We start from the raw sequence: 72,089 nt of genomic DNA on the forward strand, positions 1-72,089 counted from the left end.
TTCTAATTCCAAATCCTAACATAATATTGTACAAATGGCAATCAAGACATTAAAGGTTTAAACCTCTCAAACTTTATGAATTAGAAGTATACAACACCATGAAGTTCAAAATCTAAAAAAACCCTGTAACCAGTTTCATCAGTTCCTTCAGAAACTACAAATAGAATTTCTATATGAATTTGTTGTGTAAAGATGGTCAGTAAAATTATTTAAAAAAATTAAAACACAGTAATCACTTAGCTAAAATTGGATATTAACACTGGCAGTGTTTTTTCAAGAAAATACAGACTTTTGGTAAAATAAGGTTAGAGAGATGTGTTTTTACTTTTTATTTTTAAAATTTTTTTGTCTGCACCATGTAGCATGTGGCATCTTAGTTCCCCGACCCAGGGACTGAACACACGCACCCTGCATTGGAAGCCTGGAGTTTAACTACTGGACCACCAGGGAAGTCCTAGATATGTTTTCAAATGCCTTAAACTCCTATTCCCAGGGTTGGATACTTCTAAGAAATACATTAACCTTATTTCTATGATTTGCTGCTGTCAGCAGGAAGTCTAAGCCATTCGTGAAAGGCAGTCAAGCACACTGAAGAGACATGATCCTCATCAATCCAATTTTATTCCTATGCAAAGTAAAAGTTTCTTTTGAATAAGATTTTTAACTCTGAGGAGAATAAAACAAAAGGGTTTTCAAGTGACTAAGGAACTGCAAATAAGCTCTTCGGGCAGACCCACCTTGTTCAGGAAAATATCTGGCAGAGAGCAGGTGGGCAGTAGCTATTTCCTGGATGAGTGATCCAGTTATGACATTAACATACATTAGATTATAAATTCTATTCAAATGTAAACTCCTTTAGAGGAAGGACCTATTCATTTCTTGATAGTTCCAAGGTGCTTATCCTAGAAGAGCATGTTGCAATTAACACTTAATTTTGTACAAAAGGCGAGTGGATGGATGATCACTGAAAGTACTGCTATAATTCACATTATTTGAATTACATAGTTGATTTGTTCTTTAACCCAAATTTCTTAATTTTTATGAAGTTAGTAAAAAAAAAAATTAAGTGTTTGAGCAGTACACTATTTGCACAGAACTCGAATAACAAATTAATGCATCATAATTAAAAATGAGTTTGAAACAGTTCTAAAGCTGAGTAATAAAAATACCACTTAGATTTTTAAAATTAATGCTAATATTGAGAACTGCTTCTGTTATCTGTAAAAGTATACTCCCTAAGAAAATGGAAATTAAGAGAGCCTACCTTGCTAAAATATAGCAAGAGATCAGTGAAATTATTAATGTTAGGGTAGCAAGAATCTGCTATACAAAATGAATGTCCTATTAAAAGCAGCAAAGTTAAAACATTTAAATGAAAGTACATTTGAATAGTATGTTATCATCACACAAAAACTTTTTCCCTCCAAAGAAAATATCAAACATATCAAAAAATAGAGACATTGCCCTGAGTTGCTAATTAGCACACAAAAGGGGATAGGAGGTCAAAAATTTAAGTGGTACAAAAGTGAAATGCACAACAGAGGTGCAAAAGTGCCTTTAAAAAGTGTGCTGGTTCCCCACACACCATGAGCCCTAGGAATCAAGAACACACACACTCTGCCGTTATAATGCATACTTCCTTCCTGTACTTTGATAATGAAAAATTCTATCTAGTATGGCAATGTTGACTCACGTGGAAAAGATTTAGTCTTCTTAGATCATACTTAATACAGTTTTCTCTCACTTCCAGGCCTAACTTCAGTACTAATAATTCTAACAGAGGAATTTTTAACCTCCTCTTTTTAAAAGACTCTCAAATTAAGAAGTCACTAAATATACTACAATGGTTTGAAATATAGCTTTCCATCACATATTTCAGTTATGATTTAAGATTTTGCATCTCAAAATGCTGTTCAAGTTTTTGAAATTTCCATAACTAAAAACTTCAGTCTACTTAAAAAATTAAGGAATTATAATAGGAATTTAGTTTTCAGTACTTGTAATCTATACTAGAAGCACTGGTGTTCATTAAATGTACATTAAGATGCTTACAAAATTGTAACTTAGAACATTATCTTACTTTGTACCTTACCACAGATTTAGACATTAAGCATTTATGTGTAAGTAAAGTACAGAATTGTTTCTGTAATTTCAACTGTTACGGATTTCTAAATATAAATAATACTTGTTTTTCTTCATGCTGGCTTAAGACATAAATTAAATACAATTAAGTTACATTTAATCACCTCACAAATAAGATGGATAATGGAAAGATTTTGCTGGTATGTAACTACTTAAGTCTGAGACATTTCACATTATTGTTTCCAACACTTCTCTAACCTTACATTAGTTTTAAGGTTATATATACAAATATGTATATTTCCAAGTTAGGAAAAAAAAACAAATATAACAAAATTATACTACTTTTTATATACAGTTTTGATTTTATATTTGGTGTTGTATTTAAATCTTATATTTTAAGAGGTTTGTAGTGGGGAATCTGGGAAAGATTGAGGGCAGGAGGAGAAGGGGACGGCAGAGGATGAAATGGTTGGATGGCATCACCGACTCAATGGACATGGGTTTGGGTAGACTCCGGCAGTTGGTGATGGATAGGGAGGCCTGGCGTGCTGCGGTTCATGGGGTCGCAAAGAGTCAGACACGACTGAGCGACTGAACTGAACTGAGTGGGCAATCTGCTTACTGAATGATTAAATTAAATGATGAGTAAATACAATATTCAACCCAAAGAGACAAAAATACAGAAGGGCACAGAACAGTAGTAGTCTTTTCAATGTGACAGATTTTAAAACTTACTTTCACATGCTTAATCAGAGGAATTGAAACCTAAATGAGGTTATTGTTATATCTACAACTCTTTGAGCTGTTGGAACTTATTTTTAAAGGCCAACTGCTAAATATTATCAACATGCTGTATTTCAAATCACTAAATACATCTTAACTACCTGGATTCTAAAGACATGGGCCACTTAAAGTCACAGGCGCGCGTGCATGCATATACACACACATAAACGCACACGCCCCCACCACTGTTAAGATTGTCCGGCTTTGACAATTACTTTAACTATACAGTAGGCAAATTCAAGCTGATACACATCTTAATGAAAAAATAAGTAGCCAGAAAGAAACCCACTTAAAAATAGATCAAGGAACAACATAGACTTAAATCTTTTATAGTCTTTCTAATAGAACCAGTTCCATCTATGCCTTGAGTAACAGTATTTTCCAGTTAAGAGACTAACATCTTTCCCCATGAGAAACTTCTCATTTACAATGGTATGGTGTTTTAAAATAAGGGCGGAGTAAAGGAGGAATTACACATACATGATTAAATTTCTTGTTTGTTAAATCAAGCTTTATTGATAAAATGGAATTCAGAATATCTTACTAGGAACAGCAGCAGGCCCAGCCAATCATGATAGCAAAAATGTGGCAGTCTCCTACTATTTGTAGGAAGCTGCTGCTTATCAATTAGTAATTAAATGTAAGGACTTGTAAAAGAGGTGCAAAGAATCAAGGCATTTTAGCCCCAAGATTGATATTCTTATGAATATATTCTATTACCTGCAATACTCATGGCAACAAGGAGAGAACCTAAAAGACAGTTAAATGAAGGGATCAACTTTATCAACAATTCCAATCCCACTGCCAAGAACATTAAAAGAGTTTTCAATTAACTCCCTGGATATTCAGCTTTGTAGTAATATTTTGGAATAATTCTCCATAATCAGGTGCACATGTGAGTGTCTAGCTGACACGGCTGCTGCTCTTCCTGTCCCAACCCCAAGTCTAAACACAACATGACTTGAAAGGGCTATATATCTGTTGCATCACACAATAAGCCAAATATTTCTTATAACTTCAATAGTGATTTAAAGCAGTTCATAATTAAATATGAGCATTTTGTACAAGGACAATTACACTTTACAAAAAACAAAATCATACAACAAAAATTGCTGGAGTCTGATTTACAACATATGAATTATGGTTTGAAATCACGTTTACATAAGTCTCAAATTTACAACAACAACAAAAAATCAGTTCTGGGCTAGCTGTTGTACTGCTGAAGTTCTCTGGTGTCATCACTCTCACCCATGTCATATATGCCCTTCTTTAAAGTTGAGGATGTATGTTTAAAAGGTTCAATGAAGTCGAGCTGCACTCTCCTTTGGAGGTGAAGGTAAACTCCGTGGCTAGATGAGCAGTTCTACCACATATCATCAGTTGATGTAGAGTCCTTTATAGAAGGAAACAAATCAAAACAATGAACTAAATTAAAACTTAGAGATGCATTATTTTCTGGGTAATGCAGAAAGACACGGTTTTGTAAGGTTGATCTTTAGGATATAAATGTTTTCTATAGTATATATGTATATGTGTTTATGAAATATCAATATATAATCTGTTCCAAGAATTGTTACAAGGCGAAAGAATCAGACACAACTTAGAGACTAAACAACAAGAACCTTTTGGTTTGGTTTTGGAGTAAAATACTTAATAGAAGATTTTACGATGAGGTTGACCAAATGTATTTCTAAACCAATGAATTACCAGAATGAATTTTATTTTTCTCTTCAATAAACCCAATTTATTTTTAGAATATTATCTTTATAAATTTTTATTGCATAAAAACCTCAAGAGATTTGAGGATGCTTCATAATGCAGTATATAAAATATTTCAGAGCCAGGCCGAAATGAATTTAAGTTACCAGTTTTTTGTAATCAAAACAGTACAATCGAATTGTAATAGAAAACTTAACTGAAGAATGTTGCTGTTGTTTAGTCACTCAGTCGTGTCTGGCTCTTTTGCAACCCCATGGACTACAGCCCATCAGGCTCCTCTGTCCATGGGATTTCCCAGGCAAGAATGCTGGAGTGGGTTGCCATTTCCTTCTCCAATAGATCTTCCCAACCTAGGGATCAAACCTGCATCTCCTGCATTGGCAGGTGGATTCTTTACTGCTGAGCCACCAGGGAAGCCCTAATTGGAGAATACAACATTCTATACATCTTGATATACACAGAATTCTCTACTTTAGTATTTAAATAATATGTGTAGGGTTCCTGGCAAAGAATGGGTATTAATGGAGATGGGCATTCTGAGGTCTGTTGCAGCTGCTTACAAAACTCAGAATTAATTCAAGAAACTGAGCAGAGATACTCCCAACTTCAAAAAAATATTTAGTGGGAAAAAACTTCTTAATTGATTGCTTGAAGAGACTTTAAAAAATAATTAAAAGGGACTTTCCTCCTGTTTGAGTTAAATGGCCACTCATCATGATTAATGTCCTCAAGCACTAGAACTGTGATGCAGGCAGAGTTCAGAGCAATCCATCAAGGGTGTGTGTAAGAGAATGGGTGCAATAAGCAGCTCTGCAAAAACAGGTAGGAAGGATCTGCATTCAGAGTGGAAGGGAAGGGAAAGCAGAGGAGCTAAAATGGTACTTACGGTGTCATCATTTTTATATGGATTCAGTCTATTGTAAACGGCTTCAATTACATTCCGCCTAAATTTAGAAAAAAAAGAAAAACCAGAAAGTTAATTCTTCAGAGCACAAGACTGCTTAGTAACTCACAGCCAGGTGTTCATTAAAATGTCAAGGATAATCATTCACAAATTATTTTACTTATATTTCTTACTGTCAATAACTGAGCTTTATCTTAAGATATTTGGGCCCCATTGTTAAAGTAGAGGTGAATTTATTCTAAAATGTACCATTCTACTAATACAATTAATAGAAGAAAAAAGTCATGGCTTGGGGGGGGGATTCGGTCTATATGGTCTATGTCTATTTGAACTGGCATTTAGTTTTTATAAGTCAAAAATGATGATACATTTCTTAAGAAATATTATTAATATATTCTGGTTAAGACTTGAATGTTTTGAAGTAGATATAACTTCAACATCTGTTATGGTAAAATAATTTAGATATTTTACATATAGGTTTCTGCTTTTCATAATGCCCCTTTAAAAAAGCTCTATTAAAACTGAAATGTCAAATATGACATTTCCCTGGCAAGTCTAGTAATTACTTTTTGAATAATATTTTATTAAAAATAAGAATCTGAGTTACAGCCTCCCTACTTACAAAACTGACTTGAAGCAATTTTATATTCAATCATTTCACAGAATATCTTATCGGAAGAAACAATTTCCAAGACATAAATGCTTCAAACAGGAAGTTTTGAACAATTACATGAAAATTTTTAAAAACATGGCTACACTCACAGAACAAGTAGAGAAACAAGGAAATTTGTCAATATATTTTTGTAGATCAATTACATGGACATCTGAGGTAAAAATGTCTTAAGCCTTGAACTGTAAAACTGCGTAAAGTCTCCACTGCAGTTTACAAAGATGTAAGGTTAATATTTAACACAGATTAAGTCCAATTCTATGAACTAAAGTGCAAAGAGAAAAAAACAAGAAATGCCATCTACCTATCTTCCTTCACATCAAAACCCGAGCAACCAGCATCAACAACCAAAAACAGGAAAACCAGAGATACAGACAAATGGTCCAGGTGGAGGAAGAGTCAGATGCTCATCCATGGGGTATTCAGTTATCCAGAGATTAACAAAATCAAATTGTAGTAGGAATAATACTGATACCTGGAAATTTATAGTACTATGTAATTTAGTTTAAAATTTTCTTTTACTGTATTATCTCATTTACACTATATGAGATAATCAGTGTAATCTAAGCCTCCACTGAAGACAGCCTTCAGTATAATTAGTTACAATGATATTCTGATACCTACTCCAGATAAGCACCATATATCATTAACACTGAAAAGCAATGAACCACAAGTTAAACATTCTGAAGTCACTTTAGAAATTATGTAAGTACGCATCTGACCTACTGACGCCAAACATTTTCATGTACTGAGACAAATGCTAAGAGTGTTCAAAATGTAACTTACTTGCTTGCCAGTTCACCCCCTGGTGGGAGGCTGGGTATGTTCTCACTCGCTAATGTGCGCATCACATGGACTAAGTCAGGGACGCCTTCCCCCTGCTTCTTTATGATTTCTGGGAATCAGAAGTACTTTTTTTGTAAGTGTTATTCAAACTTAATAATAATAATAATAATAATAATAATAAAATGAAACAAAGATAACTTAGGTTTTTAAAGACGGCATATACCACATCTGAGATTTTCTGAACTAGTACAAGGAAAAAAAAAATCAAATTGAACTTTGAAAATTGATGACAAAAGGATGTACAAAATGATACAAGAGATACAATACTTTCCAGATTAACTTCAAAGACCAAATATAAACAAGATAAAAATGTGAAAAAATTTCGTCTTAAAATCAATATATTACATAATCAGGGATACATGTGTACACATGAAGATATTCCTCTTAAGATGCCAGCTAGTTACTTCTGAGGAGATTAACTCCTCTAATTAGACTGGAAACATGTTTCCTGAATTTTGCCCTGAAAATACAATACACAGATTTAAAGAAAAATAAACAACTGCAAGATCTTAAAAAAGAAAAAAGAAACCCTATAAGTATGTGGGATTTACTGATGATACACTAACACAAATCATATTTACATGTTTATATTTACAAAATGATACTTAAGTAGCATGGGCAGAATAGGTCATACACTTGACACTACTCCCAGCTTAACTTCTGTCTAAAGTATCTTTAAGCAATAAACAGATAAATACCATTTCCTGTTGATTATCTGAACAAAGCCTACAGAACAGAAAAAAGTCTAAATTTCATAAGTTTTTTTAGAAAGAAAAAATTTGATAAACCATACAACTGCGTTTAAAATTGTTAATTTTAAAACTGTTATTAAATAGGAGAGTGATATGATCTACAGTATTGCCACGCAGATGCATATTGTCATTCATACCACAGAATACCAACCCATTATGCACAAACAACTTAAAAGAGTGCTCAAATTATTCACTTTAAGTCCAATAAGTCTTTACCTGGAGTTTTAGCATATTTATTCTAAACATAAGATCATGCCCAGAGTATTTGTGGTTATATGCTCAATTTTTTGTTTTCCATTATTTACACTAAGAAATTTTCTTTGTTATCACTGGATATCATCCTAGTTCTCAATCTGTAAATACCATTGAAAACAACAATGCATGTAAAGATCTTTCATCCTTTGATCAAGTTTCAAAATATTAATTCATCATTAACGGCACATATTAAAAGACAGACGCTGCTACCCATACTTCTTTAAATGGCTCAACTTGTCCTTTTTAGGATTAAGGCCAAATTTTACCATCTCTTTTTTAAACCAGTCTTAAATCTGAACAAAAAGCAAGGATCTCAGATTTGGTTTGCCAAGTTCCTTTATTGTATAATCTTTAACATCTAGTATATTTATTCTACATGATTCTAATGCTGGAAATTAGCTGTACAAAAATAAAGGAATTTGATGTTTACCTAAACTGCACAATTTCACAATCTAAAGCTGTAATACACTTAACATACAGTCTCTGCTAAGCCAGTACAATTATTGGACAGATAACTAGATACAATATAAATGAACACTGATGATAAATTCAATTGATGCTTTCAGGTCTAAAAACATTACCTTGAATCATCTATATTTGATGTATTATATACCTTCTTTGTTAAAATATAAAAATTAGGATATTTTAATTGTGAAGAAAATTACAGGAAGACAAATTCTTAAAAAAATAAGACTTTAAAAACAGTCATATCTCCTATTCCACATGGGACAATACATTTAAACTATCTGAGCATTTAACACTACACTAGCCTTGCTTCTTTCTGCTTTAAAAAATAAAGAAAAAGAAATTTTAAGAAATATTCCTTTAACTGTTCTTGGACCATACATTTCAATTAGAATTGTAAAAAGACTGAATGCTTTTATTAAAGAATACATGTGTATAGAAGACCTACATTTCACATGCTCACATATGCTGCTCCTCCCCACTTCCCTCTGCCAAGTCTGGGAAATTCTAATAGTTATCTCCAAACTAGCAACTTTAAAGCTTGTGCAGTCAGTAGCAAATAAAAATATATAAACGACACAGATATCATCTTAAATTGGCTTAGAAGGACCACAGCCTTAAGTGGTATGGTTTAAATTATGAGCTCCATCTTTTCACAACCCTAGAGAGTCAAGTATTTCATAGATCATAGGAGGAGAGGTAAAAAGCCTTTGTCCTTTTCTGTGGTGTGGACAGAGAAGCCAAAAGTATTCAGTGCAAATAAAATGAGGTTTAGTAGGTCACAGCAATTTAGTGAAGGCATGTATTTAAAGAAAGAAAAATAGAAAAAGGTATTCAGTGCCTGTTTTAAAAGCTGACTGCAGTATTTATTACTTTTTAAGACACATAATTTTTACAATGCAAATAGCTACATTCTTTCTATGTTTTTAAATATAGTAGTGATTTTAATTAATATAATATTTAGATGCAGTCTCATCAAATCTACCTTGGTAAAGAATATTGTATTTCTGACATAATAATCTCCAATTGAATAGCACAAGTATAACAAAACTTCAGCATACCCAAAATATTGAGTATTAATGTAAAGTTTGTTCAGATGGCAATTCTTGCTTGGTAATAGGCAATACAAAACTTAACATTATAACATAAAATTACCTATCTAAAGCAATTATTTATAATTGCCTCAAAAACTTAAGAGTGCACACTAAAGAGAAAAAGCAGCAATTCATTTCTAAAATTTGACTTCATTTCTTAGTAAATAAAACTAAACTCGGTATTTCTTTAAATCAATAAGAAAACATGTACACTCAAGTTAAAGTGCCAATAAATTAAATATCAACATATTTCAATATATATTCCTCTTCAGATTTTGTATTTTTCCAAGAACAAGCAGTGTGAACCAATGTCCTGTAACTTGGTAGCATTCTAAATATTTTCTTACTGTATTATGTATAAATAACTCATACTGAAATGAATTGTTTAAAACAAAGAATTTCCAAGACCCTCGGTAATGAGGAAACAAACTCATTGAATAGTATGCTCAGTAAGTGAAATACTAAGTACTACTACGTATATACTTTTAATAGATATATCACTATCAAGTAGGGGAGAGAAGTAAAAAACAAAATAGCAACTCTAAGACAGTACTGGAAATCAAAACCAATCACCATTCTAACACCAGACTAATTATAACTGGTATCAAACAGTAAAAAGAGAGAAAACAAAATTAAAGTGCATATTAATTTTAATAATGCAGGCACAACAGGATTTAAGTATATAGTATATCAATGTTTACATGGTATTAAAGGTCTTTAATAGTGTATCAATGTTTACATGCTATTAAAGGTCTTTAACGTGCAAAGTAATAACATTAGGAGCCCCCCCAAAAATGCGCTTTAACACTATCATAGGCATGTCAAGTTTTTCCTGCTTAAAGAAACTATATAATCTACATGCTTATTGCATATATGCAATAAACTGTAATATTCTGGGGATACTTAATATTTATACCAAATAGCAGCTGCATCAATAATTATTTTAACATTTTTCAAATATCTGAAGGCATCACACTTGAGAGTTACAAATGCCTTTCTAATTGTCTCAAAGCAATCTGCAGAATTACGATAAATACACTTCTGTAATTTCCATCTTAATTTCTTGAATTTATTCAGCGTTTACATTTCTGCCAGGTAGAGACCTAGTATGTCTTCTATTCAGGTTTATGTTGTCTAGGTGAGGCAGTTTATGGCTTAGGCAAGAAGCTTTGAAATAGTTTAAAATAAATTTTTAAAAGCTGTGGCACATGAAAGGTATTAATAGCCAGGCTATAATCTTCAAGTTCTTATTTTAAAATTCCCAAAGATGTTAAATTCATAAACACAGCTTTACACAAAAGATGGCATTCAAATTATCACCATCATAAATAATCTATTTTTAATAAACCATAAATCAGACTTTCCTGGCATAAAATTATTCATGCCAGTGAATTAATCAAGAATTTGAAAGCATACAAACACTTTACCAAGTATCCTGAACAGAATGTACTGGGCCATAGTTGTTATTTCTAATATAACTGTAATAGGACAGTAACAAATACCTCAACAGCTACTACAGAAATGCCCTTTCCCATTTGTGTACACTAAACACCAAATGTTGAAGTCATGTACGTAAAGATCTAAAAGTTAACATATTATAAAAGTTTGATTATGCTGAGGTTTTTCTTTAATAAAGCTACTTATTTTTTGTTAAGTGATCCACCTTCTACTCTGCTTTCCAGGTATTTGTCCAACTCTTCCTCCTTCTTCACTGCTTCTGGTGATACTTTGGGTGCATTTGGAAAACAGATCAATATCACACTCATGTTGTCTCGACTTCCCTGGGAAGAAAAAAGTTTGAGAAAACATTTTGTTTCCTTTTTGCTCTCCAAAGCCTTGAGAACCTTTACAGCCATGTCAATTATACTTGTTCTAGTGAAAATATATATTGTTTATAAGGAGAGAAAACTATATATGCCTATGTGGAAGGGCACCCCCCAAATACATATAGAGTACCTATGGTATACAGAATAATCAACACTCCAAAAGACAGGAAAGAAACACTACAGGTTAAACTCTACTGCAACAATAATTTTTTAAAGTTCTATAAATAAATATTTCTGAACATTTACTGGTGGCCTACTTAACATGAAGTGATACCTAACAAATACACATACACACATACACTGAATTCAACAAGGTAGAAAATTCTAGTGATATTCTTTACAACATGATTTCATCTGTAGTTACACATGTCCCTGACAAATTTACATTTAAAATAAATTGTGGGACAAATTGATTTGCTTCATAATAAGTAGAAATATAGAATTAGAAATAAAACTATATATATAAAGTTTAAATAAAACTATATATATAAAGTTTATATAAACTTTTAACTTTCATAATTTAAGAAAAAAGGTTTAACTTTTAGGAAGTACATTCATTTAAAGACACCTACATATTCAAAATACTATAATTACAATACTTGAATCAATTTTGGCCTCCCCACAAATCAGACTTTTCCTATTATTAATAATAACTGGGAGTTACCTTCTATAGAGCATAATGCAGAACTGATAAAGTGGAATCTGAGTCATAATTTACTAATATCTGAATCTGGTAAGTCTCTTAAGAAAATAGCTTTTAATTTAGTTAACAAAGTATTTAATTCTCAAGTGCTAATGGATAAACCTAACAAATGAATGCTACTTTGTCCCTTTTTTATACTAAAAGGGACAAAGAACATAAGCATCATTGTACTGTTCCTCCTAAATTCAGAAATTAACAGTGTGCACTATCAAGTTGTTATTCTATTGATTTTTTTAAACATATTTGTTAGATGTTACATAAACTTGATTTGTGTTGGATGTTACATAAACCTGAATTTTAGTTAAGATTTTAAGTATAGCTGGCAGTTGTGCATATAAAGCTACACACAGTATTCTGTTGACTTACTGTTTCTGAGCTTTAAAAGAAAATCAAATACACAGCCTTCAAAGTTTTATAAAATCAGCATTTTTAAAACAAGCAAAAGAAAACCCACAAGAATTAGTAAGCATTATTGACAAAATACAAAAGTGTGGTAGAAAGAACCAAGGGCTTGGATTCTAGTGTCATTGCTGCAACTAAAGGAGTAAGTTGTGTAACATTTTAAACTTCTTCAAAAGGGAGCAGCATATTTATATGTATACACTAGCTCATTAATTTCATTCCCCAGTCTTATGAGTTAGATACTATTTTCTCCATTCAAATAGCTGAGAGAGGCTGAACAATTTGTTCAAGACTGTACAGTACAAAAGTAACAGAGGTAAGATTTGATTCCACGTCTGACTCTTAAGGGGCTTCCCTGATGGCTCAGAGGGTAAAGCATCTGCCTGCAATGCAGCAGACCCAGGTTCGATCCCTGGGTCGAGAAGATCCCCTGGAGAAGGAAATGGCAACCCACTCCAGTATTCTTGCCTGGAGAATCCCATGGACAGAGAAGCCTGATGGGCTACAGTGCACTAGGTCGCGAAGAGTTGGACACGACTGAGCAACTTCACTTTCTGACTCTTAAGTCTGCAGAACCTTCTGTTGCTCATCTACACAATCCCATTTGATTATCCAGACAACCCCATAAGACAGGGTAATAGTATCTCTCTCGAACAATTAAAGAAACTGATTTTCCAGATAGTTTAAAGAGCTTACCTGAAGTCATACACAGTCTCATACCAAGTTCTTCTGACTCCATGTCCAAGGCTATTTCTATTACATAACACCAGATCATCACTAAATCCCCTCTGTTGGTGCTATGGATTCATTAGACCAGTCTCAAAGTACTTCCATAAACATACTGAGATATCACATGGTAAAATATTAAAATTCTAAAATGCCTTTCATTTATAGACAATGTGGCTTAAACTCTCCCCATTCCCCTTTTGAAAACATTCACTTTGATACAGTCTTTTTACCTTTGATAATATTCCATAATATCAAAAAACTCAAGTAATTATGGTTACTAAAACAGACTAAACATCCAGATTATAACTCTTGCATTTATGGTAACTGGATAATTTATTTCTAAGAAGTATTCCTACATTATTTTTGTAATTGATGAAAAGTATCCTGCAACTGTACCAAAAACTTATTTCTGAGCTATAGGCTCTAAGATGATTTTATACTAGAGTAGTAATTAAGATGCCATAAAATCATTTTGTCTTAAAAAGAAAAAGTCTAGCTACCTTATACAAACAGGTGTCGACTACTTCATTGCAAACTTTCTCAAGGTCATCAGTGACTTCAAGTCTGGATCTTACAAAATCACAGAGCTCTTCATTTCCCATGACATCCCAAATACCATCACATGCAAGAATAATGAACTGATCATCTTCTTCAGATCTTTCAATATCATGGACTTCAGGCTCTGGTGAAACAAGCTGCTCTGTAGGACCTTTTCCATGGACACATTTGTAATCAAAGTCCCCAAGGGCCCTCGACACAGCCAGAGAGCCATTCACACGCTGAATCATTACAGAACCACCTGCATTCTGAATTCGTTCTTTTTCCAGCGGATTACTTGGTTTGTGATCTTGTGTGAAGAAGTAAACTTTCCTGTTCCTACACAGTAACCCTCTTGAGTCTCCACAGTTAATGAAGTAGGTGTGTTGAGGAGAAATGAGGACACCCACAGCTGTTGACCCACTTCTGTCAGCACCGTGCTTCTTCTCCGACATAACTCTCATATGTTCATCAATCTCCAGGAAACCTGTTCTGATTCCATTCTTCACATTTTCCACAGAAGGTGCTCCCGCAGACCCTTTAAAGTCCTGGTTATTGGTGATGTGATCTAACAAATGCTCACAGCAGTATTTGGCAACCTGAGAACCAGCATGCCCATCATACACAGCAAAGAACGACCATGTTTCAAGTCCACTTGGCAAACCGATCACAGCAGTATGTGCATCCTCCATTTCAACTCGCCAGCCTTGCATGCTGCTTAGCCCATATCGCAACCCATTACCCTGCCCCTGGGCATTATGTTTTTCCATCTTTGGTTTGTCTAAAAATGCTCCCATTATGTCTTGATTCTCTAGGTCTGCAAAGGAAGAGAAACAAAAAAGTTAATAACTATCTTATAAACAAACTATCAATATGTATCCAACAACCTTTTTTTTAAGAGTGAAGGAAATACAAAGAAAGCTTAAATATTTTAGTTGAGTATTCAGGATTTTCCAAAGTTTGGTTCCAAATATCTAGTTTTATTCTTATTACACAAACCCTCTGAAAACAAATAAAAAAAACAGATCTACTTACAATGATCCAAATTTGCATGCTCCTTCCCTTAAGCCTTTCCTCATGTCAGTGCTCTTAACTGGGATTTCCCACCTTTCCTCCTTCCTTATATAAGTACGTATACCAGTCCTTTATATTCTAGCTCAAATTCTATGTTTCCCATAGGTTTTTCCATCTTTGATAAGCCAATAAGTTATTAAATTACTGTAAGTCATTCAGCCTCAATTTTCAAGCTGCAAAGCCATTATACACATATAACAAAATTTATCTACTATAACCTAACCTAGTGGTAATAACACGTATCATTATTATAGCACTTTACAATCACTCGGTATAAACAAAAGGTCCAGGACAGCATTGTGGGCAAGTCTGAAAGTTTGGCTAACCTTTCCCAACAATCAAAAGCAAAAACCCCTGACTTAGAATGGGCTTACAAGGCAGGAAGACAGTGTTCAGGATTTAGGTTGGCCTTTACTTGAGTAATAGCCTAGGAATGTAGAGACTTGGGGTCCAAGTCATCAAATGAGTCACAACTGAATGCAATCTGAAAGAAGGATAGAATGAGATTTAATGAAGGTGAAGAGATGGGTAGGAGTGGGGAAAGTACCTAGGTAAATTAGGATGAACTTAGGAAATTGGGAATTTGTGATACTAGGATGCTAAGCTCTGAAAAGAAGATGGGAAGAGAAACAGGAAGAAGAAAAACAACTCAGGAACATTTCCCGGCAACCTCTCCCTCCTCCTTTATCCTACTAAAGCCAAACTAATACACAGCAGAGAAGTCTGGCTGATTGGTATGATAAAATGATCTCCTGCCTACTTGTCCACTTCCATTACAGTTCCACTAATGGAAGTTAAATAATGAAAACTAGCCATTATTCCTTTCTTAAGGTGGTATCCATCAAATGGATACACAATATGGCAAGGGTGAGTGTTTTGATGGGACAAAAGATAAAATAGTAATGACATCTTAATAGCAGACATTGTACAAGATGAACTCTAAATCATTCCAAGTTTTGCAAGCGTTACTTCAAATTATTCTCAACAAAACTCTGAGGTAGGTTATAATATAATGTTCAGTTTATATTAGGTTGATGAAAAAGTAATTGTGGTTTCAAACCTTGAATTTTAAATCACTGTAACCAGGCTCAAACACATCTTTATTAATCAAAATAGGAACCATTACAATCGAACATTTTTACCAACAAGAAATGTTTGTGTATTCTTGTAGTGCAAAAATCCATGCTTGGGGGCTTCCCTGGTGGCTCAGTGGTAAAGAATCTGCCTGCCAATGCAAGAGACATGAGTTCAATCCCTGCTCCGGTAAGATCCCACACGCCTCAGAGCAACTAAGCCACAATTACTGAGCTTGTGCTCTAGAGCCCAGGAACTGCAACTACTTAGCCCATGTGACCCAACTACTGAAGCCTGTGCATCCTAGAGCCTGTGCTCCACAACAAGAGAAGCCCCCACATGGCAACTAGAAAGTAGCCCTTGCTCTCGGCAACTAGAGAAAAGCCCACACATCAATGAAAACCCAGCATGGTCAAAAATAAATTAATAAATAATAACGAAAAATCCATGCTTGGGGATTCAATCAACTCTCGGAAAGCATTTTCTGCCTCCTGCTGATTGTGGAAGCTATTTTCCCTGCAAAAAGTTGTCAAGATGCTTGAAGAAGTGGTGGTTGGTGAGAGGTCAACTGAATGTGGCGGATGAGGCCCAATTTATTCAACTTCTGAAGTACTGGTTGTGCAACGTGCAGTCAGGCATTGTGGAGAAGACTGGGCCCTTTCTGTTGACCAGTGCCAGCCAGCTGCAGGCACTGCAGTTTTCGGTGCATCTCATAAATCTGCTGAGCATACTTCTCAGATGTACTGGTTTTACTGCACTCAGAAAGCTGTAGTGGATCAGATGGGCAGCAGACCACCAAACAGTGACTATGACTGTTTTTGGGTGCAAGTTTGGCTTTGGGAAGTGCTTTGGAGCTGCTTCTCGGTCCAACCACTGAGCTGGTCATCACTGGTTGCATATAAAATCCTTTTCGTTGTGTGTCACAATCCAGTGGAGAAATGGTTCACTGTTGTTGCACAGAGTAAGAGAAGACAACACTTGAAAATGATGATTGTTTTTTGGTTTTCAGTCAGTTCATGAGGTACCCACTTATTGAGCTTTTTCACTGTTCCAATTTCAAATGCTGAATGACTACAGAATGGTCACTGTCGGGTTCTTGAGCAACTTATCGTGTGTTTTAAGAGGATCAGCTTTGACAATGTCTCTCAATTGGTCACTGTCAACTTCCAGTGGCTGGCCAATACCATCCTCGTCTTTAAGGTTCTTGTCTCCTTTGCAAAGCTTCTTGAACAACCATTGTACTTTTTGTCAGCAGCTCCTGAACCAAATGAGTTGTTGTGAGCGGTCTCCCCTGGTTTATGACCCATTTGAACTCAAATAAAAAAATTGCTTGAATTTGCTTTTTGTCTAACATCATTTCTATAGTCAAAAATAAACAGCAAGTAATGTCATTAGCAAAAAAACAAAGTGAGAAATGTGCATTAAAACAATGTGTAACACAACTACATTTATTTAAGAATGTATTCCAATATCCAATGGCAAAGTTCAACAATGCAAAATTGCACTTACTTTTGCACCAACCTAATAGATGAACTTTATTGAGACTAAAAAACTTGGCCAACATCACTTATCAGAAAAATTTAGGCGAATTAGGACTCAAATTCAAGTATGCCTCACTCTAAGGCACCATTTACTAAGGCAATGGTCTCAGTCATGGTTGTACAAAAGAACTTATCTGTAGACCTTTAGAAAAAAATCAAAATTAAAAAAAAATAGAATTTCCACAGTAGGATTGCAACCTAGGCATCTGTGTACCGCTGGTAAAAATTAGAGAGATGGAAAGTCTAGATAGGAAGATAGAAGATGATAGAGCTGTGGTGAGGTTAAGTCATCTGCTGAAGGTCAACAGCAAGTTGCCTCATCTCTGTACCTCAATTCTTTTAGCAAGGCTAAAGAGGAGGTAGGAGGGGTTACAGCCAGCCCTCAGTATCTTTGGGTTTCACATCCGTGAATATGGAGGGCTCACCATATTCACTGCACTACCCTTACAGAAAGGACTTGAGCATCCACACATTTGGTATCCACGAGGGCTCCTGGAATCACTCCCTGTGGATAATGTTGGACAACTGGATACTTAAGACACTTGTATCACTAACCTAGCATTCTTTCTTCATCTGTAAAGTGGGCATATTAACACTTACCTCTGAATGTTGCTGCAAAAGTTTAAACGAGGTAATGGGTGCAAAGTAGTTACACTGAGTACAGCAAAAATGAGGAACTCTGCAAATGGAAACTATTTAATTATTGCTACATTCTCACATGCACAGCCAATCTAGATTCTGTTATTACCTAATAGGGACTTTACACTTTTATAGAAAAGTCCAGTAGTTATTTTCTAAATATACACATGAAGCTACCAAACAAATAATTCTTTGAAACTTTTGAAAAAATATATATTAGGAATGTAAAAATGTAACAAACCAAGTCAATCATATGATAAAATTTTAGGTCCAGCTCTACTGTAAATGCAAAAAATGCAAATTAATAATTGTTATTATTAAACATTAATAATAATTATTAACAAATTAATAATTTTGTGTTTGGAGTTTCACAGACTGAAAAAAAGCCATTTAGAAATCTTACCTCCTTGAATTCTGAATAATTTGCAGAAGCCTGGTGAAGCAGTTATATAAAAATAATACTTATCAGAAATTATATATAAGTAAGTAACTTCATAACTGTCATAGTACTTTGTATTGAAATGTTCAGACTGGCTAATAATGCTAGTGTTGTGACGCAACCTAGCATGTGCTCAGAGTTGACTAAATAAAATTAGTAGGCTAAAATGTAGGCTTTAAAAAACAACATAAAAGGCAGATAGGCATGGAAGATAGTCACCAAAGAAAGCAGAAACTTCTTTCAGTGTCATTTTTTCCTGTGCCTACTCTATATAATTTGTTTTCTAAATTTCTAAACTACCAAGGGTAAATGACCAAAAAAAAAGAGGAGAGAAGAGGTAAAGAAAAAGAGAAAATAAAGGGAGAAAAGCAAGAAATCTCAACTTTTAACTTTTATTTTTGGGACTAACAGCAAACAACAGTGCACTAATTGCAGTTTCTGGCAATGCCAATCTCAAATACTCAAGCTAAATAAAATATATTAATAAGCGAAGAACAATAAGAAGATGTATTTTTAAAGATTCAGAAGTTAAAGGTGGGAATGGGCAGGAGGGGAGGGTGGTGAACTCAGTATCCATTAGCTCCAAACTAGAAAACACCCATCAATTTATGAGATGACACTGAATGAGTAAAACAATTGCAGGCTGTCAACCAAAGCAAAAAGAAACAAACCACTCTGAAAGTAGGTCCATGGAAACGAAAAACAATTAGTGAACTAAAATTTTCAATAGAGACAATGAATAGCTAGATACCACAGTTAAACAATAAACAGAAAACCAATAAATGAGATCACTTCAAGGAATTCTTTTAGAACTCAGAAGTTCTTTCCTCATCTTGATTCCAAACATACAAACCCACCCACGTATGTACCCATCCTCCCTCAGACCTTTCTCTTATATTAGAGTACTCCATCCTCTCACTTAAGTTAAATCCTTCTATTATAGTGTTAGAGGCTAGGCTTCAAAAGAATCTTATACAACTTATATGTCTTCCCAGGAACCCAACACTATTATTCTCTTTGACTCCTTTTATTCCTTTATGTTCAACCTCTCCCTTCCTACTGCAGTACAACTTTTAAAGACATTCAAATGTTACCCATTAAAAGTTAAGTATTTAGGTGACTCACTCCCTTTAGCTACCTCCTGCTTCTTTCTCTACAGTTGAGACTCTTTTTAAGTGCTGAAGCTCCAAACTGTTGTCTGGCCATTCCATCAAAACAAGTTCCTCCAAACTTAATCCAATGGACATCTGGCTGGCTGATCACAGCAGTGATCAACACAATACTCCCTCTTCAAACACTGTTCCCACTGGCTTTTCAAGATGCTCCCCACTCTGAGCTTTCCTCCTACTCCTAGCTCTTCCATCCATGTCTCCTTTGCAGGACCATCTTCATCTCTCAAGCCGTTAAACATGAGCATTCAAGGCTTAGATCTAGGTTCTCTTCTCACTCTATGCTGGCTCCCGAGGTGCCTTTATGCATCCTTTCACAGCTTTTGCCAGTGAATGTCACCATCATTCATCAAAATGAATAGAAACCAAGGACATATGTTTGATATCTCTTTCTACTTCATCTCCCATCAGTCCATCATCAAGTTCCATGGATTGTACTACTTATATTATTTTAAATATGTTAGATATTTTACATAGACTTTCAAATCTGCCCAGTGTTTTCTCTAACACTGTAGTCTTCAAGCTATCATTACCTCTCAATGCGTTATTCTTCGAGGTAGTGTGTGCTCAGTTGTGTCTGACTCTTTGTGATCCCATGGATTGTAGCCTGCCAGGCTCCACTGTCCATGGAATTTTCCAGGCAAGAATACTGTAGTGGCTTGCCATTTCCTTCTCCAAGGGATCTTCCCAATCCAGGGATTGAACCTGGGTCTCCTGCCCTGCAGGCAGATTCTTTACTATCTTCAGTTCAGTTGCTCAGTCGTGTCTGACTCCAGGCCTCCCTGTCCATCACCAACTCCAGGAGTTCACTCAGACTCTCGTCCATCGAGTCAGTGATGCCATCCAGCCATCTCATCCTCTGTGTCCCCTTCTCCTCCTGCCTCCAATCCCTCCCAGCATCAGAGTCTTTTCCAATGAGTCAACTCTTCGCAAGAAGTGGCCAAAGTACTGGAGTTTCAGCTGTAGCATCATTCCTTCCAAGGAAATCCCAGGGCTGATCTTCTTCAGGATGGACTGATTGGATCTCCTTGCAGTCCAAGGGACTCTCAAGAATCTTCTCCAGCACCACAGTTCAAAAGCATCAGTTCTTTGGTGCTCAACCTTCTTTATAGTTCTACTCTCACATCCATACATGACTACTGGAAAAACCATAGCTTTGACTAGATGGACCTTTGTTGGCAAAGTAATATCTCTGGTTTTTAATGTTCTGTCTAGGTTGGTCATAGCTTTTTTTCCAAGGAGCAAGAGTCTTTTAATTTCATGGCTGCAGTCACCATCTGCAATGATTTTGAAGCCCCCCAAAATAAAGTCTCTTGCCATTTCCATTGTTTCCCCATATATTTTCCATGAGGTGATGGGACCAGATGCCATGATCTTAGTTTTCTGAATGTTGAGCTTTAAGCCAACTTTTTCACTCTCCTCTTTCACTTTCATCAAGAGGCTTTTTAGTTCCTCTTCACTTTCTTTACCATCTGAGCCACCACAAAAGTCCAACATAGTGTCATAAGTCAACTGTATTTTAAACAAAACAATAGAAAATAAGACAAAATACTCCAAAAATAAAAAAAAAAACAAGCTCATAAAAAAATATCATATTTGTGGTCACTAGGAGTGGTAAGAAAGGGAATTGGATGAAGGCAGTTGAACGATACAATCTTAACAGTTACAAGATAAATAAGTACTAGGGATGTAAGGTACAACATGATTAATATAATGAATGCTGCTGTGTGTTTTATGCATATATATATATATGTTGTTAAGATAGTAAATCCTAAAAGTTCTTATCACAAAAAATTTTTTTTGTTTTTTTGAATGTAGCAAGGAGATCCAGCCAGTCCATCCTAAGGGAATCAGTCCTGAATCTTCATTGGAAGGACTGATGCTGAAGCTGCAACTCCAGTCAATACTTTGGCCACCTGATGCAAAGAACTGAGTCATCTGAAAAGTCCCTGATGCTTGGAAAGATTGAAGGCGGGAGGAGAAGGGGGACGACGGAGGGTGAGATGGTTGGATGGTATCATTGACTCAATGGACGTGAGTTTGAGTAAACTCCGGGAGTTGGTGATGGACAGGGAGGCCTCGTGTGCTGCAGTTCATGGGGTTGCAGAGTCAGCTATGACTGAGCAACTGAGCTGAACTGAGATGACAGATGTTCAGCTAAACATGATGACTGTGGTAATCATTTCATGATGTATGTAGGTCAAATCATTATGGTGTACACCTTAAACTTACATGGTACTGTATGTCAATTATATGTGAATAAGAGTGGAAGAAAAAGATAATACACGTTTCACCATATCATTCTGTATTAAAAGTTATTCAATGACTATCCTCTCTTTACGGGGGGATAATGAACTGCTTACTATGGCTCACATGAAATCCCTGAGTTGTCAGGAGCTCATCAACCTTTTCCAGACTTACCTTGCTTCATAACCCTCCCCACTCCATAACCACTCCACCCCAACAACATTCTCTACTCCAACCAGATGGCTTTCTTCAAGTACCTGGCACTTCTCACCGGTTCCTTCCTCCAAAATAACAAATAAATGCCACTCCCTCTACTAAAAAGCCAATCCTTCCCTCTTACTCATTCTTAGATCTTAACTCAAGTATTAGGGAAAGACTCCTTCAAATACCCTGGATCAGCTCCTTCAGCATGGAACACACAGCAGACCTTCAACAAACACAATAAAAGAACTCCAAAGAAAAAGCAGATGCAAATAATAAAAGTCTGCTAATAGAAACAGTACACCCACGGAATAAATATAAACATAAAAAGTAAGGCTTTCTGATGGAAAAAAGAGAGAGGCTACCTACTGTTTTGTTGTATTAAAGTCAAATAATATGGTATCAATTGTTTCTTTTTCTTTTTAGTCCCCAGGGTGAGGTGTGTAGGAGGATGTTAGTAAAGCTATATAGCTTTTGTTTTTCAATATATAACCCAATAAAAATGCTTGAGTTTAATGTTTCAAATGCGGTTGAATATAAAATATAGTTTTGGTTTAAGCATATAGGATTTTTGATAAGTTTTCTGTCATTATCTGGCATAACAATAATTATAGCACATAAATAGGTGTAAATTATCATTTTAGATAACACCTTCACAAATTAAAAAAGATGCTCATTTTATTTTATTCCTTATGCTTGCCTTTGTCTGATATTAAAATTTCAACCTTTGACTTCTTTTTTGTTTTATTTACTTAGTATATTTTGCTTACTACAAAGTTCTACATACTGGGACATATCCAATGAGTTTCTTGTTTTGATTAATCTCCTGATAGCACTAACCTACCTTTAAACAGATTTTATAGGAATGGTACATGTATAATACCCCTTTTCAGTGCTGGTATATTTGATAATATCTTTCAATTATCTTGGATTACTGTGATATTGAATGGTTTCCCTTTGAAACGAACAAAGATCATTCTGTCATTTTTGAGACTGCATCCAAGTACTGCATTTTGGACTCTTTTGTTGACCATGATGGTTACTCCACTTCTTCTGAGGGATTTCTGCCTGCAGTAGTAGATATAATGGTCATCTTTGAGTTAAATTCACCCATTCCAGTCCACTGTAGTTCGCTGATTCCTAGAATGTCGATGTTCACTCTTGCCATCTCCTGTTTGACCACTTCCAATTTGCCTTGATTCATGGACCTGACATTCCAGGTTCCTATGCAGTATTGCTCTTTACAGCATCAGACCTTGCTTCTATCACCAGTCACATCCACAACTGGGTATTGTTTTTGCTTTGGCTCCATCCCTTCATTCTTTCTGGAGCTATTTCTCCACTGATCTCCAGTAGCATATTGGGCACCTACTGGCCTGGGGAGTTCCTCTTTTGGTATCCTATCATTTTGCCTTTTCATACTGTTCATGGGGTTCACAAGGCAAGAATACTGAAGTGGTTTGCCATTCCCTTCTCCAGTGGACCACATTCTGTCAGACCTCTCCACCATGACCTGCCCGTCTTGGGTTGCCCCATGGGCATGGCTTAGTTTCATTGAGTAAGACAAGGCTGTGGTCCTAGTGTGATTAGACTGACTAGCTTTCTGTGAGTATGGTTTCAGTGTGTCTGCCTTCTGATGCCCTCTTGCAACACCTACCATCTTACATTCAATATCACAGTAATCCAAGTCTATGCCCCAACCAGTAATGCTGAAGAAGCTGAATATGAATGGTTCTATGAAGACCTACAAGACCTTTTAGAACTAACACCCAAAAAAGATGTCCTTTTCATTATAGGAGCTGCTGCTGCTGCTGCTAAGTCGCTTCAGTCGTGTCTGACTCTGTGCGACGCCATAGACGGCAGCCTGCCAGGCTCCCTCGTCCCTGGGATTCTCCGGGCAAGAATACTGGAGTGGGTTGCCATTTCCTTCTCCAACGCATGAAAGTGAAAAGTGAAAGTGAAGTAGCTCAGTCGTGTCCGACTTTTAGCGACCCCATGGACTGCAGCCCACCAGGCTCCTCCATCCATGGAATTTCCCAGGCAAGAGTACTGGAGTGGGTGCCACTGCCCTCTCCTCATTCTAGAGGACTGGAATGCAAAAGTAGGAAGTCAAGAAACACCTGGAGTAACAGGCAAATTTGGCCTTGGAATGCGGAATGAAGCAGGGAAAAGACTAATAGAGTTTGCCAAGGAAATGCACTGGTCATAGCAAACACCCTCTTCCAACAACACAAGAGAAGACTCTACACATGGACATCACCAGATGGTCAACACCGAAATCAGATTGATTATATTCTTTGCAGCCAAAGATGGAGAAGCTCTATACAGTCAACAAAAACAAGACCAGGAGCGGACTGTGGCTCAGATCATGAACTCCTTATTAACAAATTCAGACTTAAATTGAAGAAAGTAGGGAAAACCACTAGACCATTCAGGTATGACCTAAATCAAATCCCTTATGATTATACAGTGGAAGTGAGAAATAGATTTAAGGGCCTAGATCTGATAGAGGGCCTGATGAACTATGGAATGAGGTTCGTAACATTGTACAGGAGACAGGGATCAAGACCATCCCTATAAAAAAGAAATGCTAAAAAGTAAAATGACTGTCTGGGGAGGCCTTACAAATAGCTGTGAAAAGAAGAGAAGTGAAAGGCAAGGGAGAAAAGGAAAGATATAAGCATCCGAATGCAGAGTTCCAAAGAATAGCAAGAAGAGATAAGAAAGCCTTCTTCAGCGATCAATACAAAGAAATAGAGGAAAACAACAGAATGGGAAAGACTAGAGATCTCTTCAAGAAAATTAGAGATACCAAGGGAACATTTCATGCAAAGATGGGCTCAATAAAGGACAGAAATGGTATGGACCTAACAGAAGCAGAAGATATTAAGAAGAGGTGGCAAGAATACACAGAAGAACTGTACAAAAAAGATCTTCACGACCCAGATAATCATGATGGTGTGATCACTCATCTAGAACCAAACATCCTGGAATGTGAAGTCAAGAGGGCCTTAGGAAGCATCACTACGAACAAAGCTAGTGGAGGTGATGGAATTCTAGTTGAGCTATCTCAAATCCTGAAAGATGATGCTGTGAAAGTGCTGCACTCACTATGCCAGCAAATTTGGAAAAATCAGCAGTGGCCACAGGACTGGAAAAGGTCAGTGTTCATTCCAATCCCAAAGAAAGGCAATGCCAAAGAATGTTCAAACTACTGCACAATTGCACTCATCTCACAGGCTAGTAAAGTAATGCTCAAAATTCTCCAAGCCAGGCTTCAGCAATATGTGAACCGTGAACTTCCTGATGTTCAAGCTGGTTTTAGAAAAGGCAGAGGAACCAGAGATCAAATTGCCAACATCTGCTGGATCATGGAAAAAGCAAGAGAGTTCCAGAAAAACATCTATTTCTGCTTTATTGACTATGTCAAAGCCTTTGACTGTGTGGATCACAATAAGCTGTGGAAAATTCTGAAAGAGATGGGAATACCAGACCACCTGACCTGCCTCTTGAGAAACCGATATGCAGGTCAGGAGGCAAGAGTTAGAACTTGACATGGAACAACAGACAGGTTCCAAATAGGAAAAGGAGTACGTCAAGGCTGTATATTGTCACCCTGCTTATTTAACTTTTATACAGAGTACATCATGAGAAACGCTGGGCTGGATGAAGCACAGGCTGGAATCAAGATTGCTGGGAAAAATATCAATAACCTCAGATATGCAGATGACACCACCCTTATGGCAGAAAGTGAAGACAAACTAAAAAGCCTCTTGATGAAAGTGAAAGAGGAAAGCAAAAAAGTTGGCTTAAAGCTCAACATTCAGAAAACTAAGATCATGGCATCTGGTCCCATCACTCCATGGGAAATAGATGGGGAAACAGTGGAAACAGTGTCAGACTTTATTTTTTGGGGCTCCAAAATCACTGTAGATGTTGACTGCAGCCATGAAATTAAAAGACACTTACTCCTTGGAAGAAAAGTTATGACCAACCTAGACAGCATATTCAAAAGCAGAGACATTACTTTGCTGACTAAGGTCCATCTAGTCAAGGCTATGGTTTTTCCTGTGGTCATGTATGGATGTGAGAGTTGGACTGTGAGGATGGCTGAGCGCTGAAGAATTGATGCGTTTGAACTGTGGTGTTGGAGAAGACTCTTGAGAGTCCCTTGGACTGCAAGGAGATCCAACCAGTCCATTCTGAAGGAGATCAACCCTGGGATTTCTTTGGAAGGAATGATGCTAAACCTGAAACTCCAGTACTTTGGCCACCTCATGCGAAGAGTTGACTCATTGGAAAAGACTCTGATGCTGGGAGGGATTGGGTGCAGGAGAAGGGGACAACAGAAGATGTGATGGCTGGATGGCATCACTGACTCGATGGATGTGAGTCTGAGTGAACTCCGGGAGTTGGTGATGGACAGGGAGGCCTGGCGTGCTGTGATTCATGGGGTCGCAAAGAGTCGGACATGGCTGAGCGACTGAGCTGAACTGAACTTCAATTATCTTCATAATAAATGCCAACTTTTCAGGGTCTAGATTTCTTTATCCTCAGCATTTACAGGTATTACTTCATTATTGCCTATCATCTGACATTGAAAAGAAGTTTGAGGCCAGCCGCATTTATTTTTGTTTTTATTTTTGGCATGTTTTGTCTAAATTTTCATTTTCCTTTTTAAAAAATATTTTAACTTTATTGGAGTATAGTTGATTTACGGCTTCCCAGGTGGCTCAGACAGTAAAGAATCCGCCTGCAATGTGAAAGGCCTGCATTTGATCCCTGGGTCAGGAAGATCACTGGAGAAGGGAATGGCCACCCACTCCAATATTCTTGCCTGGAGAATTCCATGGACAGAGTAGCCTGCTGGGCTATAGTCCACAAGGTCACAAAGAGTCAGTCATGACTGAGGTACTAAGACAAGCAGACACACACAGAATTGATTTACAATGTTGTGGTAGCTTCAGGTGTACAGCAAGGTGAATCAGTTAAACATAATACATACATACATTCATTCTTTTTCAGATTCTTGTCTCATACGGGTTATCACAGAATATCGAGTAGAGTTTACAATAGGTCCTTGTTGGTTATCTCTCTTACATATAGCAGTGTGAGTGCCCTGAATCTACTGAAGCGCCTAGAGCCTATGCTGTGCAATGAAAAGCCACTGCAACGCCAAGTCCACACCCTGCAACTAGAGAGCAGCCTCTGCTCTGCAACTAGAGAAAAGGCTGCACGCAGCAATGAAAGACCTAGTACAACCAAATACCAGTAATTAAATAAAAATAGATGCAAATATTTTAAAAAGGAAAAAGAACAAATTACATGGACAATGAAATTCATGAAATAATGCAAGTGGCCAATAAATATATGGAGCAATGATAAATCTAACTAGCCATTAAAAATAAATTTGCTTTTCACACATTGCTTTAATAAAGATCAAAAATTCATAACTATTGGCAAAGGAGAAAAATATATACTTCTCATAGGTAGGAGAGCAAACTGGTACTTTTTTGAAAGACATGCACCATATACATTAATTTTAAATGATGACTTCTATTAAAATCATTTTGTATATTCATCCTTTGAAGTGCTCCTGTGTTCCAGTTGTGTTTTTAAATACATTACTATAAAACAGAAAATTAAGAAGACCAAGCCACCTGCTAAAGATAAATTCTTATAATACAAAGCACCTGAGGAAGCTGAAACTGTGAGTCTCCCAGGCTCAAGTAATAGAGATGCACAGAAGGCTACATCCCATAAGGACAGTAACAGAAACTACAAATGGCCCTGTGCAAGGCTGGGGCAGAAACCAGGCTCACTGAAACAAATGCCTGCTGTGGAGGGGCTCCTTGCCTATAAAAGGAGCAGGGGAAAGCTACTTACTAACCATTGCATGGAAATTTAGTTTAAATGTAGTTACATGCTCGTTCAACAGAAGAGCAGACCTTCTTTTGGTTTGTATTTCTTGGAGAGATAAGCCTGATCCTGATGTTATCAAGAATCAGGGGAACCAACCCTCTAATGTAAGACAGGGTTTCAGGCTGGAACATGCAAAACACACTAGATAAGGATGAAAAGAAAGAAAACAAACAAACAAACAAACAAACAAATCCCACTTAATATGAAACCAAAACACACCAGGACAACTAAACTAAGATGGACAGCCAACAAACACCAACAATCGTAGGAATTCAACCTAGAAGAAAAAGTAGCAATCAGAAAATAACTTAAAATGTGCATGTTTAGTATCCTTCCAAAGCTAAAATACAAACAAAAACAATAGACATGAAGAGGGAAAAAAGCTAAAAAAACAGCCAGAAACCAAACCAGAATAGGTGGCAGTGAGTGCAAGCAAGCGAGAACCTGAACATGATAAAGTATTCACTGAGAAATAAAAACAACCAAGGTCACATAAATTGGCTGAGCAAAGTCAAAGCGTAATTAGTAAATTGGAAAATGTACCTAGGAATTGCCTAGAAAATAACACAGAAATTAAGAAGAATTAGGAAAAAGCAGTATGTGAAGATATAAAGGCTAATAAATTTTCTAGAACTGAAGAAAGATGAGTCATCAGATCAATAATTTATTTAAAAGAATGCCTACAGATAACACAACATACACACACCTAGGCATATCATGGGAATGTGTTCAGAATATCAAGTATGGTAAAACAGCAAATACTAACATCTACACCATACTTGAAATATGAAGGGCTCTAAATGCTTTCTATTAACGTAATCATGACAGTCTCTATGATAGATACTACTTCATTACCTCTGTTGAGAACTTGCCCAAGGTCACTGAGTAAACAGTGGTGACAGGATATGGAAAAGGAATATTTTTTAAAATTACCAGAGGAAAACATTACATACAAAGGCATAACAATTAGGTAGAGACCAGACTTACAGAGTTCCAAGTCTGCCAAGTTTCATAATACAATGAAATAATATCTTGAGGGTGCTGATAGGAAGGGGGGAAAAACTATTAATCAAGAATTTTTATTTGAAAAAAAAAATACCATGTAAAATATACTTTCATACAAAAACTAAGGACATTTACAAGCCATACTCTGTTGCTAAAAAAATTACTAAAGGATACACTTCAGCAAGAAGAAAGGCAAATCCTTTAAATATAAGGAACAGTAAGTACAAAATCTGGTAAAATACACCCCATAGATTGTAGTTTGCCAGGCTTCTCTGTCCCTGGAATTCTCCAGGCCAGAATTCTGGAGTGGGTAGCTGTTCCCTTCTCCAGGGGATCTTCCGAACTCAGGGATCAAACCCAGGTCTCCCGCATTGCAGGTGAATTATTTTACAGTCCGAGCCACCAAGGAAGCCCTATAAATAAGGAAATGAAATTTATGCTACAAAAGGGGAAATAAAATTGTAGGCAATTATATACACGATGGAGTGAATGTTTGGTGTTTTATCAAATATAAGCTCATAAAAAAGTCAAACATACAAGGAAACAAATTGTCATGAATAGGAATTAACATAACATATATAACTCCCTTAGTGTTGTAGGAAAATGGGGTGTGAAAGGATAGTCATATTCTAGGTCTCGAGTGAGTCCATGGGACAGGCCGCCAAGTGAAGGGTCCTTGCCTTCTCACTGTAAAGAATTCAAGAATGAGCCTGAAGTTAGGTTTATTTAGAAAGATATACACTCCACACACAGAGTACGGGCTGTCCCTGAGGGTGAGACAGGCAGCCCCAAGGCATGGGGTCCTCTAAGAAAGTGAGAGTTGCTCTGGGAGATACACATTCCACAGACAGAATGTGGTCAGTCTGAAAAGGTGAGAACTGCCTGCCTCGAGGTGTGGGGATGGCCACTTTTTACCGGCTCGGTAATTTCATCGGCTAAGAAGTGGAAGGAATATTCTAACTATCTTTGAGAAGCGGCAGATATTTCTAGGAACTGGGGTACTATCCACTGTTTGGCTTTTAAGGTCACCCTCAGAACTACCACTGTGCCTGGGGTGTGTCATTTAGCACATGCTAATGTATTACAACGAGTGTATAATGAGGCTCGAGGTCTCTCAAAGTTGAATCTTCTACCTACCCTCTTGGGCCTACCAGGTTCCAACCAATGTTTGTGGTGTCCGGTTCTTCAGGGTTCCGTCATTCTTTTAATGGTTGTGCCCTACCCTGTCTCGTAAGGACTTCACATATTAATAATAGAATTAGTGAATTTAAGATACAAAATAACTATATATGAAATGTTTAATAAGATTTTTAAAAAAACAGAAAGTGAAAGATAAGAAATTTAAAAATTACCAAACAAATTGGTAAAGAATTAAATGCCACTGTTAGAAGTTATGAAGATTGTTTTTTAATCTGTTGGGTATGTAAATTTGGTGCAGCCACTATGGAAAACAGTATGAAGGTTCCTCAAAAAACTCAAAATAAGAGCTGCCATATGATCTAGCAATCTCAGTCTTGGGCATATGCTCAGACAAAACTATAATCTGAAAAGATACATGCACCCCTATGTTCACGAAAGTGAAAGTGTTAGTCACTCAGTCGTGTCCAACTCTTTGCAACCCCATGGACTATAGCCTGCCAGGCTTCTCTGTCCATGGAACTCCCCAGGCAAGAATATTGGAGTGGGTTGCCATTTCCTTCTCCAGGGGGGTCTTCCAGATCCAGACAACAAACCTGGGTCTCCTGCATTGCAGGCTGACTCTTTACCATCTGAGCCACCAGGGAGCACTATTTACAACAGCAAAGTCAGGGAAACAACCTAAGAGTCCATCAACAGATGAATGGATAAAGAAGATGTGGAACATACATATATGACTATATGAAATGGTATATTACTCAGCCATTAAAAAGAATGAAATAATGCCTTTTGCAGCAACATGGATTGACCCAGAGATTATCACACTAAGTGAAATGACTCAGAAAGACAAATACCATATGATATCACTTACACATGGAATCTAAAATACGACACAAACCTATCTACAAAACAGAAACTGACTCACAGACACAGAGAACAGATTTGTGGTTGCCAAGGGGGAGATGGAATAGGGGAGGGAAGGATTGGGAGATTATAAATCAACTTCAATAAAATTTTAAAAAGAAATAAAATTTAAAAATTTCAAAAATAAAAAAAATTGTTGATATTAAAAACTCAAAGGATGATTTAAAAAACAGATTATAAAGAAATACAGTAAATTAGCTCATTGAGTTGAGGAAATGTGAAAAATTACATTCACTTCAAGAAACCTACAACCAATGGATGAGAGAAAAGAAGACGGTGAAAAAGAAAACCAAATTCTCCAACAACAATAAGTAGTATAAATATAAATAGTCCTTTAAGAACTGGAGCACTGGATATTGCAGTGCTCCTGGAAACTCAGGAACTATTAACTAATCTCTCTGTTCATATCAACTGCCTGTAACATAGGAGTTGTAGAGTTCCCTAGACCCTATTATCAACATTTATTCCACTGAGAGGATCAGAAGACATCAGCAAAATAATGGTACCTTATACTATACAGTGGGCTTCCCTTGCAGCTAAGTCGGTAAAGAATCTGCTTGCAGCGCAGGAGACCCGGGTGGATCCCTGGGTTGGGAAGATCCCCTGGAGAAGGAAATGGCAACCCACTCCAGTATCCTTGCCTGGAAAATCCCATGGACAGAGGAGCCTGGTGGGCTGCTGTCCATGGGGTCGCAAAGAGTCGGGCACGACTGAGCGACTAACACACACATACTACACAGTAAGGCTTAATGAGTAAGGCTCATTCAACAAATGCTCTTCTGGTATCCCATATTTTCTAAATATACTTAAATCATAGCAATCTAAATTTTCACATCTTTCTTTAAAGACTGAAGTTTCATACATGGTACATCAGTTTGCAGTGCCCAGGTCAAGGTCTTCAGAAGATTACTCCAATCTTGCTCAAGACTAAAAGTATTTTCACAGGTTTCTCTGGTTAAATATTCTTGTAATGAAGCTCAATTTATAGACTAGTAGTTAAATCAACAAGCACTCTTAAGTTTCTCCTTCTACAGTATAAATAATCTATAAAACAGTCATATATTATATATACAGTAATTCTTTGTAAATAAAAGAGTACTTGCTATTAAAGCAAATTATACACATAGTCATTTTGTAAACGTGGTTTCCAATATTAAAATTATTCACGTAAATCAGATAACACATTTTATCTGTTAAATAAGAAATCTCAACTGTTATAAAGAAAACGTATTTAACTTATATGCAGAGTACATCATGAGAAATGCTGGGCTGGAAGAAGCACAAGCTGAAATCAAGATTGCTGGGAGAAATATCAATCACCTCAGATATGCAGATGACACCACCCTTATGGCAGAAAGTGAAGACAAACTAAAAAGCCTCTTGATGAAAATGAAAGAGGAGAGTGAAAAAGTTGGCTTAAAGCTCAACATTCAGAAAACGAAGATCATGGCATCTGGTCTCATCACTTCATGGGAAATAGATGGAGAAACAGTGGAAACAGTGTCACATTTTATTTTTGGGGGCTCCAAAATCACTGCAGATGGTGATTGCAGCCATGAAATTAAAAGACGCTTACTCCTTGGAAGGAAAGTTATGACCAACCTAGACAGCATATTCAAATGCAGAGACATTACTTTGCCAACAAAAGTCCATCTAGTCAAGGCTATGGCTTTTCCAGTGGTCATGTATGGATGTGAGAGTTGGACTGTGAAGAAAGCTGAGCGCTGAAGATGATGCTTTTGAACTGTGGTGTTGGAGAAGACTCTTGAGAGTCCCTTGGACTGCAAGGAGATCCAACCAGTCCATCCTAAAGGAGATCAGTCCTGGGTGTTCTTTGGAAGGACTGATGCTGAGGCTGAAACTCCAATACTTTGGCCACCTGATGTGAAGAGCTGACTCACTGGAAAAGACCCTGATGCTGGGAGGGATTGAGGGCAGGAGGAGAAGGGGACGACAGAGGATGAGACGGCTGGATGGCATCACCGACTTGATGGACATGAGTCTGAGTGAACTCCGGGAGTTGGTGATGGACAGGGAGGCCTGGCGTGCTGTGGTTCATGGGGTCGCAAAGAGTCGGACACAACCGAGCAACTGAACTGAACTGACTGAACCTATCTTCATCAGCTGTTTCTTAAAAAAGGTATATATAAAACAATATAAGCATATTTCTGATAAGGATTTATATGCTTTATTGTAAGCATGTTTCTGATATAGGATTTTAAATATATCAGCCAAGTGGTCAAATACAGGTACTAACAGTTCCTATTAGTGCTCCCTTCCCCCCAAAATCTCCTGCTTCATTACAGGATTTTACTGACTTTAAAGCTATATGTGGGAGTCCAGATCTTTGGGGGGGACTGAGTACCCCTAAAATCTTATTAACAATTCTAATTCAACCAGAAGGTCTGCTCTATCAAGTAAGATTTTCTTTGGCAGCAGCAATTGCTCAAATTAGTACCATTCTCTGGGTAATTCTAAACCTCTGTAGCAGCCCTATAGGGGAGCACTCACAACAGAATTCTGCTCCTTCAATCCAGAGAGCCGAGGGGCACAGTGAGATTTTTATTCTCTGTGGAACTTCTCTAAAGAATAATTCCAAGGTGACAGGAATTTCCCAGTCTGCACAGGTTCAAACTTGAGGATCGTCGAACAACCCAAAAGAAACCTATGACTATGGTTCAAGTTCAACATTTCTACAAAGTTGTGGAAAGAAAATAAGGGCATTATACTTCATCATAAAATGGATTCATCATTTATGCTTCACAGACATAGGACTAGAATTCAAAACTTAGAACTGAAAATTTCCTATACTTTTCACTTTTCTTATCTTTTAATATAACATTTATGCCTTCTGTTTCTTCCCTCTAGGTCTTACTCTCTTCTAAGCAACCTCCAATTTTTTTATTCTTCTGCCCACAAATTCAATCTCCTTGAAAATTTTATACCATTTCTAGTCTTGCTCTTTGTCCCTCCCAAGCCTGAGCATCTATCTGTTTTCCCTTTCTTGCTTTTAATTCTTCCTCATTCTTGTGTTTATGACAGAGTAAGAAGGCAGGGTACAGGCAAGCCAGCTGTAAAGGAAAATATTTCAATGAATTCATGCAAGTCTGAGTTCATGAGGTAAGAGAGAAATGGCTATTAGATCGACATATTAGGGAAGCTAAGGGGCTACGGAGCAACCCACAGTGAAAAGCACTACTGGAGGCGAGGACTATGTATTTATCCCCTGAAGTTACTAGTGAAGAGCCTGATTTTTGGTTTACATTTGGATAGTGTTTACAATTACTGAATAATTTGTCCTGGTCATAGAAGGGGGGAACAGTCATTATTTAAGCTATAAAAGGAGGTTAAATTATTTCTAGCTGGCTAGCTCATGAGATATACAAGATGTTTATCAAGGCTAGAAATCACTGATCAAAAAGTTATCTGGATCCCATTTATATAAAATACCCAAACCTACAGGGACAGAAGTGGGATGAGTGGTTGATAAGGGCTGGGGGAGAAGAGGATGGGGAGTGACTCTTAACAAAAACCAAGGTTTCTTTTGGGTGTGATGAAAATGTTCTAAAATTAAACTGTGGTAATGGTTGCACAATTCTGTCAATACACCGAAAACTACAGAGTGATAAACTTCATATGGGTGAGTTTTATGTTATTTTAGTTACATCTTAATAAAGCCATTAAAAAAGATTACAATGATTTTTTACCATACGATCAAGAGATGCAGAAAAAACTTTTGACAAAACTTAACACCCATTTATGATAAAAACTCTTCAGAAAGTAGGCATAGAGGGGACATACCTCAACAGAATAAAGGCCATATATGACAAGCCCACAATAAACACCATTCTAAATTGTGAAAAACTGAAAGCATTCCTCTAAGATCAGGAACAACACAAGGACATCCACTCTGGCCATTATTATTCAACATGGTTTTGGAAGTCCTAGCCGTGGCAATCAGAGAGAAGAAATGAAAGGAATTCAAATCGCAAAAGTAGTAGTAAAACTGTCACTGTTTGCACATGATATGACACTATACACAGAAAATCCTAAAGATGCCACCAGAAAACCACTAGAGCTCATTAGTGAATTTGGTAAAGTTGCAGCACACAAAGTTAACCCACAGAAATCTTTTGCATTCCTATATATACTAACAATGAAGATTAGGAAGAGAAATCTCGTGACTTCCCTGGTGGTATACTGGATAAGAATCTGCCTGCCAAAGCAGAGGACATGGGTTCGACCCTCGTCCAGGAAGATTCCACATGACGTGGATCAAGTAAGCCTGTGTGCCCCAAGTACTGAGCTTGCACTCTAGAACCCGTGAGTCGTAACTACTGAATCGCGAACCATAGCTACTGAGCCTGTGTGCCCCAACTACTGAAGGCCACGTGCCTAGAGCCCGTGTCCCACAACTAAAGAAGCTTTCACAACGAGAAACCCGCACACTGCAACTAGAGAAAGCCTGTGAGCTGCAACAAAGAGCCAGCTCAACCAAAAACCAAATAAATACATTAAAAAGATTTTAAAAAAGAAAAATTAAGGAAACAATCCATTTATCACTATAACAAAAAGAATAAAATACCAAGGAATAAACCTACATAAGAAGGCAAAAGTCCTAGAAAACTATAAGATACTGATGAATGAAATAAAAAACACAAGCAGATGAAGAAATATACCATGTTCTTGGACTAAAAGACTCGATACTGTGAAACTGACTATACTACCCAAAGCAAACTACAGATTCAGTGCAACCTCTATCAAATCATTGACGGCGTTTTTCACAGAATTAGAACAAAAAATTTTACAGTTTATATGGAAACACAAAAGCCCTGAATAGCCAAAGTAATCTTGAGAAAGAAAAACAGAGCTGGAGGAATCAGGTTTCCTGATTTCAGACTGTACTACAGTAATCAAGACAGTATGGTATTGGCAGAAAAACAGAAATATAGCTCAAACAAACAGGGTAGAAAGCCCAGAGATAAACCCACATGCATATGGTCACCCAATCTATGCAAAGGAGGCAAGAATATACATTGAAGAAAAGACAGTCTCTTCAATAAATGAAGCAACTGACAAAAGATTAATCCCCAAAACATATAAACAGCTCATGCAGCTCAATTAAAAAGAAAAAACTGAATTAAAAAAATAGGTGGAAAACCTAAATAGGTATTTGTCCAAAGAAGACATATAGATGGCCAACATCACTAAGCACTGTTGTTGTTCAGTCACCCAGGAAAACTGGACAGATACATATAAAAGAATGAAATTAGAACATTCCTTATCACCGTACACAAAAATAAATTCAAAACGAATGAAAGACCAAATGTGAGGCTATAAACTATAAAACTCTTAGAGGAAAACATAGAACACTTTGACATAATCACAGCCAGATCTTTTTTGACTCACCTCCTAGAGTAATGAAAATACAAAAATAAACAAATGGGACCTAATTAAACAAATGCTTTTGGACAGCAAAAAGGATCATAAACAAGATGAAAAGACAACCCTCAGAATGGGATAAAATATTTGCAAATGAAGCAACCGACAACAGATTAATCTCCAGAATATACAAACAGCTCATGTAGCTCAATATCAAAAAAGCAAACAGTCCAAAAAACTGGGTGGAAGATCTGTATAGACATTTCTCCACAGATGACACACAGATGGCCCACAAACACATGAAAAGATGCTCAACATCACTCACTATCGTTGTTTAGTTGCCCAATCATGTCCAACTCTTTGTGACCCCAAGGACTGCAGCGCATCAGGCCTCCCTGTCCCTCACCATCTCCTGAAGTTTGCCCAAGTTCATGTCCATTTTCATCAGTGATGCCATCCAGTCATCTCATCCTCTGATCCCCACTTTTCCTTCTCCTCTTCACTAAATATCAGAGCAAAACAAATCAAAACAACAAATAAGGTACCACTTCACACTGGTCAGAATGGTCATCATTAAAAAGTCCACAATAAACACTGGAGAGGGTGTGGAGAGAAAGGAAACTCCTACACAGCTGGTAGGAATGTAAACTGGTACAACCGCTATGGAGAACAGAATGGAGGTTTCTCTAAAACTAAAACTAGAACTACCATATGACCTCGCAATCCCACTCCTGGGCATATACCGGAAGAAAACCGTAATTCAGAAAGTTATGCGCACACCAGTGTTCACTGCAGCACTATTTACAATAGCCAGGACATAGAAGCAACCTAAAAATCTCTCAACAGAGGACTGGATAAAGACATAGCGGGGTGGGAGATTGGGCCTGACATACATACACTACTGTGTATAAGACAGGTAACTAATGAGAGCCTACTGTATAGCACAGTGCTCTGTGGTGATAAGTGGAAAGGAAATCCAAAAAAGAGGGGATATATGCATACATATAGCTGATTCACTCTGCTGTACAGCAGAAACTAAACATAGCATTGTAAAGTAACTACACTATTGTAAAGTAATTAGCCTCCAATTAAAATAAATTTTAAAAATTAAAGAGAAAATATAATAAAAAAATTAAAAAGAATTACTATGATTTTATATGACTTTCTGTATATTTTATTTTGTATAAAAAGGTTTTAAAAGATGACATTATTTGTAGCAACATGAAAAAGACTGTATTAAATTTTTTTCAGATTAAAAAAGTTATCTGAAAGTTTCTCAGCTGTTCAGTATCTCTTCATCTTACAGCTTCAATATTTACTTCACTCTTTCAACTAAATAATGACTTAACTTCTGTCAACAAACTAAATTTCACCCAAATGAATTCTAATACAAAATACTGTTGAGTTAAACATACCCTAATTTAAAAGTCCAAATTAAAATCTTAAAAATTAAATTTCAAAAAGCAAATCAAAGTTGACTAATCAAACCAATGAAAATAAGTCAGATAAAGCTCTTACGCTAAATAGTATTTCCATAAAACTCACGACACAAGTCATTTAGCACCCAAACTACAGTCAGTTTACACAGATATTAGCAGCAGTTTCAATTTCACAAAGTGTGAGACAGAGCTTGCCACTTTTGATGTTTCCTTCATGTTTCGTGATGTTTTAATTTATCACCATCTTCTAGACACGCTATGATGTGAATCACACTCTCCATAAGGTACTCTTCTTAAACTTCTACAAAGCTATGTAGAAATTACTACACAATTTTTCAAAGTAAACTTTAGAAGTACACAACTGCCTGAAGAATACCTAAGCTTAATATAATCTTCGTGACTTAGAGGATTTAGTGACTATAAAATTAGATACTGAGCTATTTCTACTAAACATTATAGTATAGGCAAAATATTAAATGATTTAGATGGCATAGAGCTATTTAGTTTTTAAAGTTTCCTAAGACTGTTCTGGTATTCACAATCTCAATTTGCCTCATCTGTTAACCATTTCAAATTTCTCAGTTCTGGATAACTTGTCTATATATTCAGAAGTGGATTCAATTTCCAGTTTGCTGTTTTTTAATCCTTGCATATTTGAAGATTCACACACTGGCCCAGAAAACACAATAGCTGACTTCCTCAACCAGTTCATTACTTTTTCAAAGGAAACATGTCTCTTTTGTTCATAGGTATCAATATTTAGCATTACATAGTGACATCTGATTAATATATGACATCATCATCATGACTTCTCCCTTGTCAACGGCACTAGGAACTGCTTCCTACTAAGGAAAAGGTGTTCTCATAGAAGGAGACTGACAAACAAATTGTATCCTACCATTTCCACTGTTATTCTACAGAATACATAGTTCTAATTTACCAGTCAGAAACTTGATTTCAGGTTACTGTCCACTGACTTCCCTGGTGGCTCAGACGGTAAAGCGTCTCTCTACAATGCGAGAGACCCGGGTTCGATCCCTGGGTCAGGAAGATCCCCTGGAGAAGGAAATGGCAATCCACTCCAGTACTATTGCCTGGAAAATCCCATGGACAGAGCAGCTTGGTAGGCTACAGTCCATGGGGTCGCAAAGAGTCGGACACAACTGAGCGACTTCACTTCACTAATGACTTTTAAAAGTTTCTCAACATCATTAGATACACATTCATTACTAAAAATGCCACATGAGATATGCTGAAGGAGATAAGAGAAAAGATGTAGTTTTGACTAGAAGCTACAGCCTATATATTTTCTTTCCCTGGGTTATTATTCATTTGCTCATTCAACATTCATGAATGGGTACATTTTTAAAAAAGACTTTTCTATGTGAGAAGCAAAGTATAAGGAAATTTAAACTCAAAGGATTAATTTCTGGGAGCCAAGTGTGATTTCAGACAAAAATATCTTGAATTTAGTCTGGGAGTTTTACAGTATAAAATGAACAATCCCATTTGCATTTAAAGAGATCCTTATTCTACTGACTGTAGTACACCAGCACAAGATCACTCTAGATGGCTGACTGGCTGTTAAAGTACTTGCTAACAGTATCAGGAAGTATTTATACAGACAGAGAAAGTGAAGATGACAGATATGGAGTAACAGAATTAAATTATGGGTTGACCACAAAACAAAAGCTGCCACTTCTAAGATCTGCTCCTTGATGTCCAAAACAGCCTTAAAGACTCTTGGCAAAGATAATAATACTGCTTTATGAAAAGTGAAAATTCTGTTTACTATCTATTTATATTCTGAAGCATGACAGAATACTGCAAAAACATTTTCCAACAGTCTGGTTAAGTTTTGCAATTCTGTTTGTAAAACAAAACACACAAAAACATATATACATAGCCACTCCATGCTCATTGTTAATATTTTCATTACTAAATTTTGTTAACAAAATAAGCAAGCTGCATCTCAAATAGCTGTTGTTGTTGAGTCACTAAGTCATGTCTGACTCTTCTGTGACCCCATGGACTGCAGCCTGCCAGGCTCCTCTGTCCATGCAACTTCCCTGGCAAGAAAACCGGAGTGGGTTGCCATTTCCTTCTCTAGGGGATCTTCCTGACCCAGGGACTGAACCCACATTTCCTGCTTGGCAGGTGGATTCTTCACTACTGAGCTACCTGGGAAACCTGCATCTCAAATAGACATGCCAAATATGACACAATTTTCTACCACTCATAATTAAAGACAAGGAGCAATGCTAAGAAGCCAAGACATTCAAAGTTGGTAATGAACTATGGTCTTATTCTCAGAGGCAGTACAACAGTTCCTAAATAGCATATTTTAAAATAAAATAATTAAGCCACATACAGCATGACTCAAAGCAAAACAAACAAAAAACCTATTTATCTATATCCCTGCCTGACAAGAGTATTATCACAGATGAACACAAAGCACCAGCCTAAATTTAAACTGGATTATCTGTGACCTATACTGTCTCATAGTCTGCTATATTTCTGGCTCATATTCAATTTTCTTTGTCCTGTGGGTAGGCATGGCAACCCACTCCAGTATTCTTGCCTGGAGAATCCCATGGACAGAGCAGCCTGGCAGGCTACAGTTCACCGGGTCGCAAAGACACGACTGCAGCGACTTAGCACACATGCACATGTTCATCAGAAAACGAGCAGGGAGACTACAAAGAATAAATAATCATATATTGAGCACATATTTAAAACAAATGAAACCTGGTCCCTGTTTTCAAGGAATTTACCTTTAATAAACCTTCTTATGAAATGTTCGGTTTATAGTATAATCTCTATTATGAGACCTTGTGTTTAAGACTATCTTCTTAAACTAAGAATTTAATTTGAAATGGCTGATGAAATCATTTATGTCAGTGGGTGTCATAGAAGTGAACATGAATTAAATAAGCCATAAGACAAAATTATGTATGACTTGTAGTACTAGTTGTATTATAGCTTTAACTTATAAGTGCTTTTTATATAAAAAATTTAATGGTTGTTTTTGATGCAAAGTTCTAAAGGGAGCTGACATGACATGTGATACTGTAGTTTTCAACTCTGGTTTATACTTACACTTCAGATTGCAACTCAATCACAAGATTTACTCTCTAGGTACAAAGGAACTGTAGTCACAACCTTCATATACAAAGATTTCTCACCCATCACAATTGCCTAAAGTTATTTTCACCAGTAGCACGACTCTTTGCGACCCCATGGACTGTAGCCCACCAGGCTCCTCCGTCCATGGGATTCTCCAGGCAAGAATACTGGAGTAGGTTGCCATTTCCTTCTCCAAATGAAACTGCAGTGACACACATACATAATTACTTGAAAAGTCCAAGGAAATGTATTTGGCTTCTGTTATTAGCTGTGAAAATTAACCTCTGTCTTAACTTCCTCATCTGTTGATACAAGTAGTAATAGTACAATATCTATCTCATATAGACAGTTATAAAAGATTTAATGAGCTAGTACTTCAAAATGTCTATGATAATAACTGGCATAAAAGTGGTCAGTAATGTTAGCTCTCATTGTTACAAGCTAATGTCAAGGCCAGAAAAAGTTAAGAGGCATACAAAGAATCAAATTTGTGATTCTGGTCGCATTAGTATCATGCTCCAATAAATGGATCCAAGCAATCACAGACTCCTTACATAAAATTACCCACTCAAAAAAGTCAATAAAGAAAAGTTTACTGTCTATTTTCTAAATTCTAGAAACAGTTAACAATTTGATAAAGCTTAAGATTAGCTTAGAGATTTATATGAACACAGACTATTCATATATTAGTCATTTGTATAAAAGTTAAAAGTCAAAGTAAAAGTTGATAGTTATTTCCTTTTTTACTTATTTTAAAAATATTTTATTTAATTAAAAACATTTCTGCTGCACTGGGTCTTCGTTGCTGCCCACGGGCTTTTCCTAGTTCCTTTCTGCACTGTGCGGGCTTCGTTCACTGCAGTGGCTTGTCACGAAGCACAAGCTCTGGGCGTTCAGGCTCAGCAGCTGCAGCATGTGAACTCAGTAGTTGCAGCCCATGGGCTCTACCGCTTGGGCTCAGTAACCGTGGCACATGAGCTTAGTTGCCTGGCAGCATGTGGGATCTTCCTGAACCCATGTCTCCTGCACTGGGAGGAGGAGTCTTAACTACTGGACCACCAAGAAGTTCCTATCTCCCTTTTTAAACTGATAACATTGTCTCATTACTGTGATTCCACAATTCCTTTCTGTTTAAAAGAATGCCTGGTTATAATAATTTCAAATATAACTCTGGAAAGGGATGAATGGGATGGCTATGAGTTCTATTTAAACCTCAAAGCCAAAACACAGGAAGGTAAGATGAAATCCTTAGATTTAGAATCAACATAATTTTCTACACCAACATAACAACTCTGACACCGTTCAGATTTGCACAATCTTCATGCACTTAAAAATGTAGGTTTCGGGGCGTTCCCTGGTGGTCCAGTGGTTACAACTCATCTTTTTCACTCCCAGGGCCCAGGTTTAATCCCTGGCTGGGGAACTAATATCCTGAAAGCCAAGTAATGTGGCAGGAAAAAAAAAAAAACAAGTTAAACCAAAATAATATTTAAAAAGAGAGTGAGAAGAGAGTCAGAAATATCTGCCACCAGAAAGCCTTTAACTTCTTTTACTTCTGCTACAGCAATCACACCTACCTCCAGGTAGATTTTGCCTAATAAAAAATACCTGAATGTCCACTATCCACAGGCCCTGTGCCAGGCTTTGGATACAGTAAAGATACTGTATTTTCCCCTTCTGAATTTTATAATTAAATTGAGCACAAAGTTATAATTAAAACACAAATACTTCACAGTAAAGTATATGATTAAAGCTGCACAAATAATAGATGATACTATGGAAGTACAAAGAGAGGAGAAATGAAACATTTTGTGGGGGAGAAAAAACTAGAAATGAGCTTTGATAAAGAAGAAAACAAAAGCTGGTGAAGGAGGGGTAAGAATTCTGAACTATCAATTAGCATGAGCAAAGATCCACTGAGAGGGAGAAAGTACAGGGTGTGGTCCAGAGATGGCAAGGGTACCAGTTTGGTTGAAATAGATCAGTCCTGAGGTCCAACTATGGGAAGTGTCAAAGCCAAACCAAGAAGTCTAAACTTAATTCTAGAGGCAAAAGGAAGTTACTAAATATATTGAGCAGAGAAATAATGTGATGAAAATAGTATTTTAGGAAGAATTTCACGATGTTTTAATGAATGGAGAAGAGAGATGCAGTATAAGATGCTAATAGGAAAGACAAGTTTTGGAGTATTTAACATGGTTTGGGTATGAATTAGTAAGACCTGAGCTGTTCCAATACAATTTTTCAATCCTAAATAACCCAGGACCCACATACAAAGCCTAAGTGCCTTTTATGAAGACTATTTCTTTTGTTTCATAAGAAGAACTGAGTTACTTAGAAGAATTTCTGTTATGTCTCCTACTCTCTTTTGCATCTTTTCTGTAGTAACAATCCTCTTGCCCGTTTCTAATCATGAACTGTCTCCTTTTTAAAACTCCAACCCATGTCCTCCTTCATTTACTGATTATTCTTGTCCGAACATTCACCTTTGCTTTATTACTTATTCTTTATTCTCTATTTAACCATCAACTCCCACCTAATCATTAACCTAATTTATCTCCAGCTTCATACAGTCAAATAAATCTACTCATGCGCAACTTTCTTTTCTATTACCTCTTAATTTTTAGTGGACTCATATATAAGGTCTATACGCCCACAACCTTTACAATCTCTTCTAAAGCCTCCACTCAGTCTCCTAGTTTGTCTTCCAGGCTCACTGCTAAAGCTATGCTCAAAGACCACCCTCTCATACTCCCATTCCCTCATACGTACACCCACTCATACTGTTTCTATTCCCCTAAGAATCTCTAGATTTCATATACTCAATAATAGCAGCTACCATTTATTTCTTCACAGTAGAAAACGTGTCATGTGCTTTACATGATCATCTCATTTAATCTTCGAGAGTACCTAATGACAGAGCTTCCCTGGTAGTCCAGTGGTTAAGAATCTTGCTGACAATGCAGGCGACATGGATTCAGTTCCTGGTCTGGGAAGATCACACGTGCTGCAGACACACCACTAAGTCGTGCGCCACAAATACTGAGTCGCCATGCACTGCAATTACTGAAGCCCATGTGCCTAAAGCCCACGCTCAGCAACACCGAAGCCACCACAAAGAGAAGCTGGGGCACAGAAAAGAGAGTAGCCCCTGCTCACCACAACTACAGAGTGCCAGAGGACAACAATGAAGACTCAGCGCAGTGAAACAAAGATTGCCTAATGAGAAAGGTTTTCCATTTGACTTTGACAGATGAAGAAAACTGAGGCTTAGAAAAATTAAGTAGCTTGCTGAAGATCACCCCACTAGTAAGTTTCACCATGTTCTCTGGAGCCTTCAATATAGGTCCACTGACTGTATACACTCAGAAACATTTCCCCAAGTCCTTCATTACAGGTATCAACTATTTGACAATTAGTATTGATTCCATTTCTTAGTCTGAACAATGATAGTTGAACACATAAAATTGTTTATCTCTGTTGACTTTTGAAACTTGAGAAGATGATCTTAACTTCTTAAATTTCTATGGAATGTTTTAAAAGGGACTCTTGCACTGGAAGACTTATACTACATAAATTTATAAGGTCCCTTTTAATTCTAGGAATCTGTATCAGAAGCATAACATTCAGCTTTTCAAATTTTGATTCCTAGGAAGAACAAGGCTAATCTAACTGGGAAAAGCCTGCTCAGGAGTTTTGTATTTACAGATCTGATTCTGGCACATTACTTACACTCTCTAATCCTACATTTCTCCATCTGAAACACAGAGATAACATCATATGCTTTAGACGGTTGTGGTGAAAATTAAAGCCTCACACAAATAAATGGTCAATAAATTACAGATTTTATTATTCCTTTCCTATGTATCTAGAAGTAGTTTGGTTTCATAGGATTTTAATTCAAATCATATCAGCCATGAAAAAAGTCTAGTGACTTTCAATCCATATCCTAAATATGAATACTACATAAACTAAGAAAATGGAGTCCAGATAAACATATTAAGAAATATAAAAACTGAAACTCCCTTATCACATTTACTCAACGGATGTTTAAAACATCTCTTAATTTATATTATAAACACACATGTATTATAAACAATCCATGAACACACATTAACATTCATTATCTTTCCCTCAGTTTTCTACAAAAATTCTAAAAACTCTTATCACATTTTAGATAAAGGTATACAGAAGCTCACCTCTCTTTAATTACTTTCTCTAGCTCCTTCTACCTACCTCAGCAAAAGAAAAGTTAGGTAAAGATACACAGATAGGTAGGACATCCAAAAGTCAAAATCAGCAAGAAATATATTCTAGAGATTCATAATAAAATATAAAATTATTACCTGTGCATAAGAGCAAATTAGGCATTGGAAAGAACAAAAGAAAGAATATAGGTAATCAAACTTTTGATTTTGATATTCAGTTCAGTTCAGCTAAGTCATGTCCAACTGTTTGCAACCCCATGGACTGCAGCACACCAGGCTTCCCTGTCTGTCACCAACTCCTGGAGCTTGCTCAAACTCATGTCCATTGAGTCACTGATGCCATCCAACCATCTCATCCTCTATCATCCCCTTCTCCTTCTGATACAGTTTAACCCAAATTACTTTCATATAACACTAGTTAATAATCCCAAGTCAGAAAATTTCCTCGCTAACAATGAAATAGAAAATGAAGCAACTCAATCTTTAAAAGTTTGTCACCAACATATGAGATGGAAGACAGAACATATTCTGGAATAAAGTTACTAACCAAGGTACAGGAAGGCACAAACTTTTACCTAGTTGCTTCACAATACCTTTTCCTTACCCTAAGGTCCATTTATTTCACAGGGCCACACCTTGTTTTTTCTTCCTATTTGACTCTTACAGGACTTCACTTACACAGATTTTCTTAAAGGGATGCCTCCTTCCTCTGCTTGGGTAAGGATGGAAAGTAGTCAAGAGTACCACTCAGAGTCAGGTGCCCAAGTGTCATTCAGGGGATCATCAAAACATCACCTTACAATTAGTTATTTAATTGTAACTACATGATCATCAACTCACATCTTAAGAGATTAATCCAGCACTCAGGCATGAGCATTTCAGGGATAACAAGCTCCCTATGGACATATGTCAGTCTTTAGTTTTAAATTTTCAAACAAATAAGCATTTGCAGTTAAACCAGAATCAGCCACACATGCTATCAGCCATTCTAATAAAGTCTAAGTGTTATGTGAAGAAATTCAAAGACTGTAGGTTTTTTACTAACTGCTTAGCAATATTTACCATGTGACAATACAGTGTACTATAAATTTCTTTGAAAAAACTGCATATTAGAGAACAAATTTTCAAATGAAGGTTTATTAACGAGTCAAGATAAGCAAGACCCAGCTTGAACTGACAGGAAAACCTGCACAATGTGTTCTTAAAATGCCCTTCACATCAAATTACCAAGGGTCCTGTGCTTGTTCAAACCTGTAGGCTCAATCACCCTTTGTCTCTTGCGGAATCTCCATCTGCCTTCCTCCCAAGAGCTTTTCTAGACTTCTCACTCCCAACAGAAAAATCAGTAAAGGCTACGCATAGGAATATCTTTCCTAAATAACAATCACTGACTTAAAATTCTTTCAAGAAAGACACAACCCTGAAAGAAAATCAGCGCCAGAATGCTGAAACATCTAAGTGCCTGGCACATAAAAGGTATTGAGTCAAAGCCTATTAAACACACAATGTTGAGAATAGGAAACATTTGATAATCTACCCCTTTGGCTTTGCTGATGTTTGGAACACAACCACGACCAAACAATTCTTGACTCCTAGTGCAGTGTTGCTTTCAACAGTTTATACTGTACTTACAGGCATCAATTTTGTTCTTCAAACTAAAATATAAACCACTTTTATATGTTAAAACACACACATCACATAAAAAGAAATTCTGATGACTCAAGCATTCGACCATCTTATTTCTCAAATATATACTGAGGTACCTAGCCAAAGTTTACCAGTCTTAATATACCTCTTCCATAAAATAATTACTTCACTGATGTGAAAAATATCTAGTGATATCTAATCAAAAATGTCTTAACTTCTATGTGCAGTTCATTAGTTTCCAAAATGTAGTATAGCTGTACCTTGCAGGTTAAAAGTAATCACTTTATGATTGAAAGTTTAAACAGATACATGTGAGTTACACATAAGAACAGACCTAAACATCAAACAACAAATGTTACTTGGTGCTTCAAATTGTCAAAAGAAACAAAATCAATCAATAAAATCAAAAGAAACAAAATACACTTACAAAACAGGGAGTGGGGTGGGTCCCGATTGCCCTAGTCAGTTTCCTACTCTCTAAAGAGTTACAGAACCACAGCCTTTGGAAAAGGCCCAATATGTAAAAAGATAAAAACATTAAAGTGAAATTGTTCGAGTTAAAGAGCAGGTAGGGAGCAAACCCTGCTGAACTCCTGAGGGTTCTGGAACTGCTAAGGCTCAGAAAAGCACTGCTAAAAATCTCTGACTCTGTTCAGAGTTCTTTGCACCTAAAAAGTGGTTGTGTTTAAAACCCCAACGTGCAAGTTTGAAAAGATTAAACCTTTTCCTAGGAACAACTTTTTAAAATTTCTAATTTCCTTTAGTAATGTCAAAATCATCTACTCCGGGAAAACAAGAACCACCTCCCATAGGTTTTTACATCTCCCATATGCTTCCAGTCACTTCTTAAGATGCATTCGGCTTATTACTCCAATCAGAAGAAAATTTAGAGTTGGGAGTTGGGGGCGGGGGGCCAACAGACTTCTTGGCTGGCACAGCTGAAGTATGACCTCTGTGGATTTTTAAGAACCGCGGTACTTGGTACTTGGGGAGGGGGCGGCGGGGAACTCAGGTGATGAGATTTTCAAAACATATCTAAAACTGCGGTTGGCAGAGGCTCTCCACAGCCAGCTGTCCTTCAAGAAAATACTTAACATGTACAAGCAAAGCAGAACCACACCTCAATAAACTCTGGCATCAGGAACTTTTATACGGTTAAAAAGAGAAATCAGTTCGATTTACTTCAATGGATTTGTTCGATGCCTAAATAATGAATGAACTGGAGGCATCACTGACTTGAGTTCTGAAGGAACCTCACTCTCAGCAAGGTCTCCATAAAAACCTGAAGCAAATTCCCCCAAATTTAGTGTTTCGAGGCCAAGTCCGGTCCGAAGGAAGCCTCCCCCCGCTTCTATCTCTCGGCTTCGCTCCAAGGGTTGGAGCCCAGGCGGGTGGGGGCACCGGACGCCCCCTCCCCGCTCGGGAAAAGTTCCGCCGGCGGCTCTCGGGACAGGCCGGGCCGCGGGCCTCGTCCGCGTCGCCGCTACTAACATCGAGCCGGGCCTGGGCGGCCGGAGGGTCGCGACCCTCCCCCGGCCGCCGCCACAGACACCCCGCCCCCGCCTCCCCGCCGCCGCCCTCGAGGAGCGTTAACCCCTCGCCGCCCGCCGCCGGGCTCCGGGGAGGAGGCCGGGCCAGGGGGTGGAGTTGTCGCGTCTCCTCCCGGGAGCGCCCGGGCAGACGCCCGGCTTGTTTACAGGCCCCAGGCCCCAGGCCTGGCCACCGCCGCGCAGGCCCACGCCGCCCGCCCTCCCGCCCGCCGTCGGCCCGAGCGTCGCGCTTACCCGGAGCAGCCGCGGACGGGCAAGTCCCTGGTCCGCCGAGGCGGCGGCGGCGGCGACGGCGGCCGGGGAGGGGGCGGGAGGGGGGTCACCGCGGCGGCGGCCGGCCAGGTCAGGCCGGGGAGGGGGCGGAGGAGGGGAGGAGCCGGGCTGCGTCCGGGCCCCCGGCTCTCGGCGCCCTCGCGGCTCAGATCATCCGGGCGTTGGAGCGGGAGGCGGAGAGCGGGTCCGGGAGGAGGAAGAGCCGAAGAGTCATAGCTTTCGCGCCCCACCTGCCTGGCGCCCCCCACCCCCCCTCCCCAACCACCGGTTCCCGAGCTGCAGCCGCCGGAGCACCCGAAGCTGCAAGCCGGGCGGGCGCCGAGACCACAGCTCCCTCCCTCCCGCGCGCGCTCCCGCCCCTAGAGCCGCCACCACCGCCGCCGCCGCCGCCTCGAGCGCGTCCCCGCGCAGGCGCGCTCTCGACGGCGCCGTGCTGCCCCTCCCCCACGCCTCCGACTGCCCCGCCCCGCCCCACCCCTCCCCGTCGGCTCAGCCCTCGCTACAGCTGCGGCGAGGTGGAGCAGCTGGAGAGACCCGGATGTCGTTGGGCAGGAACCGCAGCGCCGGCCGGCAAGCGGGGGACGGGGGGAGGGGGGAAGGGGAGAGAGGGAAGGGGCGGGCGCAGATGACGTCACTGCCCTACCCGGTATCTTTCGCCGCAGTCGGCTTGCTACCCCGGCCTCAGACCGAGGCTTAAGGGAGCATCGCGAATCCCGGATCGGAACTGGAACCGGGGCCTTCATCTCCCGGCGTTGGGTTGGACGGAGTGTGTGATTGTTAGGAGCCCCAAGAATCGAGATGCCCTCCAAGCCTGGTAGTCTGCCGACGGGAACTCAGACGCTCCCCCGTGGCATCCCGGCCTCCCGGCGCGGCGCTACCATCTGTCTGCAAATACACAAACTGCTCCCTGCTTAGGCGCAGTCCACAGAAGCTGAAGGACAACCCCGTGCTTTCGACTTCTCTCGGGCACGGTCGCGGCCTGGTCGAGGCCTGGCTGCTGCGGCTCAAAAGTTAACTCGGTGTCAGGCCGCCGCCAGACCCCCTCCTCCAAGGCTCCACACCTCCAGAGCCACCCTAGCCCCAGGGACCCTTGGAGACACACGCAGGTACCCCAGCTACACACCTCGAATCTCAAAGGGCAACTACCCATACACCGTACTGCCACCCACCCACATGCGAGTGCAACTGATACACACACGAGGCACATGCTCTGAGATCCTAGCAGGTTTCCAGTCTGTAGCTCGTGAGGTTCCACATTGTATTTATTTGCACTTGTTAGACAGTCACGTGATTCTGTCACTGAGGACTTCCAACGACCTCCAATGAGGTTAAAGAAACGAAAGATTTTTCAAATTCCAGAAGACAATAAAAACGTAACAGCTGCTTATATTAAGAGTTGCTGCTGCTGCTGCTGCTGCTGCTAAGTCGCTTCAGTCGTGTCCTACTCTGTGCTACCCCATAGACGGCAGCCCACCAGGCTCCCCCCGTCCCTGGGATTCTCCAGGCAAGAACACTGGAGTGGGTTGCCATTTCCTTCTCCAATGCATGAAAGTGAAAAGTGAAAGTGAAGTCGCTCAGTCGTGTCTGATTCTTAGCGACCCCATGGACTGCAGCCTACCAGGCTCCTCCATCCATGGGATTTTCCAGGCAAGAGTACAGGAGTGGGGTGCCATTGCCTTCTCCAATATTAAGAGTTGGAGATCTGCTAAACCTAGTTGAAACTGAGCGTTCAGGTGACCATAATCCAGCTTAGCTAGCTAGACCTCGGAGGACCCACGCTGTTTGCAGACGCGGGGGATAGAATGACAAACCCTAGGCGGCCAATGAATCAGAACTGAGGCGCAGTACATCACCAGCAGGGTCTCCTATTGGCTGGGGTGTCCTTCCTTTCTCTCGTCAGAGACTTAACCTGTTCAGAGATTTGACCTACACCACATTTGCAGGAACAGAAGTTTAAAGATCAGAAATTTAAAAAATTTTTAAGATTTGAGATTTAAAAAAAGATAGATTTGAGATCTGAGATTTAAAAAGATGCTCTGGTAAATACAAAGAAAAACCAAACACTTCATTATTAGAGGCAGGTACTTTAAAAAGAACAACTGAAAATATTATTCAAATAGTGTTCTGGCGGATAAGAAGGTAAATTTGTGATGGGGCCTCTCTATTTTATCCCAGGAGCTTGTATCCTACTTTGTATCTCCTAAAATACAAGTGCTTAGTTTGTATCTCCTAAAACCACTTTGTTGCTCCAACTCTTAGATCAAAAGCAACCCATTTATTCTGTCCCTGTCATTTAGCTTGGGCTTCCCTGGTGGCTCAGCTTGGTTCGATCCCTGAGTTGGGAAGATCCCCTGGAGAAAGGAATGGATACCCACTCCAGTATTCTGGCCTGAAGAATTCCATGGACTTAACAGTCGCAAAGAGTCAGACACGACTGAGCAACTTTCACATGAAGTGAAGTGAAATCGCTCAGTGGTGCCCAACTCTTTGCGACCCCATGGACAGTAGCCTGCACCAATCTCCTTGGTCCATGGGATCTTCTAGGCAAGAGTACTGGAGTGGGTTGCTGTTGTGGCTCAGCTGGTAAAGAATCCGCCTGCAATACGGGAGACCTGGGTTCCATCACTCGGTTGGGAAGGTCCCCTGGAGAAGGGAAAGGCTACCCACTCCAGTATCCTGCCCTGGAGAATTCCATGGGCTGTATAAGTCCATGGGGTTGCAGAGAGTCAGACATGACTGAGTGACTTTCACATAGGTGCTTTTAAAGCTGTAAAAGCCGTCTGGAGTTTTTCCAACATTTTTGGGAAGATTCTGTTCCTTTCACTTTCAGGTCTGGGACCTAATAACAGTATCAAACAATATCACCTAATGATCACTGGCAGGCCACTTCTTCAAGGAACTTCAGTGTTATTCTACCCAGTATCTTTGTGGTTAGGATTTCTTAGAGTAAGAGGAAGATAGGATCCTTTCCAGGTATACAAAGTAAAAATAAAGTTCACTTATACATTTGGTCCCAGTATTATCTGAGGACATATTTCCTAATTAATTCTCCCCACATTTGCTAAAAGAAAAAAGAAGGAAATTAGATCAAATGTCTTTGAAATTCTACCTAATTGGAATCCATAATGCTTCAGACATGGATTGCTAACATCCATGCTAACATCTACATGCTAGCAGCATGATTAGCATGCTAGTGGACTCATTACCATTCTAAAATGGAAAAGCCCATGTGACTGCCCCTATTTGGAGCACCCTTAGAAAACAAATTTTCTTATTCATAAGACAGAACCTGAGTCACCAGTGGACTATAAAGAGCTCGAAGGTCTTGCCTGTCATTCTGCTTCCTTCCTTTAGGCTACCACATCTTTCTTCTTTCTGTTCTACACTTATAGAAGAATCTGAGTCAATTATAATGGAAGAGGTAGAAAACTAGGAAATATGAGCATAAAGAAATTTTTAAGGTGTCTGTAGTGTACCATAGACTGCCAATTAAGCTGTACCTTCCCACTATTTATTTCTGAATACAGTTTGCAGGAACATTCAGGTATTGCAGGTATTCATGAGGAAACTCATAGGTTGTAAGATTAACAGTTTAAGATTTGGAAGAAAGATGTCTTAATATTATCCAAATAAATGTTTAGATGTGCTTGATGTTAAATGTGCTTGATATAATAGCCTCTTCCTTATCATTAACATTATACTACATTTTATATTCCCTAAATATTGTACTAAATAGTCCCTAAATATTATGCTAAGGGCAAACAATTAAACTACTAGAAGAGGGGAAAGTGACATTGAAAAAACAAGGTTAAATTTTCTTCTCTTTTCAACTACAAGGCTTTGCTTGGGCCTCCTACACACATTTGGGATGTTCATAGTCAGTTTTGGCAAAACATCAGTGAGAATATATTGCCATAACTGTACTTCAGTAATTTTTACAGGTATATTGTAAAACTGTTCTACTCTGCTTCAGAAATCTGTTTGTATTTCAGTTACCAAAGAGGAAGGAGGTTTTCTGAAAGGTTAGTTTTCAAGTCCTGGATTTACCTGTGTGCCATTAGACTAGTAACTGAGAGGCCTGGGGATGAGGACAGGCAGTGATGAATTGGAAGCTTACCCTGGTCAGCAGTACTCCCGTCTTTTCCTCCACAATCAAGATTTTTTCTTAAGGTCTACATTTTTTGTAAACCCAAATTACTATTGTGAATCCATCCAAGATAGTCACCTAAGACAGCCTGGCTTGGGCTTCTCGAAATAACCTCAGTGATGTAAGTAGCCCCTCAGGTGAGACCTGTGAACCCCTCAGCTGAATCATCCATCCGTTCACACTGAGGCCAGTCACTACCCAAGAGCCGCAAAGCCAAGCAGAGCACACACTCAACACCCTTCCTCCTCCTCCTCCACTACCTGTTGCACGTATTTTTCTCACAGATATCCTCTTCTTATGTCCTCCTGTTTTCTCTTTTCTCCTTCTTATTCTCTCTTTCTTCTGTTCTCTTCTTGTCTCCTTTGCTCTTCTTTTTTTCATTTTCCTTTTCTCACTTTTCCTGAGCCTAGTAGAAATTACAGTTTCTGCTACCCACTTTCTCCTGAAGAAATACATATGAGCTGCTAGGCCCCTACACTAATTTTGTTGGGAGGGGTAAACCCCCCTCACCTGACCTTCCTTGCTCCATCCTCTCTGACCATAGTAGGTCATGAAAATCAGCTGTTTAAAGGACAGTCACAGAATGAACAGGATTAGAGAATCTTGTCCTGTATGACATCACTGAGGTGGCCCCACTGGGGTGGGGCAGACAGGAGCCAGCAGGTTGGAGCTGCCATTGTGGCTACTCCTGGACCCTAGAGAAATGTAGCCACTGGGAGTGTCACAGGTGAAGCCCTGGCTAATCTTTAGGGTAGGATATTGCTTCAAGAGACTGTAGGTGGCCCCAGCCCCACATCATCGATGTAGACCTTGTTAGACAAGTTCATCTGTTCAAAAGCTGCCTATTATGTGTCAGGCACCGTGCTGGATACTAGGGGTAGTTTATGACATCAATGAGCAAAAATCTCAGCCCCAAGCAGCTAATGTTATAATGAGGGATACGGACAAAGAAGTAAACAAATGAACAAGGAAATTACAGGTTGTGATCAGTGCTGTGAAGGAAATAAGGAAATAAACTGGGGAGAGGACTTGAAACAAGTATACAGGGAAGACCTTTCTAAGAAGGCAGCATTCGAGCTGAAGGATAAGAAGTCAGCTTTGTAATCAACCAGGGAAGAGCTTTACAGGCAGAAGGATTGCCAGAAACCAAGGGCCTGATGTGGGAAAGGGCTTGAGAGAATAGTTGTCTGCAGACCAAAGAGAAGTTCAGCATGCTCAGGCAAATATTTTATAAAGTTGCTCAAGTTTAGAATTATAACTTAAAATATTTGAGATACTTAATCCAGTTTACAGCTAAGAAACCACATTGAGCAGAGGGGCACAATTCATACAAAATAACTTGCTGAATTGATCTAGCCCCAAAAGGCAAAGCAGCTTTGAGAATCAAAATTAAAACTCAAAGGACTTTTATTCAGCTATTGAAATTAAGAAGCATTCTGCAATACCATAAAGAGGTCCCTTCAAACTGTCCAACAGGAGCTAGAAATGAGTAAACTAAAGTTTAGAAAAAAATGTTTTTCTCCCAGTTTAGATAGTTATTCTTAATAAGACTTAACAAAAATTTAAATTTCTTGAGAACAATTTTTCCAGGAGTTTACTGTCTGTTGTGGGCATTACAGAAGATCTCACACTAAAGCATACTTTTGAAAGCTGCAACATATTTCTGAGGAGAAGGGGATGACAGAGGATGAGATAGTTGGATGGCATCACTGACTCAATGGAAATGAGTTTGAGCAAGCTCCAGGAGTTGGTGATGGAAAGGGAAGCCTGGCATGCTGCAGTCTATGGGTTTGCAAAGAGTTGGACATGACTGAGCAACTGAACTGAACTGAACAATGGATGCCTGGTTGAAAACTAGTGATGAAATGACCGTCATATATATATATTTTTTTCTGTATCTGACTCTACAGTTTACAAAGCCCTGTCACTTAGACCAGCCAATTTTATCATCAAAATAACCCTTGGGCAAGGCAAGAACTGCTCTCATCCTTTACAGAAGAGAAAACTGAGGATCAGAGAGCTAGCTAGCAATTGCCCAAGGTCATCAAAAGCCATGACTGATACTCAGGTTTTCCCTTGTATCCTATCAGTTCAGTTCAGTTCAGTCGCTCAGTTGTGTCCGACTCTGTGACCCCATGGATCGTAGCACGCCAGGCCTCCCTGTCCATCACCAACTCCCAGAGTTCACTCAAACTCCCGTCCATCGAGTTGGTGATGCCATCCAGCCGTCCCATCCTCTGTTGTCCCCTTCTCCTTCTGCCCCCAATCCCTCCCAGCATCAGAGTCTTTTCCAGTGAGTCAACTCTTCTCATGAGGTGGCCAAAGTACTGGAGTTTCAGCTTTAGCATCATTCCTTCCAAAGAACACCCAGGGCTGATCTCCTTTAGAATGGACTGGTTGGATCTCCTTGCAGTCCAAGGGACTCTCAAGAGTCTTCTCCAACACCACAGTTCAAAAACATCAATTCTTCGGTGCTTAGCTTTCTTCACAGTCCAACTCTCACATCCATACATGACCACTGGAAAAACCATAGCCTTGACTAGATGGACCTTTGTTGGCAAAGTAATGTCTCTGCTTTTCTGTAGACCAACCCTAGCTTTTACATGTAGTAATAAAAGTAGTCAGGAGAGTCAGGGGTAGAAAGAGCATGGACTTAGAGTCAATGATGGTGTTCAAAACTGGTTTATACTATCTCCTGAGAGCAGACTGTTAAATTTCTAGGAATTTTGCCAGTTTGTTAAACACAGCCACTGTTAAAAATTATATAAACCTCCAATTATATTTTAAACAATGATGATATATAGTATTGAAACAAACTCGCAGATATAGAAAACAAACTTATGGTTACCAAAGGGGGAAGGGGATAGAGGGATAAATTAGGAGTTTGGGATAAACATATACACACCACTATATATAAAAATAGATAACCAACAAGGACCTATTGTATAGAACAGAGAACTATATTCAGTATCTTATAATCTAGAATGAAAAAAAATCTGAAAAAATGTATATACATATGTATGTTTATACGTATGTATAACTGAATTACTTTGCTGTACACATGAAATGAACACATTGTAAATCAACTTATTTCATATCTAAAATAAGAAAAAAGATAATATATATTAAAACATATATACTTGCTACTATTAAATCATGCTACTATTATCTCTGCTCTTGAGGTACTTACATGTATTATGCCTGAATGGTAGAAATACTCTATGATGTGTTACTGCACATATCTTCCCAATGCCACATTCAGTGACTTCACTTTGGGAGCTTGAAACTGGCCGTGGAGGGAGCATTTACATGATGGCAATCGGCAAATGCCACAAATCAAGAACTGACATTATTTTGTTGATGGTCTAGATAGAAGAAAGTGACAGAGGAACTGTTAATAATGCAAATTAAATGTAAAAAGCATGTTGCTAGAGCTGTTAGGTGGTAAATGGCACAAGAACATTCAACTCAGCAAAGAAGTCTTATTGTTGCTGAATAAGTTCCCATATACGTCTTTATTGGGTCACTTTTATCTTAGATGAAAATATTAAGAGGACGACAGAGGATGAGATGGTTGGACGGCATCACCTACTTGATGGACTTGTGTTTGAGCAAGCTCCAGGAGTTGGTAATGGACAGGGAAGCCTGGCGTGCTGCAGTCCATGGAGTTGCAAAGAGTCAGACACAACTGAGAGACTGAACTGAACTGACTGATGTCTGAACTACATTTGGGCGGTCTATAGGATACAAGGGAGAGCTGGTTGTTAAACATTTACCAGCATACCACTGGGTCTGCTGCACTATGCCAGCTGGGCCACTTATAGATTTGGTGACCTTAAGCTTGTCACTTACACTATTAGCCTTGGTTTCATTCTCACAGAATACTTCCTCTCCGGATGTAATGTGATATTTAAAACAGATGAGGTGCTCTTGACCCCCACACCCTTCTTCCTCCTCCTTGGCAGACCCTTCTCTCACTAGAGTTTGTATATAGATGCATTCGTTCTTAGTCTCCCTTGCAGCCTAGGGCAGCACCCCAGCCTCTCTGTCAGCGCACACTGCTATATTTCAAATAGGTTACAGATGTGACAAGGTATTGATCCCTTAAGCCTTCAGAACATTTGAGTGAGGCTCAGCTGCTGAAACCTGAGATGGTCCCATCTGGCTAAAAGCAATTCTACTCAGGCACGCTCTCTGTCATAAAAACATTGCTTTATTTATTTCTGTCACTGTAAAAAGTGTTGGGTAGCCCTGGCTTAAGGCAGGGATGTGTGATGCAATTCTGACCAATGGAATCTGAGGAAAAGTCTTGGGGGGATGGATCTCAGACTGATTTTCCTCCATAATAAAAAGAGTCACACAAGAGAAAGTACCCCTAGGTGTGTTGTTATCTCTATAGGTGAGTCTGAAAACCTCTGGGCTGACTTGCAAAGGACCAACTGATGAGGAGAAGGGGAATGATGGCAAAAGTCTGGATGCTACTACCTTGTTGAGCCGTTGAGCCATTACAGTAGTTGCATACTATAAACTTACACTTAAGGGGAATATTAATTTTCCTCCTTGTTTAAGCCACTTTTCTTTTTGTATTTGGGGTTTCCTCAGTGGCTTGTAGCTAAAGGGCTTTCCATGTGGTGCTAGTGGTAAAGAACCTGCCTGTCAATGAAGGAGATGCAAGAGACGCAGGTTCGATCTCTGGGTTGGGAAGATCCCTTGGAGGAGGGCATGGCAACCCACTCCAGTATTCTTGCCTGGAGAATCCCATGGACAGAGGAACCTGGCAGGCTACAGTCTATGGGGTTGCAAAGAGTCGGACACGACTGAGGCAACTTAGCATGCATGCATCGTAGCTAAAACCACAAGCACCCAAATACTCTAGAACAGGTGGTATGTCCCCAGCACACAGTGAGTGTTCAGTAAGATTGTCTAATAACCAGATTGAATCCTTAGCCTATAGAAAAACTGCATGGTCAGCTGTAAACTTATTCTCTAAATGTTTGAGGGATTTGTTCACTACTTACAGTTCACCTTTAAAGTTTATCTTGATTCTTGCTTAAACATGAATTAAGTTGGGTACTAAAAGCAGTAATTGAAAAATGAAGTCATTTAAAGCTTGAGAGCAACTGGACACAGAGATTTTGATATGAATTTTCTTTTCTTGAAGGATCTTGGAAACTAGAGCTCAGTTGCCTGAAAGATGACATAATCCTTTCATGTTCTGCAGAGCAGTCCTAGAATCAGTGCTTGGGAATTACAGAGAAGACAATTTTAGCTCAGTATTAGGGGAATAAATTTGGCTTCATTGTTGTTGTTCAGTCACTCAGTCGTGTCCAGTTCTTTGGGACCCCATGGACTGCAGCACCCAGGCTCCTTGGTCCTCCATTATCTCTCAGAATTTGCTCAAATTCATGTACACTGAGTCGGTGATGCCATCCAACCATCTTATCCTCTGTCATCCCCTTCTCCTTCTGCCTTCAATCTTTCCCAGGAGCAGGGTCTTTTCCAAAGAGTCAGCTTTTCACATCAGGTAGCCAAAGTATTGGAGCTTCAGCTTCAACATCAGTCCTTTCAATGAATATTCAGGATTGATTTCCTTTAGGATTGACTGATTTGATCTCCTTGCAGTCCATGGGACTCTCAGGAAGAGTGTTCTCCAACACCACAGTTCAAAAATATTAATTCTTCAGTGCTCAACCTTCATTACGCTACAACTCTCACATCTGTACATGACTACTGGAAAAACCATAGCTTTGCCAACCTTTGTTGGCAAAGTGATGTCTCTGATTTTTAATACACTGTCTAGGTTTGCCATAGCTTTCCTTCCAAGGAGCAAGTGTCTTTTAATTTCATGGCTGCAGTCACCTTCATCAGTGATTTTGGAACCCAAGAAAATAAAGTCTGCACTGCTTCTACTTTTTTGGGGAAAAAAAGTGGCTTCTATTTGCCATGAAGGGCCTGGATGCCATGATCTTAGTTTTTTGAATGTTGAGTTTCAACCCAGCTTTTTCACTCTCTTTTACCCTCATCAAGAGGATCTTTAAATCCTCTTCACTTTCTGCCATTAGAGTGGTATCATCTGCATATATAAGGTTGTTGATATTTCTCCTGGTAATCTTGATTCCAGCTTGTGATTCATCCAGCCTGGCATTTTATGTGATGTATTCTGCATATAAGTTAAATAAGCAGAGTGACAATATATAGCCTTCATGTACTCCTTTCCCAAATTCAAACCAGTCAGTTTTCCAGTTCTAACTGTTGCCTCTTGACCTGCATACAGATCTTGGCCTAGAATGTGCCAAACTTCATACAAGGCCCCTTATGAGTGTTATTTGATTCTCACAATAACTTTGCAAAGGAAATACCTTTTTTCCATTTTATAAAAGAGGAAACTATGGCTAAGAAAAGTGATTGTTTACAGACCTAGGACCCTCTAATTCCACAAGGCTGCATTTTATGTTACAGAAGCAGACTGGGCCTTCTCCTTGAAGTCCTTTCATTGAATTTTCTTATCCAGGAAAACAGAACAATTTCAACAATGATGTTCTAACTGAAGATGTCTTGGTGAGATGGGAGAGGAGTTATGTTGCATATTACATGGCAAAATATTTCCAAGTTCCATGAAAAATCATCACTTACCCTAAAGTTTTGCATGGGCTCAGTAGTTGCGGTGCATGGGCTTAGTTGGTCTGCAGCATGTGAGATCTTTCCGAAACAGAGATCTAACTCATCTCTCCTGCATTGCAAGGTGCATTCTTAACACTGGATCCCCAGAGAAGCCCTAGATTGTTGTTCTTATAGTGCTTCAAAAGGACTCCAAACCCTATGTATTTTATGTGTTATAGTATTTTTAATTTTTATATTATATACTTAGGTCATATATTTTATTTGATCAATAAAATACTTGGAATATGCTAGGCATTATTCTCGATCCTAGGGACATTGGGGTGAAAAAGAAAGGCAATTTTCATGGAGCTTACCTGCGGTCAATAAAAAACAAACAAGGTCATCGCAGAAGGATAAATACCATGAGGGAGGTAAAGAAGAGTATGATGTGGGCAAGCAGGATGGTAGACCAGTCGATCAGAGAGAGCCTCTTAGTGGAAGTGGCAGTTGGCCAGGCCTGAATGACAGGAGAAAGCCACCATGTGAAAATCTAGGGGGAGCGTGTCCCAGACAAAATCAAAGGCTCTGGGGGTGGAAGTGAGCTTGGCATGTCAAGGGCCAGACAGAACTCTGGGATGGCTGGGGCATGGTCATGGAGGGAATGCTATGTAAGAGGGTGCCTTTAGGCCACAGTAAGGATTTTGATTTTAGTGTGATGGAAAAACCACTGGTGGTTTTTATGCAGGGGAGTGATGTGATCTAATTTGTTTTGCTCTTGCCGCAGTATGGAAAAGAGATTCAGAAAAGCAAAAGTGGAAGTAGAAAAATCCTTTCATCTCAGTTTCATAAATCCTTAAAGAGGAAGTGAAATTAGCTTTCAGCTTTAAGTGGCCCAGAGTGATTACATTTTGGTGGTAGGAATGTCTTTTAGAGAGTTCTTGTTACTGGGGCTCATGTTTTCGTTCCCTGGGAACTATACTTAGATATTTTTACAAATGACTCATAAGTAACCTTACTTGGTAAGTTCAGTGAAATGTAGCAAAGAGTACCCTGTAGGAAAAGCCACATTAAGAGTAGGTAAAATAGACCCTCTTTTAAGTGGTTCAGTATTCAGGTGAATACTTACTGTCCTCAAAAATATTCTCTAAGAACCTCAGTACTCTCCCCCTCTCCACTCACCATTCTCCCAAAACACACCTGAAAGCTGAAGAATAAAATTCTGCTAGTTAATTTATACCTTGTGCTATCCATTGGGCATGATAGTTTAGGTCCGTAACTTAAGGCAGACATTTACATCTTAATGTGAAAGTTTTTACATCTTTTGCAGAGTAAAGTCTTAATACTCTAGAGGAAATTTGCCTTGACACAACATATTGGTGAGATAATATAAAAGAAATTTAAGAAGGGATTTTCCTCAATAACACCAAAGATGAATTCTCCTTCTACAACCATACCCAGGTTTGATCTTCCTCAGGGAGCTGTGAAAGAAATGTACGTTTAGTCTTCTTATTGGCTACTAGGTTTTCTTCATTTAACTTAATGGTCATGTATTAGTAGTTTTCCAAGTAAACCTAGAATAGGCCTTTGGGAAAGGACCATGACTAATTTTATGGTTAATATTATGACTAGTACATTATAGATATCCAGGGCTTCCCTGGTGGCTTAGCAGTAAAGAATCCACCTGCCAATGCAGGAGACACGTGTTCAATTCCCTTGGTCAAGATTCCCTGGAGAAGGAAATGCCAACCCACTCCAGTATGCTTGCCTGGGAAATCCCATGAACAGAGGCCTGGCAGGCTACATACAGTCCATGGGGTCGTACAATGTAGTGACCAAATAAGAACAACAACAACAAATAGATATCCAAAAATAACTTCATAATAAAAATTACTATTGTTATTACATGTTATATATAGTTATTACCTATTGTACATTACATATATCATATATTGCATTTGTAGAATCTGTAGTTGCCACATTGATGTGCCAGATAGTTTTGCCTACAGTGCCAAATTGAGCCTAGGTACTAAATGGTATAAGCACCCACCACTGAAAAGAATAATCCATCATTCCAAACCAAGTACTGGTTAAAAACCTACTATGTATCAAATTCCATTGAGCATGGAAAGGGATGCAGATAATCACTGTTGTAATATATGACAAACCTCCTATGCACCAGCCTTTTAAATACAACATATCAGTTCTATTAAAAATATGTGTTAGAAATAATTTGTTGTTCAAGTTACATTTTATGACAATTATAAGCTCTTGAAATAAATAATTAATAAAATACATGACCCTGTACTTTTAAAGCACTGGGTGTACATCTCTTGGGGGTCAGTAAAAGTACTGACCTTTATCCAAGTAGGCAAGGCATACAAAACTCTTTTGTGTTGTTAATCACAACAAAAGGATGGAAAGGTTAAAGGGAACAATGTGAGTACTTGAAACATGGGATGCCTAAAGAAAAATCTTGGCTTGATATAAAATACCAGTGACTTATATGGCCTGGTGAGTCATGTGTATCATATCTGGGTTATGTACCCATAAACACTGGCTTAAAGGCAGTCAAACTATTTAGACTGTCATCACTAAACTCATCACATGTCAGTCCTGCCTGAATTCAAAAGCAAAAGCTAAAATACAGAAATGCATGGAATTGACAACATATAAATTTTCTGCTGTCTACACTTAGATTCCCAAAGGCAATGTTTGCAAAAGGGTATTTAAAAGCCCAAGGTGGTAATTCTATCTAATTTGGATTAGTTAGATCCATCTTGGTTATTTAATATATGCTTGAGGCTGGTTAAGGGCTAGAACTTTCACTGACCTTCTCAATAAAATATATTTATTGTGTAAATCATAACCCACCACCTATGAAAAGAATTAAGTTAGTCAAACACCAAGTACAGAATAAAAACATAGTATGTGATAAACCCTGTTACATATGGCAAGAGATACAAATAATATTGACCATTTATTGAGCACTTTGTTTTCTAGAATCTTTATGTCTATAATCCTGACAATATCTCCTCAAGATAGCTGTGTTTACTATATTTTACAAATGAGAAATGGAGGCTTAGAGGAATTAAGTCACTTGTCCAAATTCTCAAATTTGAACCCTGCTGCTGCTGCTAAGTCGCTTTAGTCGTGTCCGACTCTGTGTGACCCCATAGACGACAACCCACCAGGCTCCACCATCCCTGGGATTCTCCAGGCAAGAACACTGGAGTGGGTTGCCATTTCCTTCTCCAGTGCATGAAAGTGAAAAGTGAAAGTGAAGTCGCTCAGTTGTGTCTGATTCTTAGCGACCCCATGGACTGCAGCCTACCAGGCTCCTCCATCCATGGGATTTTCCAGGCAAGAGTACTGGAGTGGGTTGCCATTGCCTTCTCCAATTTGAACCCTACATGACTGGATTTTTTGTGTGTGTGTGCTATTTTTTTTAATAATGCAAAACTGAAAGTTAGCATATAATGTTGGTGTCTATTCAGACATCAAGTTATACAAAGAACCTCTGGCTTGGGAAGACAGAACACAGGGTTTAATCTTGACTTTGATGCTATTTCACTGTGTACAACTCAAGAAAGTCATCCCATCTTTCTGAATTTCAAGTTTCCACATGTGTAAAATAAAGGTGGGGAGCAAAATAATCTTTGCAGTCCCTTCCAGCTTCAGCATTCCAGCACTTCGGCAAGAAAAAAACCGTGACTCTACAGATGGATGTCCATTTCTGCAGACTTTTAACAGTAATCCACATTTCTTTAGGAAAGACCATCTCCTCCCCTCTCAGTATAATTCCTTCCTCTGACCTCAGAATCTCAGGGTGGCAGAGGATGAGATGGTTGGATGGCATTACTGACTCAAAGGATGTGAATCTGGGCAAACTCCTGGAGATAAAGAAGGACAAGGAAGCCTGGTGTGCTGCAGTCCATGCGGTCGCGAAGAGTCAGAAGCTACTTAGCCATTGAACAACAACAAAATCTCTTCCTTTCTCAGTATAACTCCTTCCTCTGACCTCAGAATCTAGTGCCAGTTTGTGTATATGACCGAGGTGGAACAGTAGAGCAAATCTCAGGAATTGTTTGGGAGACAGAGGAAAGACACTCTTTCTCTGTGATTGCTAGAAGTAATGATGAGGGGAGTCTGGAGTGACCTGGAGCATGCCCAAAGCCAGCTCCTTTTCCTGGAGCGTTCAGTTTCTTGAGGCAATAAATTCTCTGTTCTGTTAAGCTAGTTTAATGGAGGTTTCTGTCAGTTGGTTCACAGATGTCATGATAAAGGTCATCCTTGAAGGATGGGTTAAATTTTCACTGGGAGGATACTTTTCAGTGAGGAGAAAGCTATGTCCAGAATCCTTGAGATGGGAATGACTCTCTTACCAGAACTGGAAGCAAAGTGTGAAAAAGCAATTAGACATCTCAAAGGAAAAATAGTAGGAGGCCAATTTGTCAAAAATTTTGAAAACCTCTAGGAGGATTTAATGGGCTTCCCTGGTGGCTCAGACAGCAAAGAATCTGCCTGCAATGCAGGAGACCCAGGTTCAGTCCTTGGGTCAGGAAGATACCCTGGAAAAGGGAATGGCTGCTCCCTCCAAGATTCTTGCCTGGAGAATTCCATGGATAGAAGAGCCTGGTGGGCTACAGTCCATGGGGTTGCAAAGAGTCAGACACGACTGAGTGACTAACACTTTTGCTTTTCAGGGGGACTCTAGACTCGATGGTTATGTCAGACTTGTTTTTCATAAAAGGCCGTTGTATTTATTTGTTTGAAAAAAGTTCTATTTCTCCTCTTCCAAGTCTTACTGTTCTCCCATTGAGATCTTGGGTGAGTCTTTACACCTGCCCCAACAAATAGGATGTGACTGAAGGGACACTGCATTGCTTCCAAGGCTAGGTCATAAAAGGCAATACAGTTTCTACTTAGTTCTCTCTTTTTCAGCGTGTTTACCCTTAGAACCACAAGGCCATGTTGTAAAGGAGCCCAGGCAACCTGGAGAGGCCATGTGTAGGTGTTCTAATTGACGGCTTATGTAAAAAAGAATTTGGCCTTTGTTCCCCATTCCTAGGAAGCAGTCTCTAAAACCTTGGAATTTCCCAAGTGATAGGACAGTTTTTGTTATTCATCATGTTTCTTGATATCTTATGCTAATGAAGTGACTATTGGTCGGCTCTTAGATAGTCTAAATAAATCAGATGACTCAGAATGGAAGCTGCCCATTCAGAAAAACCAACCATGTGATAAGGGGGTTGGAGTTTTGAATTGGGTGATATTATGCAGTGTTCTTGCCTGGAGAATCCCAGGGACTGGGGAGCCTGGTGGGCTGCCGTCTATGGGGTCGCACAGAGTCGGACACGACTGAAGCGACTTAGCAGCAGCATGCCAACCTATGGGCTTCCCTGGTGGCTCAGACAGTAAAGAATCTGCCTGCAATGTGGGAGACCTCGGTTCTTTCCCTGGGTTGGGAAGATCCCCTGGATGAGGGCATGGCAACCCAGCTCCAAGATCCTTGCCTGACAGAGGAGCTTGGTGGGCTACAGTCCACAGTGTCACAAAGAGTCGGACACGACTGAACAATTAAGCACACACACGCAACGTCAACCTAAGGGGAGTGGATGGGAGCTGGAGCTTGAGTCACGTGGCCAGTGATTTAATTACTCATGCCTCTGTAATGGTAACCTAATAAAAACTCTGGACACTGAAGTTTGGGTGAACTTCCACAGTTGGCAATACTCTGTGTATTTTGACACATGGACGTGCTGGCAGAGTGACACGTCCTAACTCCGTAGGGAGAGTTCCCATCTGGAACTCTCCTAAGCCTCACCTATGTGTCTCTCGCTTTGGCTGGTTCTGATTTGTATCCTTTAATTTAATCATAACTATAGCACTTTCCTGAGCTCTGTGAGTCATACAAGTGAATTATCCATTCTGGAGGAGTTAATGGGAACCTATGAATTTGTAGCCAGCTGGTCAGAAGTGAAGATGACTTGGAGATCCCCAAGCTTACGACTGGTATCTGAAGTGAGTATAGTCTTACGGAAGACTATGCCCTTAACCTCTAAGGTTTGTTCAACTTTGAGTAGTTGGTATCTGAAGCCATTGTAAGTTGTGGCTTAAGTGCAGGCTGACATCAAGAGAATCAGTCATCAGATGTGTGAATCAATAAGCCTTCAGCTAATTTCCTAGTCATCAAGTGACTGCTAACCTTTGGGCCTTCCAGCTGATGTCCTAGACAACATAGACCAGAAAACATAGACCAGATGTAGGACATCAGGCCTTCCAGGTAAAGTAGGACCTCAGGCCTTCCAGCTGATGTCCTGGACAACATAGACCAGATACGTCTCAACTGTATCCTGCCCAAATTCCTGACCCATAGAACCCATCAGCATAACAAATTATTGTTTTGTGTCACTACATATTAGGGAAATTTCTTACAGAGCAAAAGATAACTGGAACATATTTTTGTACCTGTGAGTAGAGTGGGATTGTAACAAAACTCAGAACACAAGGTGACAGCTTTCAGACCAAGTGACAGGCAAAAGGTGAAAGGACAATCAAGAGAGCTGAAGTCTAAAGAGTCTTGAAGACACTGTTAGTGGAAGTTTGCGATCCTCAAGAAGCTTATTGATAAAGATTAAAAGAAAGCGATGAAAATGTTATCGGAAGTTAGAGGAAAACAGACTCTTTTCATGTGAAGGCAAAAAATTTAGCAACGCTGTTGACTGGAGTGAAGTAGAACAGAGGGAATTTACCTAACTGACTGGATTATCTAGCTAAGAAAATTTCCAGGCAGAATGATAGCTATGACCCATGGCTTTTTCTAGGAGCCTTAGTAAAATGTGAGAGGAGAGAGATAAACTAAAGAAAGATCTGTAACATAAAGGAAGAGCCAGGACTTGCTGGATTAGAAAAAGACAAAACTGTTTTTCATTCCTAGTCTCTCCAGACAGCAAATGATGCCAAAGTAAGAAGTAGGTTCTTGGAAGAAATCTAATCAAGGGTTCTTTTAGGAAGAGACTGTCTACAAAAGAAGTCAAAAGTGTACCTTTAAACCTTTTTTTAAGAATTCAGAAAGATCTAACGTGGTGCCTCAGAGACCATTTACAATAATCACGAGTCCCTCTAAGAATCTTAATGGCCTGCCCCATAGATCCTCTCCATTAAAAAATAGTGTCCAAGAAGCTTAAGGGTGTTTTCCACAGCAGACATACAGGGAGCCCAATGTAGGGAGACTTAGCTCAATGGAATGGATTCCAGTACAAACTGATACATAGAAATCCACAAAGTTTTAATGGAATTTTATGAGCTTGTTAAAAAAGAGACAGAGGAAGCAAAAAAGAGAGAACTCTGCATGCCCAAACTACTATGGGCCAGAAGCAAGCTGAGAAAATTACTTATCTGCAAATTCAAGTTAGTTATGAAAAAGCAAGAGTAATACAGAGAGTGGAATTGAGAGCTTAGGAAATAAAGCAAAGAGCTGTGGGGCATCATTTCTAGGTACAATGACTAAGCCATAATGAAAGAACTGGCAACATGTGCCCAAACGGATTTTAGTATTGCTATGGGCCAGTGACAACTTTGTTCTTATTTCTCCTTTTTTGAATGGAGTATCGATGGCAATTATCTTAGCATTGTATTTGAGATATGTTCAGGGTAGATAACTTGACTGTGTGTAGGTCTTTAGATCAAAGGATCAAAGGTCCCCATGAAGCTGTGCCCAAGGAACAATACACAAGAAATATCATCATTCCTAGAGTTGATTTAGATCATGAAATTCTGAACTTTGAACCTGGTGCTGCTGCCTTAATGGTATAATATTTTAGGGATTCTTGGGGAAGGGGTTAGGGAATTATGCATGTGGGAAGAACTGTGAATTATTGTGGTTAGAGGATGGACTGTGGCAAATTGCATTTTCCTGAAATGACCAAAACAGTATTTCCAGTCCCATGTTCTCTTAGAACCCCACCATTCCCCCATAAAGAGTTTTTCCTTGAAATAGGTAATGCTTTTGTAACAGTCTTAACCAGAGAATATGGCAGAAGTGATGCTAAGTCTATTGATTAAAATGATGACCTTAGGTTTTAGAAAGTGCTACAAGACACCACTGAAAATGGAGTAAGGACCTCTGAAAATCTCCTCCTCTATAATAGCAGTGAGAACACTGGGGAAAACTGTCAGAATCAGGATTCTGATTTTCTTAGGACTCTGAAAGTAAACTAAAGGCTTGCCAATGATCTTAGGAATATTTAGTCTAGAAAAATTATTGAATCTTGATAAGAATTGTGAGCTTTGTGGTGTTTTAACTCACTGTATTCCCATATTCTCCTCTCTAGCTCCACGGTAGCCTTGAAAACCAACAACCATGCAATCATGGTAAAAATTAGCAGCCTGACAACCACTGATGGAGGTCAGAATGGAGCTGGACTTCCTTCAAAGCCCAGTTCGCAGAGAATTGTCATCAATGACCTGCATGTTGCTTCCTTAGAAGACCTCATTCTCATGGTTGCCTTTATTTGACCTGACTCAAAGTTGGCTCAGCACAAACAGCTTTTTCTCTGGGGAATTTTGTCAAAAATAATCAACAACAACTTTTTAAATTAATATATTTCTTTTAATTGGAGGCTAATTACTTTACAATATTGTGGCGGTTTTTGCCATAGAGCAACATGAATCAGTCATGGGTGTACATGTGTCCCACCATCCTGAACCCCCCTCCCACCACCCTCCCCTCAACAATAATTTTTTAACATCATGGTAAACTGAAACAGTTGGTAAGAGCTGGAATGAACATTAGGCCAATCAAAAAAGATTAAAAGGAACAGTTTGGGAGTGAAATGTCCAAAAGGGGGCTTTGAAAAGTGCCAACATACTCCTGAGACTCTAGACGTCCAACCAGATACATAATTGCATATTATGCATCTGCCCAGGGGTAACTGCATGCTCAGGAAAGATCCAAGAAAGCCCTAAACTGTCACCTCTTGCTAACTTTGAATCTCCTCAAAAGCAGGCAGTGAAACCAAAGGCAGGGCTGTTTACTGCCTGCCTGAGTGTGCCCCAGTATGCTTATAGACCCTTAGCAAACACTGGAAGACTTACCAGTCCCAGGCATTTAAGGAAATTTCTGTACAATGATTAGTTGACTACTAAGCTAGCTGAGCAGAGACTTCAGTACACATGACAAATAATATATTTAGACTTTACAGAACTAGTTCAGAAAGTTGTTAAACAAACAAACAACAATCAGCTGTAAAAACAACCTGGGAAGAGGGACAAATCTGATTTCTAGACTTGCCATATTGTTTTTGTTCTCCAGTGGTTCAGTCATGTCCGACTCTTTGCAGCCGCATAGATTACAGGATGCCAGGCTTCCCTGTCCTTCACTATCTCCCAGAGGTTGCACAAACTCATGACCATTGAGTCGGTGATGCCATCCAGCTATCTCATCCTCTGTCATCCCCTTCTCCTGCCTTCAATCTTTCCAAGCATCAGGCTGTTTTTCAATGAGTTGGCTCTTCTCAAGTGGCCAAAGTATCAGAGCTTCAGCTTCAGTCCTCCCAATGAATATTCAGGATTGATTTCCTGAATATTCATTGGAAGGACTGACTGGTTTGATCTTCTTGCTGTCCAAGGGACTCTCAAAAGTCTTTTCCAGCAACACAGTTCCAAAGTATCAATTCTTCTGCACTCAGCCTTCTCTTTGGTCCAACTCTCACACCTGTACATGACTACTGGAAAAACCATAGCTTCGACTATATGGACCTTTGTCAGCAAAGTGCTGTTTCTGCTTTTTAATATGCTGTCTAGGTTCGTCATAGCTTTTCTTCTAAAGGACAAGTGGCTTTCAATTTTGTGGCTGCAGTCACCATCTACAGTGATTCTGGAACCCAAGAAAACAAAGTCTGTCAGTGTTTCCATTTTATCCCCATTCTATTTGCCATGAAGTGATGGGACCAGATGCCATGATCTTAGTTTTCTGAATGTGGAGTTTTAAGCCAGCTTTTTCCCTCTCCTCTTTCACCTTCATCATCAGGCTCTTTAGTTCCTCCTCACTTTCTGCCATAAGGGTGGTGTCATCTGCATATCTGAGGTTGTTGATATTTCTCCCAGCAATGCTGATTCCAGCTTGAGCTTCATCCAGTCCAGCGTTTCTCATGATGTACTCTGCATAGAAGTTAAATAAGCAGGGTGACAATATACAAGACTTGAAGTACTCCTTTCCCAATTTGGAACCAGTCTGTTGTTTCATGTCTGCTTCTGTTGCTTCTTGACCTGCATACAGGTTTCTCAGGAGGCAGGTAAGGTGGTCTGGTATTCCCATCTCTTTAAGAATTTTCCACAGTTTGTTGTGATCCACACAGTCAAAGTCTTTAACATATTCAATGAAGCAGAAGTAGATGTTTTTCTGGAATTCCCTTGCTTTTTCTACGATCCTCACCCATTATTAGAGAAATGCAAATCAAAACTACAATAAGATATCGCCTCACACTGATCGGAATAGCCACCATCAAAAAATCTACAAACAATAAATGCTGGAGAGGGTGTGGAGAAAAGGGAACCATCTCGCACTGTTGGTGGGAATGTAAATTGATATATCCACTGTGGAGGACAGTAAAAAACTAGGAATAAAACTACCATATAACCCAACAATCCCACTACTGGGCATATACCCTGAGAAATCCATAATTGAAAAAGACACATGCACCCCAGTGTTCATTGCAGCACTATTTACAATAGCTAAGACATGGAAGCAACCTAGATGCCCATCAACAGATGAATGGATAAAGAAGCTGTGGTGCATTTATACAATGGAATATTACTCAGCCCCCAAAAGGAATGCATTTGAGTCAGTTCTAAAGAGATGGGTGAATCTAGAGCCTACTATACAGAGTGAAGTAAGTCAGAAAGAGAAAAACAAATATCATATACATAGAATCTGGAAAGATGTTACTGATGAACCTATTTTCAGCAGCAATGGAGATGAAATAGAGACTAGACTTGGGGACATAGAGCAAGGAAGAAGAGGGTGGGACGAATGGAGAGAGCAGCATTGAAATACACAGCACCATGTGTAAACTAGACAGCCAGAGGGGATTTGCTGTATGACTCAGGGAGCTCAAACTGGTGCTCTGTGACAACCTAGAGGGGTGGGATGGGATGGGAGGTGGGAGGGAGGTCCAAGAGGGAGGGGGCATATACATACATATGGCTGATTCATGTTGAGATGTATGGAAGAAACCAGTATCGAATTGTAAAGCAATTATCCCTCAATTAAAAACAAATAAAAAGTTTTTTAAAAGGCCCTGTGCTTGATTTAATGCTATGCTGTCATCATCTTGGAATTCTTAATAACTTTTTAACAAGGGCCCCACATTTTCATTTTGTCTTGGGCCCAGCAAATTATGTAGCTGGTCCAGGGTATTAGACACAGACATAATTTTAAGAATCACATGGAAATGCACAATTCTATGGCAACTTTTGTGTATATAATTTTTATTCATTTGTTTGTCCATAGATTTGGTCATAAATTTTTATTAGGGCCAGGAAATAATCAAGAATAAGACATGTTCCCAGTCTAATGGAGCTTATACTTAAATACAGTGTTTTTCAAACCATTTTTGACAGTGACCTAGCACAAATATGTGTGTATATGTATATATAAGTATGGAAAGAGCAAGAGAGAAAGAGAAAGAGAGAGATAATTGCTTTACTTTACACATAATATATGACATTTTAAGTTTATCGATTTGTATATACATATACATTATATATATACATTTATATAAAATAAACTGAAGAAAAATGAAACATACAGACACCCTTCCTATACAAAATGAACTTCAATTTTTTCTTTTTTTAAATTGAAGCATATTTGATACACATTAGAACTCTGATTTTTTTTTAAATTATCTTTTTCTTTTAAACAGGGCTTCCCTGATGCTCAGTGGTAAAGAATCTGACTGTAATGCAAGAGATGTGAGTTCAATCCTTGGGTCAGGAAGATCCCCTGGAGAAGGAAATGGCAACTCCCTCCAGTATTCTCACCTGGGAAATCCCACGGACAGAGGAGCTGGGCAGGCTACAGCCCATGGGGTTGCAAAAGAGTCAGACATCTCTTAGTGACTTAACAACAATAAGAAATTATTTTAAACACTTTTGGTATAATTTACTAATTTGGTTTTACAACCCACTAATGGGTTGAAAAACCTTGCTGTAGAGGAGTAACTGATGAAAAAATGAGCAACTATAATACGTGCACTGTGATAAAATGGGGAAAAACTGAGTACCATAGGAATATTGTAAAATGAATATGCAGACTCTTCTGAGATCAGAATAAGTCAGACACTTAAGCATACAATTAGTATATAAAGTCCCTTGACAGAAATATGCACTGTGGACTGAATATAAACTGTGGACTGAATCATGTTAACAGGGAGAAAGAAGTTAGTGGTGATGTGAGGCTGGCAGGGAGGGGAAAATGATTTTGAGCAGAGATAGCATTTGTTCTAAGTCTTAGGTAAGAAATTGTGTTCTCAAGCAACTTTAAGTAATTCAGTAGTGCCTGGTAATTTTGTGTGGGA

The 72,089-nt window shown here is 38.8% G+C and overlaps 1 protein-coding gene across 3 annotated transcripts; it reads right to left on the reverse strand.

Annotated features, from left to right (window-relative positions):
- Positions 1-3,444: 3,444 nt before the first annotated feature.
- On the reverse strand, positions 3,445-53,367 carry PPM1A (protein phosphatase, Mg2+/Mn2+ dependent 1A). 3 transcript variants are annotated; one of them, XM_068964483.1, is made up of 6 exons: positions 53,172-53,367; positions 13,731-14,584; positions 11,234-11,351; positions 6,945-7,053; positions 5,471-5,528; positions 3,445-4,258 (listed from the first exon to the last, which is right to left on the reverse strand). In XM_068964483.1, exons 1-6 carry the CDS (start codon positions 53,365-53,367, stop codon positions 4,229-4,231), a joined length of 1,365 nt encoding a protein of 454 aa, XP_068820584.1. In that variant the 3' UTR covers positions 3,445-4,228. The 3 variants fall into 3 exon arrangements, with proteins under 3 accessions (XP_068820584.1, XP_068820586.1, XP_068820587.1); XM_068964485.1 differs by lacking the exon at positions 53,172-53,367 and adding an exon at positions 48,726-48,790; XM_068964486.1 differs by lacking the exon at positions 53,172-53,367 and adding an exon at positions 20,237-20,336.
- Positions 53,368-72,089: the final 18,722 nt, after the last annotated feature.

The sequence above is a fragment of the Capricornis sumatraensis genome, chromosome 2 (assembly GCF_032405125.1).
Source record: "Capricornis sumatraensis isolate serow.1 chromosome 2, serow.2, whole genome shotgun sequence".
Lineage (NCBI taxonomy): Eukaryota > Metazoa > Chordata > Mammalia > Artiodactyla > Bovidae > Capricornis > Capricornis sumatraensis.

What these genes read in the sequence shown, in the direction of transcription:
- PPM1A (XM_068964483.1), bottom strand. Translation starts at nt 53,367, where the DNA reads ATGTATTTCTTCAGGAGAAAGTGGGTAGCAGAAACTGTAATTTCTACT. An exon ending in TCGACACCTGTTTGTATAAG is followed by an intron (nt 11,352 to 13,730) that starts GTAGCTAGACTT and finishes TTTTCTTCCCAG; the next exon opens with GGAAGTCGAGACAACATGAG. An exon ending in CATATAAAAATGATGACACC is followed by an intron (nt 4,259 to 5,470) that starts GTAAGTACCATT and finishes CCTTCTATAAAG; the next exon opens with GACTCTACATCAACTGATGA.